General features: G+C 37.8%; 1 long non-coding RNA gene across 2 annotated transcripts; it reads right to left on the bottom strand.

Moving 5' to 3' along the window:
• Positions 1–14,325: 14,325 nt before the first annotated feature.
• Positions 14,326–53,653, bottom strand: LOC110365941 (uncharacterized). Of its 2 annotated transcripts, XR_010471306.1 has the most exons (7): positions 53,312–53,653; positions 51,625–51,850; positions 40,097–43,283; positions 39,284–39,463; positions 35,936–35,979; positions 20,829–20,873; positions 14,326–18,307 (listed from the first exon to the last, which is right to left on the bottom strand). It is a non-coding gene; the product is annotated as an uncharacterized LOC110365941 (long non-coding RNA). The 2 variants fall into 2 exon arrangements; XR_010471305.1 differs by having other exon boundaries at positions 39,284–43,283; positions 53,312–53,651.
• Positions 53,654–72,089: the final 18,436 nt, after the last annotated feature.

The raw sequence follows: 72,089 nt of genomic DNA on the forward strand, positions 1-72,089 counted from the left end.
AAAACAGAAGAAATATAAACTAAATATATAACACTATATAACGAAATATATAAACCCAGGTCTTTGTAGTCTATGCTGAAAGAGGAAGAAGCAGCAGCTGCCCTGGGCAAGGCCAGAGTCACAGCTTGTACCTGGAACCACAACTGGGCATTAGAGGAAGCAATCACAGACAGGGACATAAAATGCAGAGTCATATCTATTCCTCATGTATTGTAAACACCACAATGCTATGCAAATAAAAATAATCCTATCATCACTTAAATTTCAGCCACTGAGACTTCAGTGACAGTAGGAAGCTACTCTCTAGAGGTAAACATCTGGTTTATGCTATTTTGCTCTTCAGTTCCATCTGGAAAAGATTCAAAGTAGATGAATGAAGGCCTTATATCTCCAAGTTAACATACACCCCTTTCAAGTTTTGGCGTTTAGCTGCCATTTTATCATTTCAGCATATCATTGCATAACAGAGACTGAGAGTGTAACACTCTGAAAGGCTGAAATTTTGCTTCAGTCTAAATTTTTTTGAGATAATATACACTTTTTGCAGCTGCTAACACTTGAAAAATGTTTTTTACTTACTTCCTCCTTTTTTCTCTGCTTTTAATAACAAGCTAGAGACAGACCAATTTCTACACAATACATAACCCAGAACACATTGTGACTTCCAATGTGTTTTTTTCCTAATAATATATTTTTCCACCCTGAATGGAACATAAAATGTACAATTTTTTTATCAGTAGAATTTCTTACAAAATTGATTTTTTCACTGTTTAAATAACCTTAAAAGCACCAGAACTTTGTATTTTCCCCTTTTAAAAAAAGGACTCCACCACCCCACCCCAGCCCTACACAGTATGATGTCTTATATTGTGAAATATTGTCTCACATAGCATTCAATAGTTAGTAAGGGAGAAAATTTCTGTTGTCTTTGCAATTAGTATTTTGGTATTTTTAGTCTACAACAACAGGGAGAAAAAAATTATTATATTATCAATGCTCTAAGTAATTTAGACCAATTAAGTTATCCATATTAGTCCTGTACTAAATGGAACTATTCACGGATGACGGAAGTATGCATTACATATGTGTGGATCCACTGGTCATACTTATTGTGGCAGTTGAACTCCCCCCGCTCCGCGTCTGAGAATTGCTATGGCAGTTGCACTTCCACCCTCTGAGAACTGCTGTGGCAGCTGTACATTCCCCTCTCCTTCAGTGAGGCAGTTAATGGCTCTTTTGTGTGATGGAGTCAGTTGGACAGGGTTGTTAGCAGAGGAGGAGCGACCCAGAGAAGCTGAGAAGCTTCTGGAATGCCCACAGCCAGATCTGATCAGACTATAAACGGGGCTCCTGTCTAAAATTCCCTTTGTGTGGTCTTCTTGGAGCAGCAGGTCTGTGTTGGAGCCCTCCCCTTAGGTGGGAATGCCATCTAAGGAAACTTCCTGGGATTGGAAGCACGTCACCTCCTCATTTGGGTGAGTGATAATCTACTGTAGTTCATGCCGACCAGGCAGGTGTAGTCCTTGCCTAGCCAGGTGAGTGTAAGTCCTTGCCAAATCAGGAGAGTGTAGTATTCTGGAGTCAAAGGGCTCTGGTTTCGTTTCTTGTGAGTCTGTGCAGGCATACTGTGGATCCTCCTTATTCTCTTTTGCTGCACCCCAATAATCTCCTCAACTGATACTTGAACCTTTATCTTATGTTATCGGACTGCTAACTAATTGTATAAACCCTGTTTTGGTCGGTTCATTTGCTGTACTTTTCCTGCAAAAATAAATTCTGGTTTGGAACTTCTTTTGCCCCCTAAAACTGACTTTGGGGTCCCTCTACGACACTTAATATGGTTGTAAATTTACCAACTTTATCACTGAAGTACGTATCACGTAGCGCTAAGTGTCGTTGTCAAAAAGTAAAGTTGTTTTGCTGTTATTGTGGTTATTAACTACTAGTTACATGCAACTGTGAACATTTAGTTTTTTAAAGTAGATCCTGTGTACACAAAAGTGTTCTTCAGGCACATGTTTTCAACTTAATTTGGCAAATTTACAACAGGTATATTAATTGCACACGTCTAAAACACATGTAAGAGAACTAAATAACAATTCTTTAAAAATCACTCTGGTTAATGATTTCCAAAACATTCTTTAAGCTAAACAAAAGCCTTGTAACATCTTAATTTAAGAATTTCTGGGTATGTCTGTGAAAGAGAATGTAAAACAAGATTTTCAGCTCTATGTTATTTCTTGCAGTTTATTTATTGAACTGGATCTTAGAATAAGTGATTTTTTCTCCAAAAAATGATTTAAAATATTATGACAGAAGGTCTTTCTATGGGAGTTTTAAAGACAGCGAAGGCTAGGTAATTGAAAAGGTGGTTCAATTTGCTTCAAAAAAGGGCAGGGATCCTGAAGCTTTGAAGTTCCCTAGGTCTGAGGCAACTGTTGGAGCATTTTTCTACTGTGATCCATTCTGTTTCACTAGATACATATATAGTTTTTTTAAACTCCTAAATAGGTAAAAAAGTAATTAGTGCTCTTAGCACTATTATACTAAATCACAGAATCACATAATCACTGAATGGTTACAGTTGGAAGGGACCTCTAGACCTGCTAAAGCACATACACCTACAGTAGATTGCACAGGAATGTGTCCAGGTAGGTTTTGAATGTCTGTAGAGAAGACTCTACAACCTCTCTAGGCAGCCTGTTCCAGTGCTCTGGCACCCTCAAAGTAAAGAAGTTTTTGCTCGTATTCTGATGGAACATCCTGTGCTTCAGTCTGTGCTCGTTGTCCCTCATCCTATCATTGTGCAACAATGAAAGGAGTGTGGTGCCATCCCCTTGACATCCACCCTTGAGATATTTATAAACATCGATAAGATCCCCTCTCAGCCTTCTCTTCTCCAGGCTGAACTGACCCAACACTCTCAGTCTCTTCTCACAAGAGACTATAGTACATTCCTACAAGGTTACCATATAAGTTCAGATTGTCTACCGTACACATTTTAGCATTTTACATCATATTGTAATACAAATAGAGAAATTATAGTGACTTATAATGACTGAACAACTGAGTTATTCAGAAATATTAGGATTCAAACTTCAGACATAGTGTTCACTTGAGCACGGAATACTTTGGTACAATCAACGTGTTGTATTTGGAGCTTTTTGGAAAGAAGGAATTAAGGATTCCACTTTAAGACAATATTATAATATTGTGAAAAGGTTCTGCAGAGGGAGGCTTGTTCATCACCGTGGACAATTTTGTTGTTATTGCTGCTGTTTTCAGAATTCTGTTTTTTGGGAAATTTTAAAAAGTAGTCTCTTGCTTTTTTTTTTTTTTTTTTGTTCTATATAGAGATGGAAGAGCATAGAAAATGCACAATTTCTTACAGAACAGAAATCTGATCCTTATTCAACTGTCATATTCACTGTGTACTTGAATACTCTTAATTTTTTTTTCAGGGAACACTATGTAAATTTCTTAAAAACTTTTATCCTGCCAAGCGTTTCAGAACAATTTGTGACAAGCTGAATCATAGTATCATAGAATAATTTAGATTGGAATGAGCTCCTGGAGGTTGTCTGATCCAACTTCATGCTCAAAGCAGCATAGCTTCAAAGTTAGAGTGCATTGTCCAGAATGTTATCAGACTTGGTTTTGAACGTCTCCAGGGTGGCAATTTCACAGCCTTCCTAGATAACCTTTCCAATGCTTTTACCATGCCTTTAACTGAGAAGAGATAGTGATGTTTAGAGCAGTGGTTTTCTACTATCCTTCTCCTTGAACAAAAGTACCCTTAGGTATTCTATTCATAGCTTTTCATATTCGCAATAACTTGTTTTTCTAACACAAATTATTTGGTTTTAATCCTCAGAGCAGTGATAGTTACCCTCATATTATGTCTCCCTTAAACCATATTGCCACCCTAATGGCCCCTATGACCCTAAATCCATTATTCTTCAAGTACCTTCAGAGCTTTTTCTCACACACAGCTTTCTGCATGTAGAAATCTCCCTCCAGAGATCTCTTCTGTAACTATTTCATCATTCTTGCTAATGTGCCTTTTTGTTATTCCCTTTCTGAAGCAGTAGTATCTGCAGCACAAATTACAATGCTGAGATCTCTGTTCTTTTTACTGAACACAACCACTTCATGTATTAATATGCCAGAGGTGATCTACCATATTTCTTTACTACTTCCTTACTTGAATTATCACACATAAGAATCATTAGTTCTCAAGAGCATAGTGTACACATAAACAAAAGTTTGGTCTTTGAACCCTTGAAAACCACAGCAACAATAAGAGAATACAGTAGGTTTTATTCTATTTTATACTTCCATCTCTGATGGACAGTAGCACAAAAATAATAGCTGGTAAAAAATAGCTGTTCACCTTGTCCGATGCTTTAAATTCAGGTTGGCAACTGAATTTTGTTTGATGATTTGACTGGAAAATTATTGGCATTGAACTGATTTTTTTATCAGTGTGACTTTTGTTTACCCCATATCCACAATGTGATACTGTATTTCATATATGTGACAGCAAACAATAGAATAGTCATCTTCTGAAAAGGCAAGTTTTTAATATTTTCCATTTAATGAAGAAACATTTTGTCAGAAGTAATGCTACTTGCAAAACAAAGTATGAATATGAAGTACATAGCACTGTATATACAATTGTTGGTGAGTCAAATACACAACCACAAGTTTTGCATACGGATTTTCATACTAAAGTGAATAGCTTGCCTTTGAAACTATATATGGTGCCTGACTTACTGTTCTGCCTTTCAATGATGATGCAAAAGTACTGCCATAAGCCATTCTGAAGTACATACAATGCTCTAAGTCCCACAACATCATGCAGTTGAAATGACCTGTAAAAGGAAAACAATTAAAATAAGGTTTTCAGGTTAAGAGAAGTTGCCTGTGTTAAAAGACTTCATAATGATTCTTGTTCTGTGTGAATATTCTACTTTGTTGGTTTTTTTTTTGTTTTTCCACAGGGATATGAGAAGACAATATCTTCTAGAGCAGTAAAGACCATGCCCTGAAAAAAAGGACTTTGTAAAGGGAAACACAGTTCATAATATTTTCACAAAATGTCAAAATGCCCACAACTCCATAAACTCATCTAAAGAATGAATCCATAAAATGAATCCATGTTCCTAGAGACGTATCAACACAGTGATCAAAACGTCCAAATCTCAAAAGTCTTTTACAGAGCCTAACTGGAAAGACTAGAAAAAGTTTTGGATGCTGGGAAACTGTTGATTATCTTCTTCTGCAGAAGATCCTTTAAGTCCATTCAAACCAAGCATTCAAAGAATTACTGAGTTCACAGAATATTTCTATGTCTTTATGTGAAATATTACCTAAGCTGTGAAATACAACTACACTTTAGCTTAATATATCCTAGAGATTGTAATTAATAATGCATTCAAATAAAGCAATATGCATGATTTTATTTTTATTTCCTCTGAAAAATGCATCTATCACAAAGTAAGCAAAAAATCAAAATCAAAACCAAACCACCAGCCAGTTAAAACCAAGCCCCTACATATGCTTCACAGGGCATTTATAGAAAAAAAAATATTTCTGATTACTGTTTTTCCTGTGAAGATCTTACAGTAGTTACCCTACCAGATTTCCTGATCTGAACAAAGTTCTTTTATTCATCATCCCGAATCAGCTCTTCCTCCCACCCTGCTGAATGATGCAGATTTGTCACTTAAAGCAAAGAAAAATATGAGTACAAGCAGAATGTTGGATGAATTGTTGATTCTGGCTTCTGCTGTCTACTTGCAGCTGCTATGGTCTGAAGCATTAGATACTTTCTTGAGCTGGGTTTCAAATTAATGTTTACTTGCTTCTATTAATAAATAAAAAAAAAAAGAAAAAAAGAAAAAAGAAAAAACAACAACAATAACAAAACAAACAACAAAAAAAGAAAGAAACAGTTTGTCACTGATGTTCGCTTTCAGAAGTGAGTGCACTACAATAGTTAACAAAACCAGCAATACAGGGTTTCAGGAATTAATCATAAGAAACACAGACAAATATAATATTTCAATACATAGTATAAAAAATTAACTGGGATACTACAATTATACATAAACTGGACAAAACAGAAATTATTTAAAGTTGATAATATTTTTATTGCTGTCAGACTAGTAAGCAATTTAAACTCTTTAAATTGAGAAGCAAAGGCCTAATTTTTTGGAGAGTTTCAGTGTTGACTCTGATCTTTAGTTAGAAATGGCTGACTGTTTAGCATCATTAAAGGAGAGAAGAACTAAATCATAGAGAGCTTTGGGTGAGTTTCATCTATCAAAACTGTTGCTTCTATTAGGAAGTACTGGGCAGTTTCTGATGCAGTCATGGGTACCTCACATTATGACAATGAATTCGAAAGTTTTCACCTTACATCTTTCAGACTAATCAGTAGCTTTCTCTCAGTTGTTTTGTCTTTGAATCTAGACTAAATAAGAAACCTGTGAGTACAGTCTACCTTCCCTCATATTGTAACTCCTAACATTATAGGACTGGACTGCTGATGATTCTCTCTGGACACAACTCTTGTACAGTTGGACTCTTTGTTCATTTGTACTTAACTTTGTTTTTACCAGACATGGATCATGGAAAATTGAAAGCTCAAGGAAGGGAGAAGGAAAGTGAAAAAGTGGAACTGACATAAGAAAGAATTATCTGCATACTGAGATGGGAAAGACCCAAACAGAAAAAAATTATTACTTACTGCATCCATTTACTTTATTCATCATACTTATAGGATTTTCATGGAGTTTTTAATTACTGTGTTCCAAAGACACATTACTGAAAGTTGATGAATAGCTATAATATAATCCAAAGGACAAAATAACTAAGCAGGACACAGCTTTGAAGTGTCAATCATGTCCTAAAGTGGATTACTGCATTACAATTATGATTCATTAATTTTTAATTTAAAAATGTATATGTGAATAGTCTTATAGGGTTTGTGCATACCTCCTTCTGCTGTGGAAGATAGGACCACAGCATGAGAGATAAGAATGCCAAGCAGCTCACAGAGTGCTTTACATATCATGTGACTGAACTATTTATTTCTTCCTCAGGACTCTGGCTGTTTTCTTTTTTCTTTTCTTTTTTCTTTTCTTCTTTTCTTTTCTTTTCTTTTCTTTTCTTTTCTTTTCTTTTCTTTTCTTTTCTTTTCTTTTCTTTTCTTTTCTTTTCTTTTCTTTTCTTTTCTTTTCTTTCTTTTCTCTTTTCTTTTCTTTTCTTTTCTTTTCTTTCTTTTCTCTTTTCTTTTCTTTTCTTTTCTTTTCTTTTCTTTTCTTTTCTTTTCTTTTCTTTTCTTTTCTTTTCTTTTCTTTTCTTTTCTTTTCTTTTCTTTCTTTTCTTTCTTTTCTCTTTTCTTTTCTTTTCTTTTCTTTTCTTTTCTTTTCTTTTCTTTTCTTTTCTTTTCTTTTCTTTTCTTTTCTTTTCTTTTCTTTTCTTTTCTTTTCTTTCTTTTCCTTTCCTTTCCTTTCCTTTCCTTTCCTTTCCTTTCCTTTCCTTTCCTTTCCTTTCCTTCCTTTCCTTTCCTTTCCTTTCCTTTCCTTTCCTTTCCTTTCCTTTCCTTTCCTTTCCTTTCCTTTCCTTTCCTTTCCTTTCCTTTCCTTTCCTTTCCTTTCCTTTCCTTTCCTTTCCTTTCCTTTCCTTTCCTTTCCTTTCCTTTCCTTTCCTTTCCTTTCCTTCTCTTTTCTTTCTTTTCTCTTTTCTTTTCTTTTCTTTTCTTTTCTTTTCTTTTCTTTTCTTTTCTTTTCTTTTCTTTTCTTTTCTTTTCTTTTCTTTTCTTTTCTTTTCTTTTCTTTTCTTTTCTTTTCTTTTCTTTTCTTTTCTTTTCTTTCTTTTCCCTTTCCTTTCTTTCCTTTCCTTTCCTTTCCTTTCCTTTCCTTTCCTTTCCTTTCCTTTCCTTTCCTTTCCTTTCCTTTCCTTTCCTTTCCTTTCCTTTCCTTTCCTTTCCTTTCCTTTCCTTTCCTTTCCTTTCCTTTCCTTTCCTTTCCTTTCCTTTTCTTTTCTTTCTTTTCTCTTTTCTTTTCTTTTCTTTTCTTTTCTTTTCTTTTCTTTTCTTTTCTTTTCTTTTCTTTTCTTTTCTTTTCTTTTCTTTTCTTTCCTTTTCTTTTCTTTTCTTTTCTTTCCTTTCCTTTCCTTTCCTTTCCTTTCCTTTCCTTTCCTTTCCTTTCCTTTCCTTTCCTTTCCTTTCCTTTCCTTTCCTTTCCTTTCCTTTCCTTTCCTTTCCTTTCCTTTCCTTTTATTTCCTTTTCTTTTTTCTTCCCTTCCTTTTCCCCTCCCCCCCTCATTCTCCCTCTTCCCCTTCCCTCCCCTTCCCTCCTTCCTTTCCTCTTTTCTTTCCTCTTTCCTTTCCTCCCTCCCTGTCACTGATACTGTAACTGTTTTAGTCAATCTTTAAAATTTATATTTTAGTTTATTTTCCATCAGACATTGCCTTGAATGTAAGAATATGAGCTATTTGATAGTATAAACAAAAATATAATTTTGTTCTTTGCATTATAATACAAAAAAATGAAGTGATATTTTGTTTATACTGTAAAATTATGTACCCCGCCTGGTGGAATGACAAGACGTTGTATATTACATATTTATTCTGGTAGGTAAAAACTGAACACTGGGTTTATTTGTGACTTTTACTAAATAATTAACTAATCTAATCTGTTACATACAAACAAGACAATATTGATTCACTTTACATGATAATGATCAGCTTAGAAAGATATTTTACTGACTGTTCAGTATGTTTAAATGAAAATAAATTAAACATCATACTGTTGACAGTGAGGAACAAAAGACAAAAGAAAGAAAAAAAACAAACCAAGTTCTCAGTTGTAATCTGTGTAAATTTTTATCTTAAAATCATATGAAATTTGTGAAGAAATGAATATTTAAACACATGACAAGGAAAAATGCGTAATCAATGATCCAAAGATTAATAACTTAGGAAACCTTTCATATTGTGAGACCATGTGTGTAACACTCCCAGATATAGAACTTGAAGCAAGTGCTTTTGCTTGGCTTTGTCTTTCACAGTTGTGTACAAGAATGTTCACACTTGCTGCCCTGAGTCAAATCACAGCAAAGGGACTGGAATTAAAATTATCTGTTGTTTTAAACAAGTACATTATGACGACCTTGACAAGAGAAATAGCAGTATCATATTCTGTCGTGCAAAGGAGTAACTTTTGCCATAAGATGTAACATGTACTAATTTTAAGACAACTACGCAGTTGGAAGACACAGGGTACATAAGAATTGTGAGAGCAATGATGTTAATGTGTGAGCTCAAATACTTTTTAACATCAGCCACCTGCAAAAAGCCTCCTGTTGGCCGATCATTGATGCAAACAGGGTTTGAGAGTAATATCGACCTGGAAACCAAACAATGCAGGCAAAATTGAAGTAGGAAGTCAAAAAACCTCTTACCAAAGCAGAAACCTTCAGATTTTTTTGTCTGAAAAATATTTAAGCACCCCTTTTTAATTTCAAATAATTGCTGAGTGATAAAATAACATCCTAAAGAGCATGAATATTGACTGCAAACCACTTACTGAATTTCATAGTTAGAAATTCAGTCAGCTGATTGGAGCCAGCCCAGCAAGAGCCGGAGCCGGCAGGGTTCAGCCGACCACGAGGTTCAGCCGAGATTAGGAAGCTCAGAGGGAAACGTACAGGGACAGCATGATTCCCGGCGAGTCCCGATCCCTGCAGCCCCAGCAGCCATTGTGAGAGAGCGGCTGATGTGGGGGGGGGCTTTCCCACGGTGATGGTGACCACACCCCCTCCCCTTGCCTTGAAACATCCTTTGGGTGCAAGGCAGGAGCAACCAGCTTGTGTAGTGGGTGAGTCCCACCCACACTGTGCTGCAGCAGCGGGTGTGGTAGCTTGTGCAGCAGGGTGCAGAGAGCACTTGTCGCTTGTCAGCCCCTCTAACTTATTGCCAGCATCCCACACTGCTGACAACCACGGTTGCCTCCAGGAGGAGAGCTTGTCTCAAACAGACTGTGGCTACACAGACTGAGGAGGTTCTGTCCCGAACGGTGGCTGTTCAGGTCCCTGGCTGCAGGGAGTGCCAGAGCCTGCTGCTGCTGGGGGAGGGAGGCCAGCACTCCACCTGTGTGAGGTGTGAGCAGGTGCAAGACCTGCTCGACATGGTTGTGAAACTTAAGGAGGAGGTTGAGACGCTGAGGACCATCAGGGAGTGCGAAAGGGAGATCGACTGGTGGAGTAACACCCTGACGTGCCAGTCGGAAAGGTCCCAGGGAGGTACCCCCCAAAAGGAGATGGACCTCCTGCCCTCTCAAACAGAGGCAGAAGTCCTGAGACGGCCCCACCCTTGTCGCTGTCGGGCAGAGGTAGGGGACCTAAAAGACGACGAGGGTTGGAAGTGTATTCCGCTTCGGTGTCACGGGCAGCCCCCCTCCCTGCCTGCTTTGTCTCCCCAGGTGCCCCTCCGTAATAGGTTTGAGGCCCTGGATCTTGAAGAAGAGGTAGATGAGGAGGTGGTGCCAAGCCTGCCTACAAGATCATATAGGAAGACGCGGTTGAGTTCACAACTTAAGATTGCCTCAGATGAGAAAGAAAGAAGGGTGATTGTAATAGGAAATTCCCTTCTGAAAGGAACAGAGGGCCCAATATGCAGAGTTGACTCTCATCTTAGGGAAGTTTGTAGTCTACCTGGAGCCCAGATCAAGGATATAGCTAGAGAGCTCCACAAACTGGTGCACCCGACAGACTACTACCCGCTGCTGGTCTTCCAGACAGATGGGGAGGAAGCTGCTTCCCATAGTCTGAGGGAAATGAAGGACAATTTCAAGGTCTTGGGAAGGATGGTGAAAGACTCAGGGGCTCAAGTGATCTTCTCTTCACTCCTTCCCTCTTCAAGGGACGATGTGGGATGCAATAGGAAAGTTCAGTGTCTAAATGGTTGGCTCCAAGACTGGTGCTACAGGCAGGGCTTTGGATTTTTTGATAATGGTTGGTTTTATAAGTCACCAGTCCGGACAGTGTCAAGCGGGAAAGGTTTATCTCGCAGGGGCAAAAGGATGCTGGGGCAGGAATTAGCTAGGCTCATTTGGAAAGCTTTAAACTAGGCTCGAAGGGCGATGGGGTTGTAGCTGGGCTTGTGCCAGTGGGGCAGCATTCTAAAACTGATGAGGACCGGGTGGCCTCCTATGCCCCTAGGGAGAAATAGGTGTGCTCTGCTCGCTCCCTGAAATGCCTGTACACCAATGCGCGCAGCATGGGGAATAAGCAGAAGGAGTTAGAATCCTATGTTTGGTCGGGAGATTATGATCTGGTGGCAATTACAGAAACATGGTGGGACAGTTCACATGACTGGAATGTGGTCATGGATGGCTATGCCCTTTTCAGGAAAGACAGGCCAGCCAGGCGTGGTGGTGGAGTTGCTCTCTATGTGAGAGAGCAACTACAATGTACTAAATTCTGCCCAGGAGTGGATGACGAGCGAGTTGAGAGTGTATGGGTCAGGATCAAGGGGCAGGCTGGCAGGGGTGACACTGTTGTGGGCATCTGTTACAGGCCACCAGATCAGGCTGAGGGAGTTGATGAGGCCTTCTATGGGCAGCTGAGAGTGGCCTCACAGTCACAGGCCCTGGCTGTTGTGGGTGATTTTAACTTCCCTGATGTTTGCTGGAAAGACCATTAAGCCAGCCAGCCACGGTCCAGGAGATTCCTCCAGTGCATTGATGATAACTTCTTCATGCAGATGGTGGAGGAGCCGACTAGGAGAGGTGCACTGCTGGATCTCATCCTCACTAACAAGGAGGGTCTGGTGGAAGCAGTAAAGGTTGAGGGCTGCCTGGGTTGCAGTGACCACGAGATGGTGGAGTTCAGCATCTTGGGTGGCAGGAACAGAATAGCAAGTAGAATTGCAACCCTGGACTTTAGCAGGGCTAACTTTGGCCTTTTCAAGCAATTGCTGGGGGAAATCCCATGGGCAAGACTGCATGAAGGAAAAGGGGCCCAAGATAGCTGGGTTGCATTCAGAGATTGCTTCTTGTACGCTCAGGATCAGAGCATCCCCACACGTAGGAAGTCAAGGAAGGGAGCCAGGAGGCCTGTGTGGTTGAATAGGGATCTGTTGGGTATGCTCAAGCAGAAGAGGAGAGTTTACAGGTCATGGAAGCAGGGGCTGGCCACTTGGGAGGAATATAAGGCTGCTGTTAGAGGATGTAGGAAGGCAGCTAGGATAGCCGAGGCCTCCTTAGAATTACAGCTGACTAGAGTGGTCAAGGACAGCAAAAAGAACTTTTTCAAATACATAGCAGATGAAACTAATACCAGAGGCAATGTAGGCCCACTGATGAATGGGGTAGGTGCCCTGGTGGCAGAAGATACAGAGAAGGCAGAATTACTGAATGCCTTCTTTGTCTCTGTCTACTCTGCCGGAGACTGTCCTGGGGAGCCCTGTACCCCTGAGACCCTGGATGAAGCCAGGTCAATGGAGGAGTTTGCTTTAGTCCATGAGGACTGGGTTAGGGAGCAATTAAATAGTCTGGACATCCATAAATCCATGGGTCCAGATGGGATGCATCCGCGGGTGCTGAGGGAGTTGGCTGAAGTCATTGCTGGACCGCTCTCCGTCATCTTTGAGAAGTCTTGGGAAACGGGAGAGGTGCCCGAGGATTGGAGGAAAGCAAATGTCACTCCAGTCTTCAAAAAGGGCAAGAAGGAGGACCCGGGTAATTATAGGCCGGTCAGCCTCACCTCTGTCCCTGGGAAAGTAATGGAACAGCTTATCCTTGGTGCCATCTCAAGGCATATCAAGGATAAGAGGGTTATTAGGGGCAGTCAGCATGGCTTTACCAAGGGTAAGTCATGCTTGACCAACCTCATAGCCTATTATGAGAATGTAACAAGGTGGATGGATGATGGCAGAGCGGTGGATGTGGTCTACCTTGACTTGAGTAAAGCCTTTGACACAGTCTCCCACAGCATCCTCACAGCTAAGTTGAGGCGGTGTGGTCTAGACAATAGAGTAGTGAGGTGGGTTGCAAACTGGCTTAAGGAGAGAAGCCAGAGAGTGGTAGTCAATGGTGGGGAGTCTAGTTGGAGGCCAGTATCTAGTGGAGTGCCTCAGGGGTCAGTACTGGGTCCAATATTATTCAATATATACCATAACGATTTGGACGAGGGAATAGAGTGTACTATCAGCAAGTTTGCTGATGACACTAAGCTGGGAGGTGTGGCTGACATGCCAGAAGGCTGTGCTGCCATCCAGCAGGACCTTGACAGGCTGGAGAGTTGGGCGGGGAATAACCTAATGAAATTTAACAAGGGAAAGTGTAGAGTCCTGCATCTGGGCAGGAACAACCCCAGGTTCCAGTATAGGTTGGGAAATTACGTATTAGAGAGCAGTGTAGGGGAAAAGGACCTGGGTGTCCTGGTAGACAACAGGATGACCATGAGCCAGCACTGTGCCCTTGTGGCCAGGAAGGCCAATGGCATCCTGGGGTGTATTACAAGGGGGGTGGTTAGTAGATCGAGAGAGGTTCTCCTTCCCCTCTACTCTGCCCTGGTGAGACCCCATCTGGAATATTGTGTCCAGTTCTGGGCCCCTCAGTTCCAGAAGGACAGGGAACTGCTGGAAAGGGTCCAGCATAGGGCAACAAAGATGATTAAGGGAGTGGAGCACCTCCCTTATGAAGAAAGGCTGAGGGAGCTGGGTCTCTTTAGTTTGGAGAAGAGGAGACTGAGGGGTGACCTTATTAATGTTTATAAATATATAAAGGGTGAGTGCCATGATGATGGAGCCAGGCTCTTCTCGGTGGCAAACAATGATAGGTCAAGGGGTAATGAGATCAAGCTGGAACACAAGAGGTTCCACTTAAATTTGAGAAAAAAATTCTTCTCATTGAGGGTGACAGAGCACTGGAACAGGCTGCCCAGGGAGGTTGTGGAGTCTCCTTCTCTGGAGACATTCAAAACCCGCCTGGACATGTTCCTGTGCGACCTCACTTAGGCATTCCTGCTCCAGCAGGGGGATTGGACTAGATGATCTTTTGAGGTCCCTTCCAATCCCAAACATACTGTGATACTGTGAAATGTAGCAGGTTAAGAATAGGAAGCTAGTTCATTTACCTCTTGCTGTAGGGCTTTGATATGTGGCCCATTATCTGTTGCTCATGCCTTATATGATACATCATCCTGTATTACAGCTACATGAAAAACGACATAAAAGTGCTCAGGAGAACAAGAAAAGTCACAGCTAACAGGGAAAAACAGAAATGGATGGATACACCAGTGATTAAAACTGTAGCTGAACCAGCTGCCCTCAAATTAAGATCCTCCAGAGAGCATGCATTTGTGCCAGTTCAGGTTCCAGCCAAAGCTTTGTATAAAACATCAGGTAGCAAAAAAGTACAGATCTTTTCATAGCTGGTGAAGTTGAGATAGAACTACCCTATACCAGAATGAAATGTGAAATTTTACACTGTGTTTTCATATTGGCATCAATGATGCACATTGAAAAGCTGTACCACTTATAGCACCTATACAAACAAACCGATCAGTCAAATTCCTCTTTAAAAACTCATGTAATGACAGTGGTCAAAGTTTATTGAACCCCTGGCACTATCGAGTGTATAGTTCACTACCACTAAGTTGTGCTACTCAAAGTTGGTGCATCCCCTGTGCAGCTGGCAAAAATATACTGTATAACAAGCTCTTCTGTCTTCACCTGCATTATCAGTGTGAAAGTATTTACCTCTGTGATCAATATCAATGTATTATATATCCAAGCAGTAATGATAATAGCAGCCAAGAGTGTACCAGTTTGTCAGGAATATGGCCTAGAACTAGCAAATCAGTTACTCTTCCTAGAAGTATCATACTAGTTTCAAGTGCCAAATGAAAATTAAGATGCAGCAAGTTCACTCTCCTGATACCAGAATTGTTAGCAAGCTCAGTGTATCAGTTAATAGTACCTGCTGGTACTTACGCTGCTTCTCAGTACAGAATAATTAATGCAGGGTAGGCAGAGGTATTACTAAAAACTATGTACAAAGTAGTGTTCTACATCAATTTAGGAGGAAGACAGCATGACAAGGATGTTGTATTGCTCAGGAGTTTTGTGGGGAATATCTCCATTATTATTTTATAGGAAAGCTGCTATGTTACATTAGGAAAGGACCATCTCAATGCCACCTATCAGCATGACACATCAAGTCTCAAGACTTCTCTGAACCAAACTAAGAATCTGACTTGCCAAGATTGTATCTGAAATAAACTACATGCCTTGTATATTTGGGTCACTGAAGTGATAGGTGTTAAAGATGGCTTACATAAAGTAGTGAAAAGCAAGTCACAGGTACTTAACACCCCTACAAAAATTATTAGCTTTCATCATGATAGCAGACCTGTAGATAAAAGATGTCAGTAATCCAGCATATGGTATACGAAAAATATTTTTCTGGCTTGCCTTGCAAGAGACATGACATAACTATTTTCCCTTGTTACCCCATTTTATTTGGCTTGAAGAATTACCTACGTTACTCTGAAAAATGTGAATGCATTTCATGCATAGTACTGTGTTTCTGTTAAAAAGTGATGAATTCAATGAAATTCATTGAATCCAACTGAGAATTTCTACTATCTGAGACACAAAAATTTGAGCTAATCTATTTAAAATTCATTCTTAGGCAATGAGAAGGTGCCACTGGTGTCTAAAAATAGATTCTCACAGTATCTGTTTGTCTCTATTGTCTTTTTGTTTCAAGAAAATAAATAAAACATCACTATAATATGCCTTTTGGATTAGGAAGTGTGGCTTGCTGAAATAGTTCATCTTAATGAATAATACCTCATTTTTTAGTCATATTTATTGATTCTTACAAGCAAAAAAAATCAGCAAAATTTAAAATTATTTCATTTATTATTTTTTTCTGACAGATTCCTCCCTTTTCTGATATTATATATCCTTAGACTCAGTGATACTTTTGAAGATTTTTTTTCCTATCATTTGTTTTGGGATAAATACAGAGTTCAAATGCCAAAATAATAACACAAGAGAAAAAAAAAAAAATCTCTTGCGGATTTCTGCAGGTCATCAAGTCCACAGTCCAGTTCCAAATATTCAAGCAGAATACTTATGCTCCTCCAGTTTTTAACAGGGAACACATGAGTAGTCTCTTGTTTTATTGATACATGAGTTTATCTGATTGCGAGATATATTGCTTCCTTCCTTGGTGAAACTTTTAAGAAACCTTTTTTTTTGTTGTTTGTTTATTTTCATTTCTCTCTTCATCTTCTCTACAGGCAGATATATGCTTAGCTAGGAAGGGGTGTGTTTGCTGAAACTCTTTTGAATTTGGTGACATATATTTGTTGTTTCAGATGGAAGAGTTTGAACTCATTTATGTAGATATCTGCTTTCTATGAAAGCTTTCTGCTGCTTGGCTGGACAATGATAAGAAACTGAGTGCTCTACTTGGGATCTTTATTCTATTTTCATGCACAATAATAAATAGTTTTATAAAAGAGTCAGGGTTCTAGTATAACATCTAATAGTTATAAAAGTAAACAAATTATCCTGTTCCTTTTATGAGAGTAATTAACTCCTTCATTAAATTTTGTCCATTATAATTAGTTATTTATTTCTTAAAATGTACCTGTGTAATGGGAAAAATAGCTTAAAGGCAGAGTCTTGGAAAACTGGATGTAAGAGAGTGGAGTATGACAACATAATCAGTGAATAACAGGGAATGGAAATTTATAAGATCACAGCAAAGGTATCAAACTCTAAAGACTGAAGTTAAGACCAAAAGTTTATGGACAAAAAAAAAAGGATGAGGACTAGTGTACTGCCTAAAAAGATATATAATGTAAGCAGGACAATGGATACAGGCAATGGTTGCAATAACTGCTTGCCTTTTTTTTTTTTCTATTGTTCGCAGCAAAAATTAAGAAAATTCCAAGGTCAAGAGAATGACTACAGTTATTAAAGGGAAGATAAGATATGGTGGTTTGAATAACATAATTTAGCTACAGAAAGGGACTTCTAATCTGAAACAAATTTGGAAAGAAGTTGCGAAGTGTTCATGTGTAGAATATCTTCGTTAGTGATGCTAATAATCTAGGTTTAAAAAATTTTGCAGTCAAATCTAATTTAATTTAAAAAAAATGGCCAAAGTCTTTCTCAAGAAAATTATACCTGCTAGGTATCATCACATTGTTGTTTTCATGGCTTGCTTCAGTCTGCAAGTTTCTGTTATTCATGTATACTAGTAAACATTTTCTGTGCTGCGCTCTTCCAACATATTTGTGCATGAAGGGCTAACATAGATAATGAGATTTATTTCACCTCAGGTTAAGCATCTCAGAATTAAACATCTTTGCTTTTCATCTAATTTCCTCCACAGACACTACAGAAAAAAGCATCTTCAGAGAAGTATTTATCATGCTTCTAATAGATGCCTGTTTAAAGACAAATTAATCATTCTTTGGAAGTCTCACTCATTCTCTCTTTCAATTGATTATAGAGAAAGTATAGGCTTCTAACTTGGATTGCATGCTCAACCTTTAAATGACTCAAGTGAGATGAAATGAATCTCATTTAGAGCCATTCGCCCCATGATGAGTTGAATTTCTCGAATAATAGTTCTAATTCATATTATACTATTCAAGCTTTTACTGTTTTATCCATATTCATGGCTACAGAAAACAATTGTCTTGAAAATTACACGTGGAAACTTTATTCCTTTAACCATGAAATGTTCTTTATTATTTCTTTAATTAGATATTGTTATTAGCAGGAAAATATTTTGACTTTGAATATTTTTTGTTCATAAAAACAGCCAAAGTGACATACATTGGGTGGAAGCAAATAAACACAATAGTTAATTCTTGGTGAGAGTGTTCCATTATCCTAAATTCCTGAGACACTTGAATTCAAAGGTATTGGTAAATCCCTGTGAATTGTACATATTATGTGTATGTAATTAATACCATAAGCAAAATAACAAAATTAGTTTAAATCTCACAAACAGACACAAACACACATATAAATACACATACACTTCCTCTTACTCTATTTCAGAGTGTTGTTTTTTTTTCAAAATTATAGTATCAAAACAAACACCTTAGACTTCGGAAGTGCAGAATTCAACTCCTGGGAGAGTTCTTGCTCAGGAGACTATTAGGACTCCCATGGGAGCCTGTCCTGGAGGGCAAAGGTACTCAGAAGTGCTCAGAAATTTTCGGAAGCAGCCTTATCAAAGTACAAGAGTTGTTCATCCCCCTAAATGAGAGAAAAAAGAGGGGGCGGGGTGGGGGAAGGGAAAAAAAAGGGAAGAGTACACTTAGAAATAGAAATAAACCAGTCTTGTTAAGCAGGTAGCACTCAAAGAGCTCAAATACGAAAATAAATATATGAGAGATGGGAAAAGGGACAGACACCTAGAGAGGAATAAAAAAAAAAAAAATGCTTCAACTCAAAAATGAATACAAAAAATATTTCTTGAGCTTGCGGAGGTGCAGTATGAAGGCAAAAGCTCAGCTGGAGCTCAGACAATTAAGAGAAGCTTCTATAGGTATGTTAGTAACGAGTGGAAGTACAAGGAAGACAGAAGACTGCTGCTGAATGGAGCTGCAAAGTTAGAAATTACACAGAAAAGAGGTACTCAGTGTTGTTTTCACTTCAGTCTTTAAGGGTGATGTCAGCTCCTGTCTATTCTGAGATGAAGTGGCAAAGCAAAAGGTGAGTCAATGACAGTAGAGTTGAGATAGGGACCATCTCTGCCAATTAGACAGATAGAGGTTTGTGGGACCTGATTTGATAAATCTGAGGACAGTTGGAAGACATTACTGCAAAACGACTCTGTCATTTTTATAAAGTCATGGAAACCAGGGAAGATCATAGGTGATTAAAAAAAAAAAAAAAAAAAAAAGGCAATATATGTCTATCAACAACAACAGAATCTAGAAAAAACAAACCAGGTCGCCTCACCTCATTTCCCAGGAAAATTAGAGAACTGGTCCAGATGAAAGCTTTTTCCACACACGTGAAGGACAAGAAGGAGATTGGGAAAAGCCAACACACATTTACCAATATTAAATTGTGCTGAGCCAATCTAACCACCTTGTAGCCTTCCTCAGTTAATGAAAGAGAGCAGTGGGGATCCATGTACCTTGACTTTTGCAAGATGTTTGACAATTTGGATAAAAACAATTTGGATAATGGGATTGAATACACCATCACCAAGTGTGGCAGAATGCAACGCCCCTCCCTCCTTCAGTATGGCACATCTCCCTCTTTCTCTGCTACTTGAGGCTAACAGCTTCTTTTGTTTGGCCCAGAGCACCCTGGCTCCTGGGACATTGGAAGAAGGGAGTGCCAAGGCACACTGAGCCGTGCCCAGTGTGGGGGATGTTTGGAGGCTTCAGGGGCACCCACAGACAGTGTGGGGGTGCAGAGAAGCTTCTAGAGTGCCTACAGTCAGATCTGATCAGATAAAAACGGGACTCTTGTTGAGACCCAGGCCCATTTTGCCGCGGGTCTCTCGGAGTACGAGCTTAGCCACTGCCGCCAGGAGAGCCCCCCTCCCTGGGATGGAGACTCCGCTTGCCTCGCCGCCACGGTGTAAGTAAAACTTCTCGCAGGATTGTGAGTATATTTATACTTTTCGTGCACATATGCACGTATAACTTTCCGCGCTCCATATGAGCGCGTTTAAAATTAATCCTCGCAGAATCACGGGTGTATTTTCTTTCCGTGCACATTTGCACAAGTACTTTATTTCCTCGCACAATCACGAGTGGCCGCCGAGACCCCCTCGCACAATCACGAGTGTATTTTCCTCCCGTGCTTCCACATAAGCACGTGTAGGATTCCGTGCACATTTGCATGTGTAAAATAACTCTCGCAGGACTGCGAGCGTATTATAAATTTACTCTCGCGGAATCGCGAGTGCGCACTTTCCGTACTCACTGCGAGTACGTGTATCTCTTTAAAAATAATCCCGCACCGTGTTCAGGCAAGTGTGTATTCCTCCGGGACTCAGGGACGGCTCCGGCATTGTTTTGGTGAAGCCACGTGCATGCACTCTGTGGACCTCCTGTTGTATTAGTGGCTGCCCCTCTCAATAATTTTCCTCAACTGATATCCGAACCTGTATTTAAGTCACTTTTGGAGTGCTAAAACCCTGTTCCTCGCTGGTTCAATAAAAGTTGTTTTTGGACCTTGTTGTCCCTTAAATTGACCTGCGGGGTGCCTCCGTGACACCAAGTTTCCAAGTGACAGCACACTAGGAGAAGAGGTAGATAACACTAGATGGAAGAGATAAAATGCAGAATTTTCAACAGTCTAGAAAATCATGCCAAAAGGAATCACGTGAGATTTAACAATGATAAATGTGAAGTCCTGCAGAAGTGATGAAATAATCCTTATCAGTAGTACAGGCTGGGGACTAACTGGCTGGGGAGCAGCTCTGCTGGAAAGGATCTGGAGGTGCTGGTGGACAGTGAGCTGAATGTGTACTACCAATGTGTCTTTGCAGTAGTGAAGACAAACCATGTCTGTGACTGTGTTGGCAACTACATCACAAGGTTCATAATTACTACACTCTGCTCACATCTTGTTAGGTCACGCCTGGTATACTGCACCAAATTTCAGCACGTTCAATAAAACACAGACTGAACAGGGCAGCATTAGAGAGGGCCCTCAAGGGCTGGAGAATTTGATGTGTGAAGTTGAAAGAACAGGGTTTTTCAGCTGAGGGAAGAGAAGACTCAAGAGGGATCTAATCACCATTTTCCATTACCTGAATGGTAGTTGTAAAGGTGATAGAGGTATTCTTCTCAAAAGGCTGCAAAATGAACAGACAAGAGACAATAGGCATGAGTCACTTCAGAGGAAGTTCCATTTGAATACAAGAAAAAACACTGGATAAATATTGGAAAGGTTGCTCAGACCAGTGGTGGAATCTCTCTTGCTGGAAACATTCAAGATGGTTTCACAGGTCCATGGATAGCCTAGTCTAAGGCCCTGCTTTTCACAGAGGACTGGATCAGAGGGTGTCTAGGGGTCCCTTTCCAGCCTAGATTTTTCTATAATTGTACCTTTCACCCCACAAAATGCATTTGTTTCATGTCAGACCATTAGTCAAATTAATCTGAATTTATTAGAGAACTAAATTTAAAGTGGACTAGTTTTAATACATCAAAGTCCTCTATGGATACTCTCATTCACAATTTGAGGGATCTTAAGTTGTTTTACTGTAATTCATTTTCCTTACAGTAAATTAAAAACACAATATTTTCTTTCTATTTATTTTTCTTTCAATTTAAATTTAGAATATGTGCTCAGAATGTTGCTCAATCACAAATAAATAAATGCATGTTCAGATAATTTAAGCTCTCTCCAGTCAGAACATTAAAATACCTCTAATACTCCCGCAATCTATCATCAGTGGATAATGAAGGGTCATATTTGTACTGAACCAGTCTGGTCACTTGATGAAAACATCTCAGTTTTTACATCCTCATTCAGACATTTATGTTGTACTAGTACAGATGTCAGGTTATTTGACTAACATTCCATCTGCAACAAACACATTATGATTTGGAAACACTGGTGAATTTGGAAACACACAGACTTTAATCATTACAGGAAAATGCAGTTTGACACCTTCAACTGAATAGCATCATAAGGTTAAAAGTGTCTAGCATCACCAATTAATCATGTCTCAGTCTGTTTAAACTCAGATGCAGCATGGATATTCACGTAGCTTACTGCTTTGTCAGTATTTTAAAGTATGAACATTTAAGAAGCAGACCTGGGGATGCAGCATGAATGCTGATTTTCACTGATACATAACCATAAGGAGGGGAACAGTGGACAACCCATAAATCTGTCCTCTCTGCAGTAATTTTTAATCTCATAGAAACATCATGTGGTGGCCCACTTAATCTACTCAGTGGAATACTTGTCCTGCAGAGGCACCAAATATATCATGTCAACTTCTTCTATCTTAATTGTTCCTTTTTTTTCTGCGTGGAAATGAACACTTAAAAATGCATAGTGACCTATTGAACTGATGTGCAGGCCTATATGGAATATGCTCCTCACTGTACTTTATATGATATGACAAAATGACCCTGAAAATGAATGCAAAGCAGGTTGTGTCAATGCTGTAAAGAAAAAAAAAATGACTTGGCCAGACGTAGCATGTTTTGCCCAGTTTAATTCAATTTTTTGAAATTTTGTTTTGGATTTCAATCCCTCTTTAAAGAATGTTTGCACCCTGAAGAAAGAGGTGTGCTTTCAAAGAAGGGTCATAATGATGCATAAATTGCCTGCTTTGAAGCTTTGTTAAAAACTCTTTGAAGATTGAGGCTAATCTGGATATAGACACTACAGAGACAGGCAGAGTTGACCAGACAAAAAAAAAAAAAAATTAAAAAAGCCCTGTCTTTCAAGTTCTTCTGCTCATTCTTATGCATCAGCATACCTAATTCACATTTCTTAAGCAGTCTGTAACCTGTGTCAGTCTCCAAGAACAACGATACTTCTGAGAGAGCTGATTCAGCAGAATGAGAACTAGCAAGAACAGCCTTTCTGAAGTCATGAATACAAAAAGCAAACAAGGGCTTGAACTAAACTCCCTGATCTGAAATGCTCCAGTGCAGAAGTACTTTATTTTTTGCGGGTAGTCTTAACAATGAGCCATGTATGAAAAGTGTCAAATTAAAAAAATATATATATATTTATATTACAAATGTCTTAAACACTTCATTTTTATTCACAGTTGCTGTGAGAGTTCACCTCAAAATAAAATGTAATATCAGTCTCTAAGAGCACACGCTAATGAAAAAAGGAGAGTTCCTATTTATTTTATTATTCTTAAAAATAAATTGATTTCTACTTTATATTGTGAAAGGCAGGTGAAGTGACATCATTTACACTAGGGACTTGTCATTAGCAGGTCTCTTATCGGATTCAGAGATCCTTTCAATTAGACTGTTGGTTCATTTAGCACAACACCATTTCTGCAGCTGGGACTTACATTTCTAATATTGCAGCAACTAGAAGACTCATCCTAGAGGGCAATCACATCAGCTAGATGTTCTACAGAAAATTCTCTATTACAATGTACTACATATAATTATTCCTTCTCCAGCACACAAAGGCCTGACCCTAAAACAGAGTTCATTTGTACTGTGAACTGTGAAGAACTGTGAAAAACCAAAAGCATGAAAAGAAATTGGGGTCAAAGAGGTTAAACATGCAGCAGTTTGTGTTCAGGTAGCAAAAGCGACAGTACTGAGAATATTAATGTACAACTGGAGTGTCCTGGTTCACATTCAAGTGTTTTCTTTATTGAGCATTGTCACTTCCCTGCAGCTATCAATTGACATCTGATAGAAAAATACAAAACCAACATGATAGATAATTATGTGCTACCATATCCACAGGAGACAGTCCTTTTTACCTTCACAAAACTAGTGTGATGATTGTGTCCCAAGTATCAGATTTTCTTTCACATCCTTTTTTCTGCCAAATGTGTGTACTAATAATCTTGTAAGTGTAGTAAATTAAAAGGAAAATAATAAAAATAAGAATATACACATTCCTTAAAATCCCTTTAGAACATTAGAGATGCAGTGAAAGCTGTGAGCAAAAAAGTGTCATGGTGATTGTGTGTGTGATCGGTATGACTAAAACCAGATATTTACAATACAGACATTTAATGCAAGCTAGTTATTTTAAACTTCCTTTATAGCAGGGACAGAAAAAGGCAATCTTCAATAGGATATGACTGATCTACTTCTAGAGTAAGTATCTGAAACAGTACAGATCAGCCAAAACAAACAAACAAAAAAAAATTTTTTTTTTGTTTTTTTTTTTTTTCTCTATTGATTGTAAAGGATATTTAAGGTGACCAGCTTGGACGCTGCCATTTTCCCTGCAGACAGCTTGGGTAAGATGAATCTTTCTTTGGAAGTCTATTCAGAGATTCACTGAAAGTAAAATAAGTAATTATGGAAAATTAAGCATTCATTATGTTTCTGTCATATTTTCTTGATATGCTTTTAAAAACTTTCCTTCATTCTAAATATTGAACAATACTTTATAAAATAAATAAGCCAAACATACTTTTCTAAGTGCTGTTTTCTCTTCTTTCCATATAATCTGTATCCATATATACAGATTCTTTTACTAAATTCAAGATTTCACAGAATCACAGAATTTCCACTTCAGTAGTCTTACTGTCATTGTCTGCATTTGGACTGGCAATACATTTTTATAAACAGTATATTTAAAAAGGTAAACTCACAAGAAAAGTATCCCTATGAAAAATAGCTAATTATACTTCAGGGTTGAGTAACCATATGCCCAAATTTTATTATCTTACGTTGTAGGGAGACAGATTGCTATACTTAGAGGTGTTGTTGCTATACTTAAATAGATGTGTGAGAAGGGTAATGTTTATGTTCATAACACAGTAAGACCCGAATCACTTATCATCAATTTATCCTGATGATTATTTCACAAAACTATACTGATGAGTCTCTCAGGTAGCATTAGTTATATTTAAATTTCTAGGTAGACTGGAAGAAATTGCTTATTATAAAAAATATAGGAGGAGAATGTACCTGTAAGTTCATTCATCCTACCTCAGACCAATGCACTGTACTTAAATTCACAGACTGGTGTGTTCTTATGGGTATATCCTTTACTAATTCTCTCTCAGGGAAGATGCGAGTGGCATGGAAACTGTACAAACATGAAATCATAGCATATGATGAGGGGATAACTTCCTCATGATCTCGTGGAGACCTGAGGTGTGCCCACCTGCTGCCTGCTGCAGCTTCTCTTCTGTTGTGCCAATCCAGTCACCATGAAATGTGGGTCAACATGCCAATGAGCTGTGTCTAACACAGAAAGGAGAGAAAAAAGAGAACTAGGAGCTATTTGGAGAATGAGGATGGCTAGTGCCCCTTCTACTGTAAATCCACAGCACTGTATGTGGGAATTTCCCTGGAGAAATTATCATTATTTCTTCATCCTTAAAATCTTTCTACTTCAGACTTTGTGATTCAGAGCCCTGTTTTTCCAAACTGAGAGAATGAAACACAGTTATTGCTGTTATCTTAGTCTGTAAGCAAGAGAGCATGTAGCGATGTGAGATAAGAAAGAAGAAATACAGAACAAACAGAAGCGAGACTGGCAAGTTAGATGCCTTTAGTCCCATTTCGGAACACAGATGTGAAATCAGCAAAGAAAATAAAACAACCTCATGATGTCTTGATAAGAAATAAAACCCTCAGAAAGGAAGAAGTGGAAGCTGGCAGCTAGCTGATAAAGTTTGCCGATCAGGCTGTTCCTGGGAACACCAAGGTCATGGCTTCAGCACCTGACCGTGGTCTGACAGCATTGACCTTAGTGATGGTATCAGGGGAAGGGAACATAAAAGTGGTTTAATCCAAAGCACACCTCCCCCAGAACATTAATTTGCATGCCAGTAAATGAAGTTATTTACTTAAAACAGTTCATAAAATCATACTTCTAATTCTCTCAGCATAGTAAAAAGCACAAAAATAAAGTGATCACAAGACTGGAGGACTACAGATCTTCATCAGAACGACTTTTTTCTTGTAATTATTTTTGCTAAACTTACTGAGTTGTATAAACTATCTGCTAGACACAAATGAATAGCACTGTAACCATATTGACAGAAGATACTCTAAAACATTTATTGTCCTCACTGATTAAGAAATATAAAATTGAAGTAATATTTATTAAGACTATCTACATTGCTTACTAGGACTACTCTTGATTCTTGACTAAAAAGAAGCTAAGTCAAGTTGCTGGTAGTAATAGGCTAATACATATCTAGAGTACAAAGAAAGTAATTTAATAAACATTGATGTTCATTTGATTTCTGGAGAAAATAAAATAAAATAAAACAAAAAACAAACAAACAAACAAAAAACAACAACAAAAAACAAACCAAAACACCTTTCTGCATTAGCTACCTTATTTGCTAACTGTATGTGCAAAGCTGGTGTAAAAAAAAAAAAAAAAAAAAAAAAAAAAAGTTGAAAAGGTGGGTTTTGGGAGCTTTTCCCAAAGTAATGTTATCTTAAAACCAGGATAGTCTGTTTCAATTAGGCCATGCTAACAAAGCAAGATAAATAAACTCCATCTGTTCCTCAGTGTTTAAATCAACTACTTCCTGTATGAATTTTAAAGTTAAGAAACTCACTAAAGCACAAAATTAAACTCTAAAGCAAAGTTAAAATGGTGTAGACTTGCGAAACATATTAGGAGTACAAAGTATACTACCAAGAACTAATTCTGATCAGTTTACACAATACAGATATTTAGAAGGATTTTTTTTCAGAGTTTATATTCAGTGTACTCAATGTATCTTAACCTTTTAATCCTTTGATTAACTTTTCTTGGCTTTGATTCAGAACTTTTAATGGCATTTGAGGTAAAAGTAGTAAACATGAAAACCTGGGAGTTATGGTTGACAACAGGTTGACCATGAGTCAGCAGTGTGCCCTTGTGGCTAAGAAGGCCAAATGTACCCTGGGGTGCATCAGGAAAAATGTGATCAGCAGGTCAAGGGAGATTATCCTCCCTCTCTACTCTGCCCTGGTGACACCCCATCTGGAGTACTGTGTCCAGTTCTGGGCTCCCCAATTTAAGAAGGATGGAATTACTGGAGGGAGTCCAACGGCAAGGTACAAAGATGGTTATGGATTTGGACCATCTTTCTTATGATGAGAGACTGAGAGAGCTGGGTCTGTTCAGCCTGGAGAAGAGAAGGCTGAGAGGGGATCTTATCAATGCTTACAAGTATCTGAAGGGTGGATGTCAAAAGGATGGGACCAGAGTCTTTTCAGTGATGCCCAAAATTATGATGAAGGGTGACAAGCACAAACTGAGGCATAGGAGGTTCCATCTAAACATGAGGAGAAATTTCTCTACTTTGAGGGTGCCAGGACCCTGGAATAGGCTGCTTAAAGAGGTTGTAGAGTTTTCTTCTCTGTAGACATTCAAAACCTGCCTGGGTGCATTCCTGTGTGACCTACTCTAGGGGAACCTTCTTTAGCAGGTGGGTTGGACTATATGATGTCCAGAGGTCCCTTCTAACCCTAGCCATTCTGTGATGCTGTGATTCTGTGACCTGTTGTCAGTGAATCTACTCCCATTTTAGATGACTAATTAGTTCAGTTTGATATGAATTTATGTAATTATTTTTTATGAATGTAAACAGATATTTTCCATTTATCAGTTTTTTTATGCTCTAGGATATCAAGATGGAACTAGTAGATATGTCGTTGGACTCAAAAAAACACCTCACCCTTCTGGATCAGGTGTAGGAGGGCCACTGGAATGGTGTTGGTTGTCTAAACAGGACTAGATGCCACAAACTCCTAAATAGGTCTCAAATATCAATTATATAGACATATTTCTCAGAACTAGTTGAGCTAGGCTGCCTTTATAGCAAATGGAGAAAAATGTTTATTTATTTATTTATTTAAGGATATGACTCATATGCCCTATTTCAGATACTTAAAATTAACCTTCTATCTAGAGGCACCTATAAAAAAGAGTCTAGACAAGTAAGGCTGATGGAATGATCTACAATGGTCATACAGGTTTTCAAACTTCTTTTCATAGTCACATATCTCATACTTAACATGGGCTGGTCTTGAGATCCATGAGCCAGTGCTCACCAAACTAGCTCCAGAACTGTTAAACCTTACCCAAATGTTTCTGCCTCCAAGTTAACTAGCCCTGAATTTTTTTGCTTTGGACAACTGAAACAGTTGTTGCAATCACAGAGTTCGTATTTTTACGTAGAACACATACAGGGGTAGTGTTTGATAAAGTGCATCAGGTTAGATTTCCAAACTAGAATTTAGACCTCTTTTATGATTGGTATTTTCTAACAGCTAGATTATACATAACTTTTTTCACTATTGTGATGTTATGAATTTCATTTTTAGATTTCCAACTTTCTCTCAGTGTGTTGGGAATTTAGACATCTTAGATATATAATTTAGTATTTAACAGTTAATTATACTTACAACTTGAAAAACATATGCAGTACAAACTGTCTATATACACTATGCAATATTTAAGTGCCTGTTTGGAATTATCCATTTCTCCCTACACGTAGTAACAGTTGCTTTTTGAATATGATATTTGATATCAGGAAGTCTTATAGCTTTTAGGTTTATGGAGTAAAGACAAACTTTTCCATGTTATAGACTTATGCAGTGTGGGTTTTATAAGAATGGAAATAAAATATACCTTTCTCTTAATTTGGTTGTATGTCTTCCATTGGCCAAATCAGATAATCTTTTTCCCTTGGAAAGTTCTCCTTACTTAGTCTTTACATTTCAACAATTGTTCATGTGAATAATTACTAATTGTATATGAGATTAATGCCAGAGACATTAACCCCACAATAGATCAGAATTACTAAAAGCTTAAGTATTTAAAGCATGCAAAAGTATAAAGTAGACATAAGATATGTTAAAATAATCTCATGTTTAAACTGAGACAAAAGTCTCACAAAGTTCGAGTCTCAGACAATATTACTAGGGAAGTAATAACACTCATAAACATTTCAATTACTACTGAACACAAATGGAATGTTAGAACTGTCTGGTTCAAGCAGACTAATTATCACTTCAAGGTATTTATAAATTCTGTCAGTACCTGTACTAGTCTCCATGAGAATCATTACTTTGAGAGCATAAGCACTGTAGTTGACTCATGACAGTTCATAAGCAAGATAATTTAATTTTCCAGTTCTAATCCTAACTATTAAGAGAAACATAAATAATCTTGAAACTATAAACTAAAGAAGATTTGAATTGAGCTGAAATACCTATTTTACAGCTATTGCTTGTAGATAAAACACAAGAAATCTCAGACTACATGGAAATTAAGGTCAATCTCATGATATAAATTTCTAGATAATTTTTCTATTTTATGCATGGACACTGTGACTTGCACAGTCAAAAGAACTTAATTTAGCCTATGCTAAATGTTCTATGCCTGCAAAAGGAGGGCTATTGTATTTGATTCTCTTCTTGATGTATTTTTCTCTCTTCTGTCTCTTTGGGCCAACAAATTGATAACATTTCTGTATGAGATCAGCTTCATTAATTACGCAGTAATTGCAAATATTTTTTCAATTACGATAATTTGTAATAATTTCTAGGATTGAAGACTTAAGTTATTAAGTCTTTGGGGATAATTGCTGCTTTCTGTGCTTTTGGGCTGTTGAGTTCCATGGAACTGTGGTCTTGGTCAAAGTTTAAAGACAATAATTAACACAGCTCAAAATAATTATGCTGATAGGTATATCATTCAGCATTCACTTGAAAGGAAAATTTTCCCATTTTAAGCCTGATGTTATCATAAATTGTACGAATATCAGTCATCTTCACCTAGATGTTCCTTGATTCAAGGATTATTAGTCATTTTCAGCTGGATTTCTTGAGGATGACTTTATTATTTTTGTTCAGTGAAGTCATAAATTTAAATACATTTATGCAAATTTAGCCACCTAAAAACCTATAAATATTATGCACTTAAGTATTGTAGGCTGTTTAAGAGACCTAAGAAAAAAGTGTATTCACTGAAGATTAACTCCACAAAAGCCAAATTCCTTTGCATAAGTCATAAGAATAGAAATCACAGAACTACACACCAGAACAACTTTTAAAGGTGTGGTGTCCCTACAGTCAGAACAAACTGGAGAATATGAAAAGGCACATACCCTTTTTAAAATGAAGACTTTTTCATAGCTTCACAGTGGGGGAAAATTGTCAGTGAACCTCTACCTGCACCAGTGAATCTTCATAGTTTCTTTAAAAGCGGGTTAATACCAAGGCAGCAAAATTTACAGGTATTAATTGATACTGTGAAACCTATGCAGATCACATAGATGTGTACATGGTCTAGCAACATGAGACAGTAAAATCAGTTACCAAATTCAAGTGCTAAGTAATGTGTAAGGCAGGGACTCAAAGCAAACTACAAATTTTAGTACATTCTTGAACTAGTCATTAAAACTCAGAATCATAAAATCATACAATAGTTTGAGTTGCAACAGATCTTAAAGATCATCCAGTCACAACACCCCTGTCATGGTCAGGGGCACCTTCCACTAGTCCAGTTTACTCAAAGCCTCATCCAATCTGGCCTTGAACACTTCCCAGGAATGGGGCATCCACAACTCACCTGAGCAACTGGTTCCAGTGTCTCACCACCCACACAGTGAAAAATTTCTTCCTCATATCTAATCTAAATCTACCATCTTTCAATTTAAAGTGATTACTCCTTGTCCTACCACTATATGCCCTTGTCAAAAGTCTCTCTCCAGCTTTCTTATATGCCCCCTTTAGGCACTGAAAGGCTGTTAGAATATCCCCCCAGAACCTTCACTTCTCTGGGCTGAACAACACCAACTCTCTCAGCCTGTCTTCACAGGAGAGGTGCTCCAGCCCTCTGATCATCTTCATGGGCCTCCTCTGGACCTACTCCAACAGGCTCATACCCTCCTTATGTTGGAGGATCCAGAGCTGAAACAGTCACCCAGGTGTGTCTCATGAGAGCAAAGTAGAGGGCAAGAATCAGCTCCCTCGATCTGCTGGCCACATTTATTTTGATGCAGCCCTAGACACAGTTGGCTTTCTGAGCTGCAAGCTCACGTTTCCATCTCATGTTGAGGTTCTCATCAACCAGCACCCCCAAGTCCTTCTTCCCAGGGCTACTTTGAATCCGTAATCCACCCAGCCTCTACTGGTGTTTGGTATTACCTAACCCATGTTCAGGGTCTTGGAAAAAATAAAATTTTATGTCTTTTAGGATCAATACCCATCCTTATTTAAAATATGTTAAATATTGGCAATTATTAGGAAAAGCAGTAGAGAGCAAATCAGGAAGCATTATAATGTGTTTTCGTCAATCAGTATAGACCCACATCTTCACAATATAATAGGTTCAGTATCATGTCATTGCAAATATAATAGAAACAAAATATGTAAAGAAGGGGAAAGAGACTCTGGGTTACGGAAAAGCTTCCGTGACCAGGAGAAGCAGAGCAGTTCAGAGCTCTTCGGTTTTGAATATACACTATAGTCTTAAACAGTGGATATTAAAGCATTAATTGCACTGAGAAATTGTAAAACAAAAATTTTGACCTATTTTTGATGTACTAGATTTAGGAACCCCTGACTCACCCAATGGTGAAATTGCTAGGCAAAACCTACATGCTCAAGGAATTACTTTTAACATATTAAAAAACATATAGTTTAAAATGATTTTGCCAAATGCATTAGACAAATTAATGAAATACACCTTTTTAGGACACTAAAAAAAAAGTCAGGCATAACTTCTCAATGAGGAAGTCTTTAAATAGTGATGGAACAGCCAGTAATAGTGATATGAGATAGGGTGCAAGACTTTTTGGCTTTTGACTTGATTTTTTTATGGCTGGTTATGTCTTAGTTATATCACAGGAAAATACACATATGTCTTCAGAATAAATACTCTTGAAGTAAATACTCCTGAAGTTATAACTATAGTGCATTGAATTAAAATAAGATGAATTAAAATATGATGGGATCTTCATATTATTTACAACTACATGACTCCTTCTGTAAGAATTTGACACAGTCTCCCACAGCATCCTTACTGCTAAACTGAGGAAGTGTGGACTGGACAAACAAGTAGTGAGGTCGAAAGGGAACTGACTGAAGGAAAGAAGCCAGAGAGTCGTGGTCAATGGGACAGAGTCAAGTTGGAGGCCTGTGTCTAGCGGAGTGCCTCAAGGGTCGATACCGGGACCAGTATTATTCAGTATATTCATCAATGACTTATATGAGGGAACAGAATGCAGCGTCAACAAGTTTGCTAATGACACCAAACTGGGAGGAGTGGCTGACATGCCAGAAGGCTGTGCTGTCATCCAGCAAGACCTGGACAGGATGAAGAGTTGGGCAGGGAAAAATTTAGTGAACTATAACAAGGGCAAGTGTAGAGTATTGAATCTGTGTAGGAACAACCCCAGGTTCCAGTATAAGTTGGGGAACAGCCTATTAGAGAGCAGCATAGGGGAAAGGGACCTGGGGGACAGCAGGATGACCATGAGCCAGCACTGTGCCCTTGTGGCTAAGAAGGCCAACAGCATCCTGGAGTGTATTAGAAGCGGGGTGGTTAGTAGGTCCAGAGAGGCTCTCCTTCCCCTCTACTCTGCCCTGGTGAGACTGCATCTGGAATATTGTGTCCAGTTCTGGGCCACCCAGTTCCAGAAGGACAGGGAACTGCTGGAGAGAGTCCAGTGCAGAGCCACAAAGATGATGAAGGGAGTGGAGCATCTCCCTTATGAGGAAAGGCTGAGGGAGCTGGGTTTCTTTAGTTTGGAGAAGAAGAGACTGAGGGGTGACCTTATTAATGTTTATAAATATGTAGAGGGTGAGTGTCATGAGGATGAAGCCAGGCTTTTCTCTGTGACAACCAATGATAAGACAAGGGGCAATGGGTACAAACTGGAACACAGGAGTTTCCATTTGAGTTTCAGAAGAAACTTCTTCACAATAAAGGTGACAGAACACTGGAAGAGGCTTCTCAGGGAGGCTGTGGAGTCTCCTTCTCTGAAGATATTCAAAACCTGCCTGGATGCCTTCCTGTGTAACCTCACCTAGGTGTTCCTGCTCTGGCAGGGGGATTGGACTAGATGATCTTTCAAGGTCCCTTCCAATTGCTAACATTCTGTGGTTCTGTGTGATTCTGTGATAAACACCAGTTTTTTTAGGTATTCCTAATATAGCTGTTAACAGATAATATTCAAAAGAGAGCAGTATATTTTAACATCTTTGGATAGTCTTCTTGAATGACGGTGAAGAAAACTGTTGCAGAAATAAAATTTAAAAAAATCAGAAGAAACATCTTAGAAACAGTTTTTACAGTATTTGTTTTTCATGAGAAAATTGTTTGGCCTTCCTAAGTCTTGCTCTCTTCTCAAACATATATCTTATGACTCCAGAGACACAAGAGAGTACGGAATTAAAATATCACTTGCTAGCCAAGATGTTGCCCATCTAGTTAATTACAATAAGAACTAATACTCAAAAAGAACACCTTGCAGAGATAAGGTGTTAATCAGAAAAGTTATTTGAACCCTTAAGAAAAAAAATTAAAAATTGTGCCACATTAAGCATGTGAAGTTCTTGTTCTTTCAAAACAAAGTCAATGTTTTTCAGTTCATTGAATTGTTACATTTTGGGTTTCCCTTAAATTCAACTCAGTTGAAATACATGTGGTTTCTAATATGCTAATTTTAAAGAAGCAAGTCTCCATTTGGGAAAAGATAAAGGCATCTTATGTTTTATTCATCCATTTCCTATTGTGCAGAATGCATTTTAGAAGGAAAGAGATGGAGGAGAAATCACTGGCCTGGAAGATATATTAAATGTATAACATAAGAAATGAAGCTGCCAGCAGTGGAATAATAGTGAAAACATTCAGATTTTCAAACCTCAGACCATATTTGCCTCTGGTAGATAGATATAAAGAACAAGTATATTTTGTGGGTTTTTTAAAAACAAAACAAAACAAAACACCACTTTGTTTTATTTTAATCATTTTTTCCCCAATCCTTTTGACAAATTTCAAAGTATTGTTATGTAAAATGTCAAAATGTCAAAATAGCACCTTTTTTTCCTTTAACAGCCTAACAGGAGTGTTTCATTTGGGAGACCCAAGCTCAGGCTTTTTTTTTTTTTTTTTTTTTTTTTTGGTTCAACAATACCTTTTTTTTTTTTTAATTATTTTGTCATCTTTTCTCTAGGAAAGAAAAAATCCTGGTTTAGGAACACACCTCAGTTTTTCTGTAACTTGATGTTCTTATAGGACATTAATGAGCTTCTCACCTGTCCAGACAACTTTATTTTTAATTTCCATTTCACCCATCTGATTTCATAAACTCTATCAATAGCACAGTATTCAGAATCCAAAACATAAATAAATGCTTAAAAACAGCTGTTGAGAAAACATATTATCTCTAAGGGAAATAGTGAAAACATTCTTAGAAAGTGAGGAAAGACACTATTTCCCCAGAACTACAGAGTGCAAAGTGCTGCACTGCCGTTTGTGTATACTAATTTATTGCCTTTTATTACACAACAATATTCAAGGCTGTGAAGAATACAATCTTCCTATTAACTGTACTCCAAACTAAGCTGTCATAAAAATCACAGTAAGGGGAAAACCCACCAACTCTCAAATAGAAACAAATATTACCACCTTAAACAAAAAGACATTATTTTAAATTGTCTTAACTTTTCTACATCAGAGTACCTATCTGGTGTCTATAAATATATTTAATAAGTGTTTTGTTTGTTTGTTTTTGTTTTATTTGTTTTAAAAACGTGGGGAAACACCATTCATAAAACAAGGTGGTTTCTGTGAGTTGGTGAATGCACATCTTCAAGCATGCCTTCTATGGATGATCATACGTGCTGAAATTCATACCTTAAAAATCACTGCAATGATAGTGCCTGCTCTGGAAGAAAATAAAATGTTTTCTCTATTAAGGTAGAAGAGACTTTAATTGGACAGTACTATTATTTTTGTTTTTTTTTCTTCTGGCTTGTAGAAATTTAAAGATCTGAACTGAATGTGAAAATGTTTATTGCTAGCCTAACACATCACAACTATGCCATTTTCTTGGAGACAACATAATGCTGGATCTGGGATTCAGAGCTGCTTTCCAAACTAGGAAAGATTTCCCTCTAGGGTCTTTTGGAGGGTATTGCTGCAGGAATGGTCAATGGGAAAAACAGAAGGAAATGTTTGAAGTTAAAAGTATATTTCAGAAGTTCAACCAGTCAGTAATTTAAATGCCCACTCTTGTGTAAGATCTTAATTTAGTTCCTTGTTCCTAAATTGTCCTGTAATATAGCAAGAACTGCTTCAACATCAACATTTTTCAGAATGGTATCTCACCCAAATAAGAAAATTACTAAGTAAAAATCTTACTTTACTTGAGTTGACTTTACATTTCTTGAAACTAACACATGCTTATGGAAATGTCTGACTGCATTTAATTAGTTCATAAAGGAATTTTAAAGCAGGAAGTCTACAAGTGCGTTCCAGAGAAAATGAATTAATTAGAATGAGTTAGAAATTGCTATCAATTACAGAAAATTATCTCTGTACTAAAAACAATTATTTTACTAGCATTAACAACTTAAACCACCAATCTTATGTAACTATGAGAGCGTTGTCCTCACACATATTCATAAAGTTATAATTCTGAGAAAACTCAGCTGTTTTTTTTTATCTTTCTTTTTAGCTTCTGAGAGTATATAATTACTGCAGAAGTCAATCAGAACAATAGCACTTTTTTTTTTTTTTTCTTATAAGGTTGTTTTTCCATTATTCATGCTTGAGTTTCATTCATAAAAGAAACATTGCTTTGTTTTTCTTTTTCTTAGGCTTATTCATAATTCAGACATAACTTTTAGGAGAAACTTGAAATAAAGCTCCAAGAAGGACTGTATGAACCACTCTGAACCTTGGCATTCCAGGACAACCTAAGTCACAGCTGAATCCTGCATCTTAAGCTCAAGTAGCCCATATTATATTAGGAGAACTAAAGAAGAAAGCATTTCAGTATTTTTTTATTCTCTTTGGACTATAACAAAGAATCTGAAGAGAAAGGGAAGGAAGGGAAGGCAAGCAAAGGAAAAGATAAATGTTCCTTGCCAAAAGCAAGCCTTTTTCATACTTTGTATGTTTTCAAAAATGATCAGGTCGGCTTTAAAAATTTCTGAAATTAAAATATATACATGCTCTTAGTGGTAGGTAATGAGGGAAGAAATCTCTCACCTTCCATTTCCCAGAGGTTTCCTCTTAGTTAGTCCTGGTGCATTCTAAGCAAGAAAAGTTACAAAAGAAGTCAGGTCTACTTATGATAAGATCATTCAAACAACCTTAAAACACATATTCAACTTGAAACCTGACATTATTTCCCAGAGGGTAGTTTTCTTTAAACATATAAAAGAGAGTCATTAATATTATTTATGACCTGAACCTCTAGAGCCAACCTTGAATTAGCTTCTTTATTAAAAGGCATTCAAGCAACTTCTGTGTTTCCCTGCTAAAATAGAATAATTTGTTACAAAATTACAGTTGGTGATCAAAATTATTTTCTGCAAACAAATGTCACAAAAAAAAACTGTGTAAGGTCACTGACAATTTTCTAGATGAAAGGAGGTGATCTATTAGTTGAAGAAAACAAACACTGAATTACATTTGCTATGGAAGCAAAAGTATATTGTTAATAAGCTCAATTAATTTTTCATATATTCCAAGAAGCTGGAAAAGACTAATTGAATTAGAATAATAAAATGCAATGAATACATATAGGGTTGTCGTTTTCTTTACTTGTTTTTTGTTTTAGTTTGCCAAGTATTTTTGAAACTCAGTTATCTTTTGTACACTGTTGTCTTGTTTTTGATAAAAGAGAAATTTTCATAACTAGTTTTGGATATTCCCTTCCAAATTTGCAGACAGTAGAAAACCTGTGCCCATGAGAAACATAAAGATAATTTCTGCAGCATAAAAAGACTCAAAGTTAATTTCAGTAAAACAAAGATCCTGTCCTTAGACAAAGAAGAACACTATAACATGCTTATTAAATTTATGTTGAATATAAAAGAGAGAAAAAAGTTAAAAGGCAGATGTAGGAATAAGAATAAAAAAATTAGGTAGCAGTTTCTCCCTGGTCTCAAAGTTTCTTTTACTCCAGTAAAAAGCACCAAACTGAGCCATCCTTCTTTACAGCCATGTGCAGAGACATAGTCTCACAAACTTTTCAGAGAGGAATTTATTTAAAAACATTGGGGTACAAACCCCTCTCAATAAACAAACAAACAAAAAAACCAAACCACAACAAAACACAAACCCCAGAGTAGAGAATCTAGCAGTTCCTGCACTGAAGAGGATTTCCCATAGCAAATGTATTACTTCTGTCATTCGCCTTTCCCACTATCTACTGGCTCATTTCAGGTAGAAGTTTAAGGCATTAAAAACCTAAATGGTTTCATGTATTTGTTTAGACAACCAGCACAGAATTGATCTAGGTTTACCTTTTTTACTGGCTATTTTCTGTTACTCCTTGACAGTTCTATCTGAATAATTGTTGAATGGATAAATAAAGGTTTTCTGAGGATTTTTTTGGTTGGTTTAGTGTTTCTTTTCTCCTGCCACATGCTGTCTCTTTCCCACAGCAATTAAATCATCTATGACACTTGAGCTAATGGCTCAGTAGATTAAATGAAGGGGAGTCTTTGCACAGCCCAGTCTTTTTAAGGCTTAATCAGCTCTGGAAATTGGTTTGATTAAAGTCTGATTGTCTTCAGACCATGAAGTAATACTAAAACTTAGAAAAAAATCTTGCATATCTGAAAATGTGCTAATATTTGCCATGTAAGTTCGTCTACTAAAATACATTGTTTTCCCATTACAGACCTGATCTTACTCAGAACATCGCTGTATCTGAATATGAATGACAGCATTGTACTTAGATTTTTCTATGAAACTGCTGCAGTTGCATGGAGGATAGATGATGGAGCTCAGTGGCTGATAGAGTGTTACGGTAGAGCTTAGAGAATTTGATTTTCTGTGGAATTTCTGTGGACTAACGTGCACATATTGCTTTTAACACATTCATATGATCTATATCGTAAACATTCTCATGGATGTACAAGATTCTTGAGCAAGTTTCAGTCCTGCTCTCAATAAAAGCACCTAATCAAAAGAGATAGACTAAATAACATCTAAGTTCAGACTTTCACTTGGCCCTCTATAGAGCTGGTGGAGAAAGACAGGCTGTTTCAACACATGATATAGAACGTATAATGTAGGATATTTGCTTGGAGCGAATATAAGTTAAGGGATCACATTATCTCAGGCTGCTAAGCTTGAGGCAGTTAGTAGCTTTTTATAGAGAATCTCTAAAATCTTTAAAGGAAAGTATCACTCCGTATGTTGATACAATGTCTAGGTGAGATGTGATTTTTGATGGAACTCACAAATATTACTGCAACATCGGTAGAAATACCATTGTCAGTACAGATAGTTAATCAGTAAACCCTCTGTAAAGCTGCTCATCACTTTCAAAGAACAACTTTTAAAACAGATGTAAAATTATTTAAAACCAAGTTAAGGAAGCTAGCAGACAGACAGTACAAACATTGATAATACCACCTTTTTATATATCTTCAAAAGTTTTGCTTTTTAGAGTGTTGTTTCTACTTAGCAATATTCTATTAACCTACATTGACTTATTTAGAATTTCAGTTCTGAATTGTACATAGATGCTTTTGACTTCAGGTGTCCATTTATGACTTGGCTCAACTTCCTACTGCAATTTAATTGTGTTTTCAGCAAATCAGTTTCATCTTCAAATCAAAATACTTGTATCAGCTCTGCTGTTGCAGACATGTTGCAATACTTGCAGCAAATCTAATGAATGTTCTATACTGTTAATAAGAAGGAAAATTCAAGTCACTTGTTTATAAACTTTATGACATTAGAGTGTTTTGGATATTTAATGTGTCTTAAAACTCATTTGTATCTTTTAATACAGAAGTTATACAGCCTCAAACAAGTGGGACTTACATCAAACTTTTTTAAAAGTGCATAAATGTTGAGGGAAGAAGAGGTAAGAATAAGGGGAAATCTGAGAAAACTACTGTTTCTTGGTATAATATGCATCATCCGTGGCAGCTGTACATATGCTTAGAAAGCCAAGAAAATGCGATTGGAATGTTGCTGACTGCATGCTGCCATTGTACAGGCAATAATAAAAGATAATAACAAAAATTAAATATAATGTGCAAAAAATACAGAGAAAAAAAAAAAAGAAAAAGAAAAATAGACCCAATGCAATAAGGAAAATGTGAAAAAATAGAAAAATAATAACAGGCTGCCAATAGGATGGAGAAAAGATAATGCAATGGATAGTCTCGAAAAGTTATGTCAGACAAGAGATACAACAGTAGATGAAGTAGAGAAAAGTACCTAGTGGAAGGGTGAAAAGAATCCATCTAACCATGACCAGAACATGAACTGCAAAAGATAGAATTGGAAGATGTACTGTATCCATCCAACAGTGAAATCAGTGCAGTTTCCCCTTTGCTATTTCAGATATGAAAAGATGCCATTACGCACCTTAGAAAAGGAAGTTTTAGAGCAGCACTATGCTTTGTAGTCATGGTGTTCATTGTATATTAACTGCAATTACACGGACTTTAAAATTTCAGTTTCTTCCTCTTGCACATCTGTGCTGCTCCAGCTCAGAATATGTTTGCTTCATTCTTTCCAGGTGCTCTGCTTTTCACTCCAAGTGAACTGCATGTAAAAAGGAAAAGTAATGGTGTGTTAATGCTGGGAAGCAAAACACAAAGTAAAACGTAGTATATATAAAAAGGAAACTTTGACAAGATAAAAAGATTGGCATTGTTATAAATTGCATCTAATTTTCAGAAACATGAGTAAGCAGAGCCTTGGGCTTGATCTACAGAATGAAGTAGAATAATTCATAGTGACTTAATTTAGCAGGACTGTGGGGACTTTATTATGTAATGAAGAGATACTCTCAAATCTTTAGGACCCAAAATTCCTATTGAAGCACGATAAAAACATGCAGTGAAAATGTAAAAAATAGTCAAAGGAGACCCTGAAAATGTACACATCTGGTATTAAATTTCCATGGTTACAATTTCTTATTTAAATAGTTTCAAAGAAAAATTAAAAGCTTTTATTTGTACATGGTGGAATTAGCTATGATTCTAAAAGATGTCTGGTCATTGTCTTTTCAGGGGGCTGGCTCTGTCCCCTCTGTAAAAACAGATATAGTTTTCTGAAATATCTGTAAGATTTTTATTTTAAAATTGTTTTTAGGCAGGGATCTAATTTTCCTGGGCATTTCCAAGGATCAAGACACAGACAGGATAGCATAAAATGTAATCAATAATGATGTACCTCATTGCAGACCCAAAAAACTTGAGCTTGTGTTGCTTGCAGAGAATAACATGCCCTTCAGAGATACTTGGATTTCATAACAGTAGAGATTAAATGACAGAAGGGCCGTAACAACAAACAGTCATATACAAACAGGCAAAAGAAATAAAGAGGAGCAAGCTCTGAACCAGTGTAACTATGGCAGTTTATACCTAGGAAAAATTAATCTGACAGCCTTAAGGGACATACTCCATTCCTGAAAATGAGAACGGTTTAGAAGAGTTGAATTTGAGTCATAGGGAAAATGAAAATAGGGATCATGCTGCACCTGATCTTCAGAGACAAGGGATGGGGAGTAGAAGGGATGGGGAGTAGAAAGGATGGCCAGTGGAGGAGACGCAGTTGTGCACATATCAGTTTACATCAGTTTCTATCTGATTTCTAGGACAAATTACTGCCTGAAGCTGAGGTACACAGCGCTGCTAACTAGTTTCTTTAACTGGTTGTTTTACATGGAGTCAGATAATATTATCAAGCAACAGAATGTTATAATGAACTGAGGATTGCACTTGTAAAATAAGCTATGCTATTTTTTCAGGCTTATGAAACACAGATTGCTTTCAGTTATTTTTCTTGGCAGGACTGTTGTTTCTGTCCATAGTCTGTCAAGATAGCATAGTACCCAGATGGTTATAAGGCTCTAGGGCACCTGTAGAATTCACATTAGAGTTTAACAGAAATGTAATGAGTAATATTTATATATTTACATTTCAGATCTCCTCCATTCAAAGCAAAACACAGCTGTTATATTTTCACCCTGACCATTACCCTGTAATATCGCACACAGCCAATATCTCCACTTATTGCTGGTTTGTAGTAATGCTGCTATAGTTCCCTTTTTTCTAACCTTTGTAAAAAGCCTTCTCTGAGGTAACACATCTCCTATAGCCCCAAAAAGGAACCAGTGTACCAGGAGATAATTTTGATAGGTAGAGGTCTAGCACAATAATTTTTTAAGGTATTCTTTTTTACACCACTCAGACTTACTAACGAGGTATTATTTCTCTTATCTTCAAACCTACTTTCTGCCTGCCTTCCTGTTTGCCATGTGCGTCATCTGAACCACCTGGGGTGACCTTTCTGCAATGACTGAGAGTACAGCACTAAAATGTCTGAACTCTCTTATTGAAAATTGAGTTCCCAGAGTTGTTAAATGGTTTTCTGTGGTTATTTCATAAATAGTAGAGACTTAACATATCAAAATTATGTGATAAGACTAATGTGTACATAAGGAAAACATAATAATTATATATTTTGGTAGATATATGCTTGCAAACAATATTTTTTTATAATTCCTTAGACAAAATATGACTTTTCAGTAAGTAAATATATTGTTGATTGTGAACTAGTCTCTTCAAAAGGCTATGTTTCATCTATCCTCATCCTCAATTAAGCATGACAGAATCTATATTTAACTTTGATAATAATTTTAGGAGCCTACAGTTTATCATATTTACAGAAACTATTTATATTAGTTACACAATTTAAAGACAGAATAATGTGTTTGAGTATTTATATAAATAATTAAGAATCTTTGGGGAAAAAAATGTTCAAGGAGTATAAATAAAACATACATTTCTCTCTAGGTGGCAGGTCATCAATTTCTGAAGAATACCACACATTTTACATGTCAGCATAGAACATGTAAAATGTGTGATGTTCTTCAGAAACATACTGAAAAGCAGTGTGAAAATGTGAGTTATGAACTGGACAAAACCCAGAAAATTAAGGCAATGAGACATGGAAATTATCAATTAATTTCAGGTAAATTGCATTTAATGGGAATACTTCTTGGTGTTCTGTAAGATTTTGGAGCTGATGTTTGAACACAGAAGCTAACAAAAGTATGTTACTGTTAGGAGTTCACGTTGCTTGAAGGTTTTCATTATGAAGTGCCAGTTACTATTTCATAAGCAAAATACCTGCAGAAAAGAAAAAGCAGATTTTCTTATTTTTTTTTAATCACATTGCTAGAATAACAATAAATTTCCTAGAAAGTATTTCAGATATACTTTTTTTTTCTCCCATTCAAATGGTACAGTACCAAAAACAAAGAACAGGAAAGCATTAATAATTAATTCGGAAAGTACAGAATTAAAAAATGATGGAAGACAAGGATCTTAAGTTTATTGAACATCAGTCTATTCTATTTGGAGTAGACTTACCATAGGTGTGGAGCACAATGACCCACAACATAACACTGATGTTCCATTGACTCTACAGAGATATTTTCAGAACTTTCCCAGGTCTCCGACCATTTCTCATTGTTAATGAATGAAAGTGGAGAAGAAAATAAAAGATACATTTGCAATTTTAAGGTAAAACTCAGACTTCTCTATCATAAAACTGAATTATACAGATTATTTTAAATAAATCATAATTATAGAATTGGAAGCAGTTTCAAGATTTAGGGAGCAGTAAAAGCTCTATGTTGTCAGAAGGTGCTCATACACATACACACGCACACACACACCTCATAAGTGTAAAACCCACTAGTGTGAAGGGTTCAAGACCTGACATTAGTTGAGAAAATCGCTTTTACCTTTAGTACCAGATAGATTATTATGTCTAAAAACAATAGCCAATCTTAATTCACTTTCTAGTCATTATTTTAAAAATATAGTCTATAAGAATAGAACACCTGCAGGATGGACCAGCTGTACAAGAGAATGATAGTTTATTACTTCAAACAAGAAAAAAATATTATCTGAAAGACTGTGCATATAAAATAATATAGTTAAAATATAAAATAATAAAGTTATATATATTATAGCTATATATATAAAATAACATATAAAATAATATAGTTAAATAATTCTTATAAATACACACATTAAGTTACTGAAATCAGTCCCAACTTTATGAATTACTTTATTCCAATTATAGCTATACAGGACATGATAGTTTTCATATTTTTACTTGCTTCTTAAATACTGTTAACAAGATATAAGTGTTATCTTTCTGATGAGTTGATCAAATTACTAAACCAGAAATACCTTTTACTTTAGAAATTCTTCAGCTGCCTCTGAATATAGGAATTCTGGAATGATATTTTTTATTTCATAAATAGGAAAAAATTCTGGTTTTACTAGGTGGCTATGGGTGGGAAAAATAGGTCAGCTGTCAACACAAAAGTTCCTCTCCAGATCTGAAACAGAAGCAGAAAAATCAAACTGATTACAGATTGGAAGTGTTTCTAGTTCAAATTATGTTGCAGATGTTTGGTTTTATAAGACTCCAGTCCGGAAAGTGTCAAGCGGGAAAGGTTTATCTCGCAGGGTCAAAAGGATGCTGGGGCAGGAACTAGCTGGGCTCATTTGGAAAGCTTTAAACTAGGCTCGAAGGGGGATGGGGTTGTAGCTGGGCTTGTCCCAGTGGGGCAACATTCTAAAACTGATGAGGACCGGGTGGCCTCCTATGCCCCTAGGGAGAAATAGGTGTGCTCTGCTCGCTCCCTGAAATGCCTGTACACCAATGCGCGCAGCATGGGGAATAAGCAGGAGGAGTTAGAATCCTGTGTTCGGTCGGGAGATTATGATCTGATGGCAATTACAGAAACATGGTGGGACAGTTCACATGACTGGAATGTGGTCATGGATGGCTATGCCCTTTTCAGGAAAGACAGGCCAGCCAGGCGTGGTGGTGGAGTTGCTCTCTATGTGAGAGAGCAACTACAATGTACTAAATTGTGCCAGGAGTGGATGACGAGCGAGTTGAGAGTGTATGGGTCAGGATCAAGGGGCAGGCTGGCAGGAGTGACACTGTTGTGGGTGTCTGTTACAGGCCACCAGATCAGGCTGAGGGAGTTGATGAGGCCTTCTATGGGCAGCTGGGAATGGCCTCACAATCACAGGCCCTGGTTGTTGTGGGTGATTTTAACTTCCCTAATGTTTGCTGGAAGGACCATTCAGCCAGCCAGCCACAGTCCAGGAGGTTCCTCCAGTGCATTGATGATAACTTCCTCATGCAGATGGTGGAGGAGCCGACTAGGAGAGGTGCACTGCTGGATCTCATCCTCACTAACAAGGAGGGTCTGGTGGAAGCAGTAAAGGTTGAGGGCTGCCTGGGTTGCAGTGACCACGAGATGGTGGAGTTCAGCATTTTGGGTGGCAGGAACAGAATAGCAAGTAGAATTGTAACCCTGGACTTTAGCAGGGTTAACTTTGGCCTTTTCAAGCAATTGCTGGGGGAAATCCCATGGGCAAGACTGCATGAAGGAAAAGGGGCCCAAGATAGCTGGATTGCATTCAGAGATTGTTTCTTCCACGCTCAGGATCAGAGCATCCCCACACGTAGGAAGTCAAGGAAGGGAGCCAGGAGGCCTGCGTGGTTGAATAGGGATCTCTTGGGTATGCTCAAGCAGAAGAGGAGAGTTTACAGGTCATGGAAGCAGGGGCTGGCCACTTGGGAAGAATATAAGGCTGCTGTTAGAGGATGTAGGAAGGCAGCTAGGATAGCCAAGGCCTCCTTAGAATTACAGCTGACTAGAGGGGTCAAGGACAGCAAAAAGAACTTTTTCAAATACATAGCAGATAAAACTAATACCAGAGGCAATGTAGGCCCACTGATGAATGGGGTAGGTGCCCTGGTGGCAGAAGATACAGAGAAGGCAGAATTACTGAATGCCTTCTTTGTCTCTGTCTACTCTGCCGGGGGCTGTCCTGGGGAGCCCTGTACCCCTGAGACCCTGGATGAAGCCAGGTCAATGGAGGAGTTTGCTTTAGTCCATGAGGACTGGGTTAGGGAGCAATTAAATAGTCTGGACATCCATAAATCCATGGGTCCAGATGGGATGCATCCGCGGGTGCTGAGGGAGTTGGCTGAAGTCATTGCTGGACCGCTCTCCGTCATCTTTGCGAAGTCTTGGGAAACGGGAGAGGTGCCCGAGGATTGGAGGAAAGCAAATGTCACTCCAGTCTTCAAAAAGGGCAAGAAGGGGGACCCGGGTAATTATAGGCCGGTCAGCCTCACCTCTGTCCCTGGGAAAGTAATGGAACAGCTTATCCTTGGTGCCATCTCAAGGCATATCAAGGATAAGAGGGTTATTAGGGGCAGTCAGCATGGCTTTACCAAGGGTAAGTCATGCTTGACCAACCTCATAGCCTTTTATGAGAATGTAACAAGGTGGATGGATGATGGCAGAGCGGTGGATGTGGTCTACCTTGACTTCAGTAAAGCCTTTGACACAGTCTCCCACAGCATCCTCACAGCTAAGTTGAGGCGGTGTGGTCTAGACAATAGAGTAGTGAGGTGGGTTGTAAACTGGCTTAAGGAGAGAAGCCAGAGAGTGGTAGTCAATGGTGCGGAGTCTAGTTGGAGGCCAGTATCTAGTGGAGTGCCTCAGGGGTCCGTACTGGGTCCAATATTATTCAATATATTCATTAACTATTTGGACGAGGGAACAGAGTGTACTATCAGCAAGTTTGCTGATGGCACTAAGCTGGGAGGAGTGGCTGACATGCCAGAAGGCTGTGCTGCCATCCAGCGGGACCTTGACAGGCTGGAGAGTTGGGCGGGGAATAACCTAATGAAATTTAACAAGGGAAAGTGTAGAGTCCTGCATCTGGGCAGGAACAACCCCAGGTTCCAGTATAGGTTGGGAAATTACGTATTAGAGAGCAGTGTAGGGGAAAAGGACCTGGGTGTCCTGGTAGACAACAGGATGACCATGAGCCAGCACTGTGCCCTTGTGGCCAGGAAGGCCAATGGCATCCTGGGGTGTATTACAAGGGGGGTGGTTAGTAGATCGAGAGAGGTCCTCCTTCCCCTCTACTCTGCCCTGGTGAGACCCCATCTGGAATATTGTGTCCAGTTCTGGGCCCCTCAGTTCCAGAAGGACAGGGAACTGCTGGAAAGGGTCCAGCATAGGGCAACCAAGATGATTAAGGGAGTGGAGCACCTCCCTTATGAAGAAAGGCTGAGGGAGCTGGGTCTCTTTAGTTTGGAGAAGAGGAGACTGAGGGGTGACCTTATTAATGTTTATAAATATATAAAGGGTGAGTGCCACGAGGATGGAGCCAGGCTCTTCTTGATGGCAAACAATGATAGGACAAGGGGTAATGGGATCAAGCTGGAACACAAGAGGTTCCACTTAAATTTGAGAAAAAACTTCTCAGTGAGGGTGACAGAGCACTGGAACAGGCTGCCCAGGGAGGTTGTGGAGTCTCCTTCTCTGGAGACATTCAAAACCCACCTGGACATGTTCCTGTGCGACCTCACCTAGGTGTTCCTGCTCCAGCAGGGGGATTGGACTAGATGATCTTTTGAGGTCCCTTCCAATCCCAAACATACTGTGATACTGTGATACGGTGAAATGAAAACATTTAAAGTAAAAATACATTTGGTTTAGCATAAAATGTATATTCATTAAGAGAAAAGTGTTAAGTCATTATCTTCAAGGCTTGTGGTGAAATTAGAAAGTAGAATAACGAGGTTTTAAGAAGAAATGCAGGTAAAAGGGAATACAGCAATGCTTGTATTAATGGCATAGCTCTACATGAAGACCTTTGGGGACAACACTGATTTCAGGGACCAAAGCCTTTTGTTTTCTACTGGCTGCCTTTTAATGCATCTTCCACTTGTCCAACAAAATTATTTTTTTTTTGTGTAAAAGCCGATACCAAATTTAGGTCAGGAAATTGTCAAAGCTGTCAAAATCTGATATAGAGGCAGTATCTCACAATCAGATGAGATGAAGCAAGGGGATACTAGTACCAAACCCAACTGTGGAAAAATTCACTGAACACCCTATGCTTAACAGGTATACTTTTTTTTAATAGCCACTTTTGCCATTCATTTAAAGTGTAGTTGTAGCTTTGCCCATTTTTAATTTTTTTTTTTTGCTTCCAGTAAAGCTGAAAAATTGAGTTACGTAGAAATAAATAATTTCATACAAAGTATAAGAGTTTTGAATTTCTTGTAAAAAGAATTCTTAGTACTTCATTAATTCTGCTAACAAAAAAAAAAAAAAAAGTTGGACTAACAGATGAAAATACCTTTGAGAAAAAATGTCACAGAAGCAAACTGTAAAAAAAAAATGAGTATGTAAATAAACAGAAACATCTACTTGCTCACTGCCAAGGATAAAATGACTCAGAGCTGCCGGATTTAGCAGATTTTCAGTTTTGTCTTCAGTTTACATGGAGAGCAAATTGAATATAACAGTAGTTTTGACCAGGGTCCAGTAGTTCTAACTGGTGCCAAATAGGTGATAATGAACTTAAATGTCCAAAGAAATCTACAGTGAAGGACAAAAGGACATTTTATTATGAAGGAAGTATTTCTTTTGTTTTACTTCCGCACAGCAAGATTTTGACAAATTTCCTCAATAATTTCAGCAGCAGTAAACTGTAATATTTTTAAATTAAGACAATAATCTATTTGAAGTAGTAAAAAAATATGTTCTGACAAAATAAGACTTCTGAAGGATCTTTGCCCCATGTTATAAATTAAATACTACTGCTGAATTATTTGAGAAGTTACAAAGTTAAGTCCTACTTATTATAAAATATTGTGTTCTTTAGATAATATAATAAAACTTATTATTCTCTAGCCTTTTAAACACAGAAAAGGCCTTGAAATTGCATGTAATTATCTAGCCTGAATTTTTAATTTAACTAATTAATACAACTTAACACAAAACCACTCACCACATAATTTAGAATACACCTTCAGGGGAAATTTTTATTAGCTTGTGACTAAGTGTTGTCATCAAATCGGATTTTTCTCCTTAGCTAGGGTATGACAGAGTCTCAGACACCTAAAATTTTCTGGTTTTCTCACAATTAAGACACCTTTGGTAACATTACATAAATCATGGTAAACAAATTCTATTTACTTTATGTAACTAAAATTCTACAGCAATTCACCACAATAGAGAAAGTCTCCAAACACAGAACTAATAAAGACAATGAGATGGGAGAGGTAATATTCATGCTTATTCATTGTTTTCCAGCTACTAATGAAGGAGATTCTGACAAAGTGAATGCAATGTAAAAAGGAAGATCTTTTCCCATCTTCTTTATTCTCTGGTTTTGCCTTTCTCTCATAGCTTTTTTCCACCTGACACGTAGCCTAAAAAAAATGAATTTCCTAAAGAATGAGCCGATGAACTCCAAACTGAGGTCTGCTAACATTATACCTAACAGAAGAAAAGTGGCATAATCCTAGACTAAATGTGGGTGCACCATTTCCCTCATCAAAGATATTTTAAAACCATTAAGTTTATTTGACTGTTATTAATTAAAACACTGGTATTCAGAATGTTCTGCTACTGGGTAAAATTTCTTCTATTCACTTCCTTTAATTCTTAGAATTCAAAGCATGTCAGCTTTGCATCTTGTGAAGCTAGAACTCCCCCTTTCTTGCTATTTTTCTTCTTCTAAAATGCCTTCGAAAAATTCTTCTTGTAAGCAGCCACATGTGTTGGGAAAGTTTATTTCTCTAGGTTTCCTGCAGCAGAGACTCAGGCATGGATTCCATAAATCCTTCTTAAATAAATAATTTATTCACAAGATACAGTTAGAGCAGCTCGGGCTGGGTGCCTCCTGAAGAGGGACCCTTGCCAAAAAAACCTCAGACAATTATACCCCCTCTATCCAAGCCCCCACTCTCCATGTGTTACTCTGGGCCAACTGTCTGGGAACTCCTTGTTTTTCATTTGATCTCTTCATTTCCATCAGGTGAGGCATCAATCAAAGTTCTGACCTTCAGTTGCTATTTTGCACGGGCAGCTGACAGCAAGCACCAGACAATATATTCTTGGCAATAACCAAAATGTTATTCTGCTTCATCTTTTTTTAGATGCTGTTCTGTTTCTTTACTTAACTCCAGAGACGCAGCTCCTCTTATCTTCTATAATGTTTGAAGACTCTGAGGTCTTTGTTTCTTAACAAGGCAGAAAGTTCAAAAGTTCAAAGCTTGCAGAAATTATGCTAAGCAAACTTACTTGCTAAACAAATTCTATATAAGTAGTTTTTAAACAAGTTCTATGAGAAGCAGTATACCCAATAATTCAATAAGCTAAGGCTGTCTATTCCCTAACACATCAGTGTCCCAGTTCCATGAACATCTCTCAGTCATTATGAGGTATGATGCAAGAAATTATACTTGCAGCAGCAGAAAAGGCCACTTTGCTTTTCCTTGATATTGAAACAGCTTGCTTTTTTATTACTTGTTTCTTTTGCAAAATGGAAATTGGTGGAGAAAGTAAAGCATACAGCATGGAAACAGATGGAATGAAATAGTTACTATCTCATGTAGCTCTGTCTCGTGTAGCAGCTAGGTCAGAAACACAGAGTAGATGATAACGGCAAATTCTTCTCCAAAAACTGTTGTTCATGATTTTTTTTTTCATTGAAGATGCTGTTTGTTCTTCAGCTTAACAAATAAAATGGACAGGCTTCAAACAGCTACTTGTTTCTGACTAGTGATTATTAGCATGGGTAACATGTGACAAACTGCAAAGAAATTTATCTTTTTCGGAACGAACTTTAAATGAAATAGAAAAACAAACAAACAAACAAAAACATAAAAAAAAACCCACAAAAAATACATTAGAAATGAAATAGAAGTGACTAGATATCCTCATTTATGCCTGTGTCAAAATGGTACAGTCAAATGAAATAATTATAACGATGTTTCCAAACCAAGGGCTTTATTTATTTACGTGTTTGTTTATAAATTTGTTTACTTATTTATTTGTTTAAAGGATGAGTTTTTAATTAACATTTTCCGAAGTGTTGCCTAGTTGTAATTTGAATGTAACTGTGGAATTTCTATTGCAGCTATTAGGTTGGTGCAAAAGGAATTGCGATTTTCGCATTGTAGAAATTTGCCATTCAATATTGGAATAAGTTTTTAAATAAATGTTGCTATGTTATACATAATTTTAATGTGCTTTTCTTGCCTTATTTTTTTGATAATGACATTACTTGCTGTTTATTTTAGACTATGGAAACAATGTTAGACTAAAAGCAAATTTGAGTGATTTTCTTATTCGAGTTCAAAATAGGTTGTAAAGCAGGGGAGACAACTCACAACATCAGCAATGCATTTGACCTAGGAACTGCTTAAAAATGTACAGTGCGGTGGTGGTTCAAGAAGTTTCTCAAAGGAGATAAGAGACTTGAAGATGAGTAGCATAGTGGCCGGCCATTGGAAGGTGACAACAACCGAGAGCAAACATCTGGTCCTCTTACAACTGTATGAGAAGTTGCCGAAGAATCCAACATTGGCCATTCTATGGTCATTTGGTATTTGATGCAAACTGGAAAGGTGAAAAAGCTCAATAAGTAGATGCCTCATGAGCTGACCAAAAATAAAAAAAAAAAATTGGCGTTTTGAAGTGTTGCCTTCTCTTATTGTACACAACAGCAAACCATTTCTCAATTGGATTATGATGTGCAACTAAAAGTGGATTTTTATACAACCACTGGTTACAACCAGCTCAGTGCTTAGACCAAGAAGAACCTCCAAAGTACTTCCCAAAACCAAACGTGCACCAAAAAATGGTCTTGGTCACTGTTTGATGGTTTGCTGCCATTCTGATCCACTACAGCTTTCTGAATCCTGGTGAAACCATTACATCTGAGAAGTAGGCTCAGCAAGTTGGTGAGATGCACTGAAAACTGCAATGCCTGCAATGCCTGCAAGCTGGCATTGGTCAATAGAAAGGGCCTGATTCTTCTCCACAGCAATGCCTGATTGCACATCACATAACTGATGCTTCAAAGTTGAATTAATTAGGCTAGAAAGCTCTGCTTCATCTGCCATATTCACTTGACCTCTTGCTAACCGACTACTGCTTCTTCAAGCATCTGAACAACTTTTTGCAGGGAAAATGCTTCCACAACTAGCAAGACACAGAAAATACTTTCCAAGAGTTCATCAAATCCCAGAGCACCGATTTTTATGCTACCGGAATAAACAAACTGATTTCTCCTTGATAAAAATGTGTTGATTGTAATTGTTCCTATTTTGAATAATAAAAAGATGTGTTTCAGCATAGTTATAATGATTTAAAATTCATGGTCTGAAACTGCAATTGCTTTTGCACCAATCTAATAATATTCACCAAGCTCTTAACTCTGTGAATAAAACAATGAGATAGTACAGTATTTTTGTTTTCCATTTCCTCCTTACTTTTTTTTTTTCTTTCTGTACTTTACATATAAACCCTGTTTAATTATGAATCACATATAAGCAGACAGAAAGATAAGCATTGGGGAAAGCATCTAATAACTTCAAGATTATTGGAAAACACTGGTGAACATGAAAACCAGCAAGTCTCTTGCACAAATTCTTCTTCACTCTTTTAAAATGTTCAAACATTAGCTGTTAACCAATGTGCAGTTCACCCAAACACTAATATGAATGGACTAACCAATATTAACTTTTACAGTAGCACCCCAAAAATAGAAAATTTACCTCTAGAAAAACTGGGACAATGAGTGTTGTAAAATGTCTTTATTAACAATACACCTACTTACCTTCTCCTATTCTCAACTGCACAACCATCATAGTGTTTACTGGGTGCCCAGGTGCTGGAAGCAAGGAGTCTTTAGATCTGCACCATGCTGGACACAGCTGGCTCCAACAGACCCATGGAAGGGCATGGCTGAGCCCTTCAGCCAAGTTGGTGATACCTCTGAAAAGCCACATTTAAGAAAGGGCAAAACATAGGCAATGCACCAATCCAGCTGCTCTCTTACTCTTCTTTCTCAACAGGATCACAGGGAAAATAAGACAAAGAAGTTCATGAGTCAGTATAAAAGCAAGGAGATCACTTGCCAATTACTATCATGGGCAGCCTAGACTGTACTTGGGTAAATCAATTTAATTTATTGTCGATTAAAATAGAGCTAGACAGTAAGAAACTTAGAGAAACTCAAACAGCACCTTCTCCCCCCATCTCCTTTTTCCTGAGATCAGCTTCATTCTTTCATTCATGACTCTTCTGCCTTTACCCTCCCCAGGCAGCACCAGCGGTACAGGTAATGGGGGAGTTACAGTCACTTCATTAAAGTTCCTCTCTGATACTCCTTCCTCCTTCACACTTTTCCCCTGCTACAGCATAGGTCCTTCCTATTTATGGGCTGCTGGAGAATATCTGTTCCAGCACCTGGAACACCTCTTCCCCTCCTTCTTCTGTGATGTAGGATTGTTTCTCACCCCTTTTTCCTCATTTTTTACACTTTTTGTGCAATATATTAGCTTTAGGTATTTTTTCTCAGAGGCACCACCAACTTCTTTGATGGGCTCAATTTTGGCTGCAGTGGGTCTGTTGCAAAGGTGTCTGGAACTGGAGCACAGAGCAGCCCCTGACTTTTTCTTGCAGAGACCACCCCTACAGCCCCTCACACTCACAAACCTGAAAATCTACAACCGATGGAATAAACAAAGTCTCTTTTTTGTCTGAAGCCAGGAGCTTTCTCATTCCTGCTTTTTTCCTATAAGCTCACCCATCCTACTGAAGGAGTGTGGAGCAACTAAGAAGCTGGGTGTAGGCTTGGCTGTTAGCCAAGACTAACCTACGATGTAGTGGAAAGCATTTTGCTAAACAAATCTAATATAAACTTAAAAAAAAAAAAAAAGGCAAACAAACAATAGGAGAGCAGGAGAGCACTCTGTGAGATGGACATAAAAAGAAGACTAAAAAACTACTGTAAGACAGATCAATAGAATGACTATACACCACTTTGTTTTCCTATCAGACATTCATGCAAGACAATTTTTTGTCATTTCACTTTGCTTTCAGATTCACCAAAAGCTCATAAATTACTCAAGAAACAGGAGAAGCTTAGCCAAGAAATAAAGAAAACAGATCTATGTCAGATGAAGTTTAAATTTATTTTCTTCACAGAACCTAAGTAGTATTTCAGTAGAGTTTAAAAAGAAACGCCAAAAAAAGAAAAAGGTAATCACACACCACAAATTGTCTGTCCCTTTCATGGTCAGCATCCAAAAGTCCCTTGAAAGGAACAAAATAACTCTTCTGTCTTGAGATAGCGTGAATTACAAAATTCAGCAAAAAATACACCCTATGAAAGACATGCTAAGAACTAAAGACAATCTCCTCTCCCCTCAGCCTGCCAAAAGAAAAACATGTCAGATGCTGAAATGCTTTGCTAAAAGTCTGCAGTATTCATATAGTTCAGAAACATCATCAACCAGTACCTGGATACTGTTGGCAAATGTAGAGAGATTCCTACTAATGAATGTCAATGTTAAAATTTGAAGTTTCTTCATGAGTAAGAGATGACACATAATTCTGTTGCCTCATCAAGTAAAAAAGAGATAACCAGTGAGAAAGAGGTGGAAATTCACTGGGCAGTCAGTTATTATTCCCACATTCCATTTCTGTGCCAATGTTTTCCTTACCAGAGTTTGAAGTAGCTCTCTTCCCAAAAGATGATATAACAACAGAGATTTGTTAAGTGAAGCAAGTTCTTTTTTCTGCTTCTGGCATGTCTTTGCATGTGATGGTGCAAGGAGTGAGAAAATTTAGCTGTACTCAGATTTCCCAAAATGTGGAATTCTCAGTCTTCCAGGTGTACATAAGTAGACAGAGGACAAAACTAAAGCTGGTTATTTGGACGTATCCCTTATACACAAAATTTAGCATGATTCATTTTTTATTTAAAACAATTTAAGAATTATTCTTCCTCATTTAAAGTGATGAAAGTAAATTGAAGCATAACGTTATTTAAAATTAAAATATTGATGGCACTCCATTATATCAGTGTCAGTCAATTATTCCTTCGTATTACTTCAAGAATATTGCATAATATAATTTATTCTAAAAGTCTGAATAATTAAAGAGAATCAGAAATTGAGCAGTATTAGTCATTTTATAACAGGAAAACTATACCACAATTTCAGAATATGTGCAATGTGATTGATCCCATATGAAATCGAATCTTTTATACCTGAAAAAGAATAGTTCAATCAATTAGCAAGTCACATAATGATTCTTTTCAACATAGATCATGTGGCTTATTAAAGGCCTGAACCAGAATTTGTTGCAGTCAGAGGAATAGATATAACTGGTGTAGGAAAGACCTCTGATTTTATCCCAAAGATATGTTTCACAAGGTCTATATCTTCAAATACTATAAGGAATAGCAATAGTATGTGCAGCTGTTTCATTAATTTGATTTATTTATTGCTAGAAGAAAGTAATTACTGTGGCCAATCTCATAATATTGAACCTCAAGGTATTTTGAACTGTTTTTTTTGTTTGTTTGTTTATTTAAACTTCTTTTCCCTTATAGTCACAGCTGCTGCATTTATATGCTTTTAGTGATGATTTTCAGGTTGAAGTGTATGTCTTTAAAAAGTAGTATTCTAGCATTCCTGGCTGCATCTGTACCTTCAGCTCACAGTAGGCTCACAATCCAGAAGACAAAGAGCCTTTTTTTTTGTGTGTGTGTGGTTGTTTGTTTTGTTATTACAATTCATTGCAATTAAGTTTTTTTTGTTTGTTTGTTTCAATCTTAAGATTTTGGATGTCAAATATATAGTCTCCACGTTATATTTACTCCACCATAAGATTCTGGAAGTAATGTTCACAGAAGTATTTCTGAAGTCATCTGTCTAGGAATCAAATGTAGTATTTTAATAGTGTTCCTGTGTGCATAAATAAATACAAGCAACAGAAATTTGAAGAAAAAAATTATAGCTTATTCAAAACAGATAGAGGAAGTGGATCGTTAGATTTTATAGAAAAGGAAGGGTGCCTTTGTGACTGCTGATCTTGATTTAAAATAATTTACATTCATGTCAAAAAGTACTTCTATGTGAAACTTCAGAGCTCTTCAGAATTTCACTCACATTGTGCATTTCATGTAGAATTCATCTTACCTAAACTTTAGTCATTAAGAAGCAGGGATATAATCTAAGCCATTTATCTAGGTTACCATGTACCAAATGGGAAAGATAGGCATGATTTGTTTCTTCAAGGCAATTCATTCCATTCTGCAATACGTGGGATGAGTTGTCATCTCAAAGTGACTTTTTATTTCTATTAAATACAATACGTACATAAACACACTGTGTGGGTTGAATAGATGTCATTTATTTTAAGCCTCAGAAATATCCTTGATTGTTTTTCCGGTTCCAAGTCAGTACATTTGCACCACAATTTTCTTTGAGAGAGCTGTTTTCTAATCACTTCCCAGATTTTTATTTTTTTTTTCCTGGTTTTGTTTCCCGGGACCTTTTAGAGCTCTAAATTTCTTCAGCAACACAGTCACTACTGTCTTTTTGGTTACCAATGCAGAAATAACTTGTTGGGATAAGTGCCAGCTGACAATTTTTGTTGCTGCTGGAGCAGACTATTTTCAAAAGGCAGTATTTACTTTAAAAAAGTAAAAAAATGAACTAGGATATTTGATCAGTTGTCTTTTCAGATTCAGGTGATGAACCAAGTAATTCAACATAGAAAGTAGCATCTTAAATGACTTCAAAACAGAATATTTTAAGGTGTTTTAAGGTGTAGTCTTTTTATTTCTTAAAGCACACTGCGTAAACATTGTGTTTCTGCTTAATTAGAACTGAAGTGATTTAACTGTGACTGGGCTTCTGAGAAACCGTGAATTATCAGTTAACGTAAAGAGGTACTTGAAAAGTATAAAAGGATAGATAATCAGTAAAAGTCTTGAGAGACAGAATTAGCATTTGAATAGAAACAATACACGACACCTGAGAGCACTGCCAGACCAAAAGGGAAAGCAGGGAACAGAATGCTTACTACCAAGGCCAATGTTAGAATAAGATCACCTGATTTTCAGAGGAACATTGTACTAGCTGAAATGCCACCTATTGTTGATTTCATATTCATATTCAACATGACTGGAAATAGAAGGAAAATAGAGAAAGTTTCTTGCAAGGACTGTTTAGTTCAACAACTCATAAGAAGAAGTCTTATTGAGACAGTACCATTAGTTCTTCATATTAAGTTGAACCATTACCACTGAGTGAAACATTTCACAGTAAAAATCCATAATTTTAAAATTGTATTGGAATCAGAAAAAGACGTATTATTTTTATTCTAAAAAGCGGATCAATGCATTTTGAAGAATTATCATTAATTTCATAACATTATACCAGCTGCTTTTTTAACTACGAAAGTTCAATAGCAAAAAAGAAAAGAAAAAAAAAAAGAGAATGAAAAGGGAAAAAAAAAGAAGAAGGGTATAGTTTGGATAAAATTACTGAAAATTACTGATATCTTAAAAGCATTAAAATATTTAAGCATATGGCTTTTGAAAGAAGACTTGGAGATAGGTGGTTTAGTGTGAAAGAATGCATTATTGTTCAAATAACAAGTGACAGGACCAGAGGAAATGGCCTCAAGTCGCACCAGGGGAGGTTTAGATTGAATATTAGGAAAAATTTCTTCACAGAAAGGGTTGTGAAGTACTGGAACAGGCTGCCGAGGGAAGTGGTAGAGTCACCATCCCTGAAGGTGTTTAAAAGATGTGTAGATTAGGTTCTTAGGAACATGGTTTAATGTTAGAGTTGGAGTAGATTATGGTTGGACTCGATGATCTGGAGGGTCTCTTCCAACCTAAATGATTCTATGATCTCAATAATTTTTTTATAAAAACAAGACTAGGCATCTCAAGTTGTATCTGGGAGCAACTTAAAAAGAAAATTAATTGCTACAAAGTGACATTTAATATATATTTTTTTTCTCACAGAGGACAAACAAGGCATAGCAGAACACTAATGACACAATACTGGCATGCAAACAGTCCGAACATACTGTGGAATAAATAACAACGACAAACTAAAACAAAACACGACCCCCCCAACAAACAAACAAACAAACAAAAAGATGGTATAAGCAAAAGAAACTAGAAGTAGATGAAGGAAAAATGGGATGAATAGTATGGTCACAAAGTAACACAAGAACATTGTAGATGTATGTGTGATGATGTAAAACATCTGAGCTGGTTGGTGTGATTTATATGTAGGATGTCAGGCTGAGATCTTTCAGTCTTTGAAGTGGGATAACAGGCTGATGCAAGATCAGAACATAAAACACAAGGAAGTTGCAATAGTAAATCTAACAGCAATTTCATAAAGTGAAGCAATAAGTAAAGGACTTGATATTCAAAGAGGATGTTAGTCATCTTACAACCTGTTTAAAAAGAGCCATATTTCAGCTAGATTTACTGATGGATACAAGTATGTATTTCTGGATGTTTTCATTTTCTGTATCTGTTCCTGTGGTTCATTTACTAGCACAAACAAATTTTATTCTTCAAGCTGCATTTTGATCTTGTCCATGTACAAAAACATTCTGAATTAAAAAGACTGTAATCTGATGTATTACCTGAATGGGAATAAATTTAAAGTATTTCTTTTATTATTATATGGGCTGTGAAATAAGCAGTTTCATTATCAGCTGCAGTCCTCACAACCTTATAATTACAAATATCTTAACTGTGGATCTACATTTTAATTCGTTCTTCAAAAAACCTCAGATGTTACTGAAAGAGGGGAACAGGTTTTGGGAGGAGGGACTGCCATATGGAAAGAAAGTACAAGAAAAGAGCAAACCTAGAATAAAACATATGGAAAAATGTCTGTATGGAATAAATCAAGTTAGCCTTATGGAAGTTATCTTTGGCCTCTCCTGATTTTTATTTAAGTTTCTGACTATCAACAGCCTACATCTTATCTTTTACCAATGCTGACAAAAAAGAAAAAAAGGAATTAAAATGAAGTTACAGGAAAATAAATAGAATGTGCCTGAATAGAGAATTTTCAATTTCCTGATGAGATAACCTTCAGACAGAACAGCACAAGAACTTGGGTTCAGGTTATGAATATGCTGCCCTTTAAAATGGATGAACTGTTTGAGAACCCTTTAAAAATAAATTCCCTGTTACAGAAGTATGTTCTTTCCAGCAATAACAAGGTAATTTTGCATTATGTTTTAGTACTTCAAATACAAATAATGAAAATATAAGGGCAATATTTCGTAAATTAGGTGTTAGATTGCAAGGGTTTTTTTAATAAAATCCCAACATAAGCTTTCATATCTATAACTATTGTTGTTAAAATAATGGGAAAATCAGATTGGTTATTGAAAAAGTTTGCAATGCAACACCTTGTTTTTGCTGCTATTTTATAAAATGATTGTATGGGGATATAGCGGAAGATTTGGCGAGGAGATTAGTTAAATGTAAATACCCTCAAGTGACTTGCACCAGTCTGTAGAGAAAGCACATACATCACACTAATTCTTTTACTGACCTTGTGTGCTTGATGAGTAGAACCTCTGTGTTAGATAACACAGGCCAGTGAGAAACTCTAGACGACTTATCACTATGTCTGAGATTCCTGTTTTTTTTGTGAGAAAGAGCAGGAGGCTGCGCCTGCCTGAAGCCTTGAAATACAGGCAAGCTCAGGAGGCCCAGTGATTTTCCAGCAGGCCCGAATTTACCAGCACCTGCATCCCCACTTGTGTCACCTCTGCCTGAGAACTTAGGTGTGGCTTCGGAGATCCCCCAGTAGAGAGGTAACTAAAATAAAACTTGCTCTTTGCAATGCCTTCGTGGCCTCCAGATCTTCTTGCAATGAGCCTGCGTATGTGTACACAATGAAAGATCACAGAAATCAATCTAGCATATTTTTCTACTAACTATTGGAATATTCATTTGTAGGTAATCAATCAATGCATTATATTTTAGATAGTTCCAGATCTGAATAATCTGGAAGATTATGTAGCTATTACTATTTATTGTTGAGAGGATATTATCTAATCCTACTGCACTAACCAAAATAAATACAAGAAAAATAAGTACCTTTTATAGGCTATGCAAGGACAAATTAAACCTGAAATTTTATGATAAATGATTTTTTATGTGTTAACAGATATGGGAAAAATTACTTTAGTTTTTTCCTCTTTATCTTTTATTTTCAAAGAAGGAATAGAAGAAAAATGTGTATATTTCAAATGGAATCACAATTATATTTTTAGCTACAGGACTATATTTACATTTTTTTTTTCAGTGTGGGGATGGACACAGAAAATTTCAAAAAGTACCAGGAAAAACTATATGTCTATTGAGACAGGTGGGTTAAAAATCACATTTAGTTGTAGCTGTTTAAACGTAAGGTCTTTGCACAAGTAGGTGTTTAAGCTTGTATAGAAGGAAAAATATGTACAAAGTTTGGATGATCTGCTTACCACTAAGCACAGGTGATGGAGAAGAGAATGTTATGCTTATTCTAAGGTAGAAATTAATGTGTGATTCTTATCTAACATAGTTTTCCAGCTTAATTTGAGACATGCAAAATGTCTGCATTCCAGAATGTCCTGGTTTTGTTAAAAAACAAGTTTCTCTTTTAGTGAATTTGCCTGTCAGCTAAAGCCTTCATATTAACTGCATTTTCCTGAAGAACCAGATACATGTTTTGGTAAACATGGCAATGGAATGCAAACTTATTAATAAGCATGGATGGACATCTCGCGAGAGGGGCAACGAGAAACAAGTGACCAAGAAAATGACCAACTGAGTATAACATTCCATTCACGTGAATACTTCATATAAAAGTGGGAGATCACGAGGATCTCGTCCCTTTTCCTTCTGCTTATGGCCGACATTAGGAGAGGACTTTGCTAGTCGTCCCTGCGAACTGAGGCCTAGTGAGAGACTGAATCCAGCTCCAGTTGGCTGCAGAGTCTAATCCAGGGTTTTGGGTGCCGGCTCTGCAGCTGGTGAGACTTTCAAGATTGGTTTTGTATATTTTGTATTATTTTCTCTATTCTTATTAGTAGCATTAGTAAAACATTTTAAATTTTTCCAATTCTTCTCTCTCTGTCCTTCTTTTCCTCCCGATCGCCTGTCCTTAGTGGGAAGGGGGGAGAGGGAGGGGCAAAAAGGGGGAAGTGGGGGGGAAAGGAGGTTAACAATACATCTGCCAAGGTTTTAGTGTCACCCCGCAATCTAAACCCACGACACAGAAGCACACAAGACTACCACTGGATCACTGTCATATTTGCCAGCCTTCTGTAGATTTCTTGAATTTCTTAAGACATTCCATACTGCACTAGATATCTATGTCAAGGACATTCAATCAAATATCTAGTTGGATGCTCACACATGCATTTGGAAATCTCCATTTAAATGCCTTAATATATGAGCTGATTTCCACCCCAATGGACCTGGGATGACATTATTAACTTGGAAATAGGTTGTAATTTATTGAAATAGGTTCTTGGAATAGAAATAGAATTGGCTGATTGCAGACCAAAGACTGGCTCTGCCACACTGCAAAGAAATTTTCTAATCACCACATTATTCCAAGTTGGTAAAAGCTGAAAAATTTCATACTAGCCAAATATGGAATGTACTTTCTCCTGATGTTTTTCTAACTGTACCGTTATACCATAACTGTTATAACATTACAATTACCACTTACAATGACAAACTTTACCACCTACCTATATCAGGATGAACATGCAAGTTGTTACAAAGCTAGCTGACAGTCTTCTACTTTAGTTACATTACATTATAAACAAAAGTCAACAGCTAAGTGTAAAGAACACAAGTACTTAAACCTACAGAGATGGGTTTCTCAAGTAGGTGTATCTTCCCTAAGAAATACTTGCAGAAGCATGGCCTGAAAACAATTTACTCCAGTGGAACAGCAGAAATGTTAACTAGCTTTCAGAACAATACAATAGGTAGATATTTAAATGTCACATTATTTAATTTAGTATTGAAGGCACTATTCTGTAAGCCAAGACTTTTGAATTGAGTAAAATCACCTTTGAGATCTGAAAAAGGAAAGCAGGACACATAGTGAGTGTTTTCAACTGGTATAGAATATATTTTATAACTAGTGCTAGGTTTTTAAAGGGTAGAATTCACAATAATATATTAGGTGTCTAAGGCTCCTTAGTGAATTGGCAAATGGAAAAATAGGAAACATTGAAATTAAATGAAGCACACATCTGAAATTCTGACTCTCATGAAAACCTTGGTAGCTCAATACAGCCTGATCGAAGCATCTTTGAGTGGTTAGGAATCTACAGGCTTCATACGTTTATGTGACTAACTTGTATCTATAGCAACTGATGACTAGAAGAATCCTTTCTTTTAAAAAAAGATAGCAGAAAATATACTTTGCAAAGTGCTAAGGGTTCAACACACTGTCTAGTTGATGAGAAACCTTACATTTAGGCATTTCTTAGTTGGAAATTTTTCAAATCCAAACCTAAGAATTAGGTAACATAGTGAAGGCCCTTTTCTCTTTTCTCCTTTGTTTCCAATAAGACACACATTCTCATCCACCTTCAACAGGAAAACGAGATCTTCACCTTCCTCTTCCTGACTGTATTCTTTAAGTTGGTGCTAAAATTTTCTTCTAATTCCTCCTCCTGCCTCCATTCAATTTGGAAAGAATCCTGGCTTCACATTTTTTCTGGCTAAGTTATTTTGAGTACTTTTAGGTAAAGATACCTCTATATGTGTTTTCAAATAGGCTTAGCAACTTTGGTACTGCTTGTGGTATGCATGTTCTGAAAACATCTACAAATATAGACCACTTGGTGGGTAATTGTGTGCAATAGAAGTTGTCTCACATAATTTAAGATTTCACCAACATAGGAAACTGTTTTTTATACTAGACTTCACATTCTTAGTTAATTTAGGGTACAATAAATCTGATTTAATTTAGAATTCTATTTTTTTTTCTGTCACAGGCTGTGGCAAATGCAAAGGAAATAAATCAGTGCCCAAAAAAATAAGCATATATTGCTGTTGTGGATGGTTGAGGGCAGGGGAGCACACTGGTTGATGGTGACCTCATGGGGTCAATCCATCTCACGGCAGTCTTGTAGAGATACACAGTACTGTTTCAGAAAGCCCAGAGCACATGAGTTAATACACCTGGTGGTCATGACATTTTGCCTTTCTGGAGGGAAGGCTAAAGGCCAAGCTACATAGCCAAAAAAAAAAACAATCTAAGGGAGCACCACATTAAGGCAACAGAAGCTTTCTGCTGATGACAGGTCACATGAAGACCTCTCTCTCCATATGTATGCAGTCTATGCCTATTTTTTGAATCCCAAATGCCACTGAATAAGAGAGTCACACTCATATGTTTCATAGCATGTGCAATAAACTTATGTGAAAAAAACCTTGGTGTATTTTTTAGTGAACATTGCATACCTGTATTTTACAATAAATATTTGAACTGTTCCATTAATTATGTATCTAAATTCTATTTAAATTATGTAAACCCAATTTATATCTTAATTGAATTTAATTTATTCAGTGTTTATACAAATGTGGGAATATGAAATTCTTATATAACACAGAACAGCTTTTTAGGTAGAAGGAAGTTATAAAATAGGGCAGATTTTATCACTGAATACCAAATGCAAGCAATAAAACTGTTCTTTGGAAGTGAAGTTATATTTTATATTATGTAGGTTGGATTCTGAGGGATTGGTTTTGAATAATTCTTCTGTTGGTATGGGGATATATACTTGACAAAAAACCCACAAGAAACTGGCATGCTAAGTAAGAGCATCTGTGCATTGTTCTGTTAGGCAGTTCTGGAACTGCTTTACAGAGAAGGGAATACATATGTTATCTATGAAAAGAGATTTTCTAATGAATCTCACTGTTAATTACATACTGGCATGTATATCTATACCTTTTATCTTAAAGGAAAGTGAAGTATCAGTCATACAAATCAACTATTAATGCCTTTAACCTCATAGCTGTTCTGAGTTTCCCTACAGGTATGTTAGGTATAGATTTAAAAGACTAAACGGCACCACTCTGATCATATACTTTAATGAGATCTAGAAATTGTTCATGGTATTATAACAAATTAATTCTTATTTAACTGTATATTTCTATTTGTTAGCAGTTTTTCCCCTACTCCCAGGAAAAATAAAAACCATGAAAGCACAATCAGAATATAATCTAAAATATTATCCTAATAATCTTATATGATAAGATGTTTGATGGGAATTGATGTCACTGTTAAGAATATTGAGCATTATCTACACTCTTTAACTTAAGATTACCAGGTTTTTGCCTCAAGTTGCATACCTAGCAACTTTTATATTACATATTCAATGTGAAGAGAATTGGATGACTTTAAAGGTGTCCAAAGGGTTATCCTGTCTACTTTATCTGGGTATCTAAACTTAGCTGGAGGGGACCCCTTTAAGAATGTTGTTCTTTTTTCTCTAGCTAGTTTTGGAGTATGAACGCTTGTGGTTTTTTTGACAAAGTTTGTACAATTCTAGGGTAAGCTAGGCAAGTAAGACAGACTGAGAGCATCTTGTGTCTTAGCTTTATTCCTTATTGTCTCTGTTTCAGTATCAATTAACTGTTCAAGACCTCTATCATCTCTTTCAGCATAGCATAACTTTAGTTTCATAACAGCATGAATTCCTTAATACTAGCATTTTAATTGCTTTTTTTTTAAACTCCCTAATGTCATGTTTTATCTCTTGTATTGCTGATATTGATTCTGATTATAAAGGACACTGATTTCCAACTAATTGCACATCACTAATGAATCTATAAAATGCCTTGATCTTTATTAGACTTAAGCTGCTTCAGTTGACCAGCTTTTACCTGTAACTGTATCAATATTGGTAAAAATCATTATCACCATGAAAAACTGTTGAGTATATCCTTGTGCTTCTCAGCCTACAGTTCAGGACAGAAACAGCATATTGAAATATTTCAAGAGCAATTACAGATTCCTTAGACTGCCTGACTGATAAAATGCATTAGATCCTTAACACGATTTCCTGGGTTTTAAAGATATTCAGCACTGACTTAGTTTAAAACCTAGCTTGTTTAGTGGTCAGCTTTTCTGTTGCAAATACCCAAACCATTCAGTTAATCTTAATGTGGTAACAACTAAATTAGATATGTCTCATCTCTTTTTTAATCATGTGCCTCTAGATTGTGATAAAGTAATAGCTCATTCTACAGTAAATTGAGCTCAAGGAATTTCTTTCTACAACACATGTAGAACAATGAAAGTTAATTTTCCTATCTCTTCCTTGAAACCTCCCTCAGGTATCAAGACATCTTTTTGAAACATGGTAGAATGTTTCTGAGATGTTTCCAGACCTGGATATAACTTAAAGCATTGGTTGTGTCACAGTATCACAGAATGGTTAGGGTTGGAAGGCACGTCTGGAGATCATCTAGTCCAACCCACCTGCTAAAGAAGGTTTACCTAGAGTAAGTTGCACAGGAATGCATCCAGGTGGGTTTTGTATGTCTCCAGAGAAGAGACTCTACAACCTCTCTGGGCAGCCTGTTCCAGGGCTCTGGCACCTGCAAAGTAAGGAAGTTTCTCCTCATGTTTAGATGGAACCTCTTATGCTTCAGTATGTGCCCATTGCCCCTCATCTTAGTGTTGGACACCACTGAAAAGGGTCTGGTCCCGTCCTCTTGACATCCACCCTTCAGATATTTGTAAGCATTGATAAGATCCCCTCTCAGCCTTCTCGTCTCCAGGCTGAACAGACCCAGCTCTCTCAATCTCTCATCATAAGAAATATGGTCCAAATCCATCATCATCTTTGTAGCTTACTGTTGAACTCCCTCCAGCAATTCCTTATCCTTCTTAAACTGGGAAGCCCAGAACTGGACACCGTACTCCAGATGGGGCCTCACCAGGGCAGAGTAGAGAGGGAGGATAACCTCCCTCGACCTGCTGGTCACACTTTTCCTGATGCACCCGAGGATACATTTGGCCTTCTTGGGCACATTGTTGACTCATGGTCAACCTTTTATTGACCAGAACTCTTAGGTCCTTTTCCACAGTACTGCTTTCCCGTAGGTCCACCCCTAACCTGTACTGGGACCTGGGGTTATTCCTCTCCAGGTGCAGGACCCTACACTTGCCCTTGTTGAATTTCATTAGGTTATTGTCTGTCCAGTCCTCCAGCCTGTCCAGGTCTCGCTGAATGGCAGCACAGCCTTCTGGTATGTCAACCCTTCCTCCCAGTTTGCTATCATCAGCAAACTTGCTGAGGGTGCACCCAGTCTCTTCATCCAGGTCCCTGATGAACAGGTTGAACAGGACTAGACCTAATACTCACCCCTGGGGAACTCCACTCACTACAGGCCTCCAACCAGACTCTGCACTACTGATCACAACCCTCTGAGCTCTGCCATCCATGTCAATGCAGCCAATGTGAAATCTGAAATGCTCATTTCAGAGTTTTGAAGAAATTTCCTTTGTGACATTTTCTGTGAGTGACCAGGATTCCTGATAGTTTGATTATATCTGGGACACTTCCCAAAACTCATTGAAAAAGTTTCCAAAAGTAAATTTTTTTTTTATTTGTTTTCTTTTGAGAAGAAATAGCACTGAAATGCTGTGAATTTGCTAATGATCTTCAGAAGTAACAAGTGTGATTCATGAGACTGAGAAGTGAGTCCTGAAAATACTTTATAAAAATACATAGTCCACAGGGTTTGGGGTGTTTTTTTGGTTGTTTCTTGTTTGGTTGGTAGGCATGGGTTTGTTTGTTTGTTTGTTTGTTGGATTGTTTGTTTGGTTTAAATTTGGTTGTTATACTTCATAGTCTTTTCTGTTTGTAAATCTTGTTTTGGCCCATTTTGGACTTAATATTAATGATTTTAATGTAAAGATACAGTGCTGAGAACTAGTGATGTCAGTGTAACCAACACTTGAGTTCTCTCAAGACTCTACAAATAAAAAACTTGAATTCAGATTCCTAAACTATATTGTTTTAGTTTCCAGAGGTTTTGAACATATACTGTTCCCATAATATGCAACAGGAACTACAGATGCTCAACATTGTTGTCTTGAACAAAGCTTCTCTAACCTTCACTTTATCCATTTTTCACTTCCTACTGTTCAGCCCTGTCCTTATTCATGTTAATATTGTTTCTTTCAGTCTTCTCCGTAGCAGACAAATGAGAAACAGTTTAGATTCACAATATGTTAAGTCATATCTTGATGTATTTTGCTTAGTTTTCTGTTAACGTACATTTACAGTAAGCTGTTGTTTTTGGAACAGTTAGATGTATAGAATGCAAACAATGGAAAGACACAAGAAGCATAATTATAATTTTATTCCAAATTTTTGGCATTGTGTTATTCTGTACATTTGGGATAAATCAGAGAATAGATAAAGATTTTCATAGGGAATCTGAAGGTTGATTGCACAGCCAGCCCTGAGGAGACTTCATTCAATATCCAGAAAGAGCTTTAATGACACTGAAATGAAAGTCTGTTTTATTTCACCAGTTGAAATCTGCTGTAATGCCAGAACACTTTGTTAAATATCAGAAGGTAAATAAGCTATATGTCTTCTTCCCATGCTTTCTATAGTAGCAGAAGAAGAGTGGAAAGAAAACATTAACTGAAATCTGAAATCAAGGATCGCTGCAGAGAAACAAATTAAGCAGTTTCAATTTATTTTAGTAATCAGCTTCCTGATTACCTAATCCACTTACTTTATCAAACTTGTACATGAAGGCAGGTGATGCTGCAGAATACCTCTTTTGAGCCCCTAGGGAGTGCGGGCAATGAGAAGTTTGGCAAGGAGGACAGGCAAACAGGGGTGTGGCAATTTGGGCAGCAGATCGCACAGGCAGGGCACACAAGGATGATGAGCACGCAGGGCCCTGCCACTTGCAGCAGAGGCTACAATGCACTAGCAAGGAGTCAAGAACAGCAGGAGACATGGTATCCACCCAGCAAAAAGCTGTGCCTTCAGTGTCCCTCATGGTCCCTCCAGATGCAAAAACTAATGCAGCCACCTAAACTGAGCTTGCAAGGGATCATGTAGCTCTCTAGGCCCCAGGCTGCAGGGTTGCTGCTCTGGGTAGCAGTCAAATCCTCTCTCAGTCTGCCCCACTTTCCCAGGTGCCTATAAACAGTGGATATGGGACCCTGGAGTTGGATGGGAACAGAACTATGTTGCGAATAAAGGCCCTTCTGGGATGGAGGAGTTGTCTAGGAAACTTACGCCTTCCATGAAACACATCAAACCCATCAAAACCATGTTAAGATGAAAATAAGGGTATCTGTCATAAGTAATTCCCTTCTGAAGGGAACAGGGGACCCAATATGCCAACCAGACCCAACCCACTAGGAAGTCCGCTGCCTCCCTGGGGCCAGGGTAAGAGATGTGACCTGACAACTTTGTAGGCTGGTAAGGTCCTCATACTATTACTCACTATTGGTTCTTCTTGTTGGCAGTGAAGATCTGGCAAAGAGAAGCCTAAAGGCAATCAAAAGGGATTTTGAAGCCTTGGGGTAGTTCATTGAAGGATAAGGTTTTTTTCCTCCATCCTCTCAGTAGCAGGCAAGATTATAGAATGGAACAGGAAGACCCAGCTGATCAACACCTGGCTCTGAGGCTGGTGTCATTGGTGGAACTTTGGATTTTTCAACCACAGATTGGTTATTCTTCACCAGGTCAACTGATATTCAATGGGATGCATCTCTTGCAGGAGGGTAAAAGAGTTTTTACTCAGGAACTAGCAGGACTGACTGATAGGGCTTTAAACTTGATGGGAAGGAGAAAGGGGGTAGTACTAGCCTAGTCAGTGATGAGCAACGGGATGGCACAGCAAAATTCAAGGAGCTGTGTGATAGTGAGATTCTTCAGACTGCACCACAAATTGAAGGACGTTATGAACCACACTTAAAGTGCTTCTACGCTAATGCTCACAGCACGAGGAAAAAGCAGGATGAGCTAGGAGCCTTGTCCCAGTCCTAGGGTTAAGATTTAATTGGCATTAGTGAAACCTGGTGAGATGAGTCCTGTGCCTGGTGTGTCATGACAAATGGTTCTAGGCTCTTCAGAAAGGATAGGCGGGGCAGAAGAGGCAGGCATTGTGTGTAACAGAGAGGCTAGAATGCATGGAGCTGGCAGTTGGTGATGGCAAAGTCAAGAGCCTCTGGCTAAGGATTAAGGGACAGTCAAATAAAGTGGATGGCATTGTGGGAGTCTACTATAGGCTACTCAGCCAGTATGATGACACTGATGAGTTATTCTTTAAGGAACTAAGAGAAGCCTCTAAGTCATCTGCCCTTGTCCTTATGGGGGATTTCAACTTGCCAAATGTCAACTGGGAATATTACACAGCTGGTACAAACAGGTCCAAAAGATTCCTAAACCATCTGGATGATAACTTCTTGGTACAGGTACAAAGGGAACCGTGCTGGTTTGACTTAAAATGGGTTAATTTTCTTTGTGCAGTTACAGACTTTTCTTTTTCATAGCTAGCATGCTCATTATTTGGACTTAGTTTGAGAACAAGTAGATAACACCCCAGCACAGAACTAATGTTCTTAATTGCTCTAATCTGAGAGCCAAGGACACCCTGGGTGCTCTGCCCACAGGTGTAAGGCACAGAAAAAGAGGGGGTAGAGATGGGACAGAGCTTGACTGACATCCAGACTGATCGATGAGAGTATTCCACCTCATTAGCATCATGCTCCAGATCGAAGAGTGGGGCCTTCCGATTTCTTGCTCTCTTCTTCTCTTCCACTATCTCTCTCTGAGGGTAGCCAGGGAAGTTTTGGTTAGGACATTTATCCCAGTCTTTCACCATTTTGCAGAGGCCTCTGAGCTTTTCTGCCTTTTTCCTCTCTTTTTCTCTCTCTGGGATCAGCTGTGGGACCAGGGCTGGCTGGCTGGGACTGGCTGATCAGTTGTGGACAGAACTTATGAGGAATTGCCTTGAGTATCTTTTCTTTCTATTATATATATATACATATATATATATACACACACACATATATGTATATCTATATGTATATGTATATGCATATGTATATGTATATGTATATGTATATGTATATATGCATTCTAGTAGTGTATTAGTATTTTGTTAATTTATTAAACTGTGTTTATCTCAATCCAAGTTTCTCCCTTCCCTTTTGATTCTCTCCCCTGTTTGGGGTGGGGGAGGGAGGGGGTGAGGGAGTGGCTATTGTGATTTTATTGATAGCTCAGATTAAACCACGACAGGAACTGACCAGGAAAGGTGCCTTCCTAGATTTGCTGCTCACTAACAGAGAGGGTCTCGTGGGTGAAGTTGCAATTGGTGGCTGCCTTAGCCACAGTGAAGACAAAGCAGTCAGGTTTAAAATCTATGCTAACAGGAAGAAAACTGCCAGCAAGACCTCAGCTCTGGATATGAAGACAGCAGACTTCAGGTTGCTCAGAGTACGACTTAGTAAGGTCCCATGGGAAGAAGCTTTTGAAGATGCTGGGGCCCCTCAGTGCTGGTCACATTTAAGTACCACCTCTGAAAAGCACAGGACCAGGCAATTTCAAAATGTTTAAAGTCAAGCATGTGAGGCAAAAAGCCAACTTGACTGAGCAGGGATCTTTTTATTGAACTATGGTGAAAAAAGAAAGTATATGGTCAGTGGAAGCAAGGTTCATGGGAGGACTACAGAGATGCAGCTCACCACTGTAGGGAGGAAATTTGTACAGCCAAAGCTCAACTAGGGTTGAAGCTGGCCAATACTGTGAGGGACAATAAAAAAGGCTTTTAAAAATATGTTAATGGCAGAAGGTAAACCAGAAATAAAGTTGACCCATTACTTGATGAGGACAGTAATCTCATGAACAGGGACATAGACAAAGCTGAGACATTTAATGCTTTCTTTGCTGAAGATGGACTCTGTGGATCCCATTCTCTCTGGACTAGAGAACTATAGCTTTGAGAATAATAAACTCCCAGTCAATCTGGAACTTGTATGGAAATTGTTACTCCAGCTGGATAGGTATAAGCCGGTGTGGCCTGATGGGTTTAATCAGAGGGTAGTTAAAGAGCTGGCTGATGTCATAGCAAGATTTCTCTCCATGGTTTTTCAACTCTCCCGAGAATCTGGAGAGGTCCCAGTTGACTGGAAGCTGGTAAATGTCCCAGTCTTCAGGAGGGGCAACAGGGATGACCCTGGCAACTACAGGCCTGTCAGTCCCACTTCTGTGCCTGGCAAAATTATGGAGAAGATTATTCTGGAAGAAAATGAAAAACATCAAAAGGTCCAAGCTAGCGCAGGCTCATGACAGGAAAGTCTTGCTTGATCAACTTAATTTCTTTCTACAACAAGATTGCCCCTTGTTGACCAAGGGAAGGCTGTTGATGTGATCTTTTTGGACATGAGTAAAGCCTTTGATACTGTCTTTCACAGTATCATCCTGGAAAAGATGGCCAGTGCACAGCTGCATAAACACACAATGCAGTGGGTGAGCAATTGGCTGACGGGTTGAGCTTGAAGCTTCTAGTAAATGAGGTTATGTCGGTCTAGTAACCAATTACTAGCGGGGTTCCACAGGGATCCATCTTAGGGCCAGTATTCTTTAACATCTTCATAAATGACTAGGACACAAGACTTGATAGAATACTAAGTAAGTTCACTGATGACACAAAATTGGGAGGACCTGTTGACAGTCTTGAGGGCAGAGAGGCCCTGCAGAGGGATCTGGAAAGTTAGATAACTAGGCAATCAAAAACCATATGAAGTTTAACAAGGGCAAGTGTTGGATTTTGCACCTGGGACACAGCAACACTGGCTGTACATACAGACCGGGGAATGAGATGCTGGAGAGCAGCTCCATGGAAAGGGATCTGGAGGTTCTGTTTGACAGCAAGATGAACATGAGCCAACAGTGTGTCCTGGCAGACAAGAGAGCCAACCGTGTCCTGGGGTGCATCAAGTACAACATTGCCAGCCGGGTGAGGGAGGCGATTGTTCCGCTCTACTCCGCACTGGTGCAGCCTCACCTGGAGCACTGTGTGCAGTTCTGGACACCACAGTATCAAAAGGATATAAAGCTGTTGGAGAGTGTCCAGAGGAGGGCCACAAAGTTGGTGAGGGGTTTGGAGGTGAAGCTGTATGTGGAGTGGCTAAAATCACTTGGTTTGTTCAGCTTGGAGAAGAGACAGGGGAGACCTCATTGTGGTCTACAGCTTCCTTACAAGGGTAGGAGGAGGGACAGGTGCTGGCAACCAATGATAGGACCTGAGGGAATAGCAGGAAGATGTGCCAGGGGAGGTTTAGGTTGGACAATAGGAAGATGTTCTTCAACCAGAAGGTCGTGGAGCACTGAAACAGACTTCCCAGGGAGACAGTCATGGCCACAAGCCTGACAGTATTAAAGAATCGATTGGACAACACCCTCAGATACATGGTGTGAATTGTGGAACTGTCCTATGCAGGGAGAGGAGTTGAACTTGATGATCCTTGTGGTTTCCTTCCAACTCAGGACATTCAATTATTCTGTGATTCTATGATTCATTTATGAGGGTAAGCAGGTGGATCATGACAATATTTTGAAATATTTGAGTGAAAGCTGTATTGAAATTTACTTCATTCTTTCTGATACTTTCATATTTTCATTGTCCACAGGTTTATTAGCTTCTACACAAACAGAAATTTAAGTTTGTTTAACATGGACATCTGCTGAGGTTACTGTGCTTACCAGCTCCATTACAATTCACTTTTGGTGATAGCAACAGAAAAACTTTCAGTCTTTTTGGTCTTTCCGTCCTCTAGACACTAACTTCCGAAGTCATAGTTGGTTTTGTCTCCTTTCTCCATTTCTCAGTGCTTTAATGAAGAGATTTTTGTCTCCTCTCTGCTCCTACTAAGCTGCATCTCTCTGATGATGTATTCTATTCTCATGTGGCCACCATCTCACAGATCATGTGAAGCTGTGTAAAAAACTCCTTCAGCAACTTTGGTGGCATCCCTAAGCATAAATTTTGAGATGAAGGAAATCTCCACCTTCACTGTATGACCAAAAGGCCACTGAATAGCATAAAATGTAAATGCATCTTCACATCGGACAGCTTGCACTATCATTCTGTACCCAAACTCACATTAAGTTTAAAATTAAAAATTCCATATCAATTGTTTTTTTTTATTTTCTTGCTTCTACTTCATC

The sequence above is a fragment of the Columba livia genome, chromosome 1 (genome assembly GCF_036013475.1).
Source record: "Columba livia isolate bColLiv1 breed racing homer chromosome 1, bColLiv1.pat.W.v2, whole genome shotgun sequence".
NCBI classification, from domain to species: domain Eukaryota; kingdom Metazoa; phylum Chordata; class Aves; order Columbiformes; family Columbidae; genus Columba; species Columba livia.